The following is a 72,089-nucleotide window of genomic DNA, read 5'->3' as shown; positions in this document are numbered from 1 at the left end:
ACACTGACATAGGGGTGAGTACTAGGACATTAAGCTTAAAAATAAAAACTAGGAAAATAGAGCATGGGCTTCAGAAGCTGTTCATCATGGGAGACATGAATTTCACAGAATCAGAGTGGTAAATTCACTGAGCAAACATACAAATGAACAAAAAGCAATAACAACAGGCCTTGAGGGATGAGGAATAAGAATCCAGAGTTTTTACAATATATTATACAAACTATTCAGTTTTCAACAAAATATTATGGGACATGCAAAGGAACAAAGTTTAAGCCATATCCTGGGGAAGCAGGCAGTAGAAAATGCCTTTGAGGAGTTCAGATGTTCAACTTACAAGACAAAAATTTCAAAGCAGTTATTCTACATGATCATAGGAAACCATTTTTAAATAAATTCTCATCAAGTAGAAAATATCGATAAATATAGAAATTGGTAAAAACCAAATGAAATTCTGGATTTAAAAATTACAATATTTTTAATGAAAATTTCATCCCATGACTCAACAGGAGATGTAAGTTGACAGAGGGAATATTCAATGATCTTGAATATAATTCAATGAAGTTTATAAAATCTGAAAAAGAGAGACTGAAGAGAATTGAAAAGAGCCTAAGAGATACATGGGACACCATTAATGCATTAATGTATACATAATGGTAATATCAGAAAGAGAGGAGAGAGAGAATGGGGAAGAAAACAATATTTAAAGGAATAATGGTTGAAAACCTTCCCAAACCTCCCACCCAAGATATGAATCATCTGAGAAGTTCCAAAAACTCCTAGCAGAGTAAAAAGTATCCATATACAGACACATCACAATTAAGTTATTGAAAGCCAAAGAAAAAGAGATTACCCTGGAAGAAGCAAGGAGAAAAAAAAAAAAAAAAAAAGAGGAGCTACGATAAGATTAAAAGTTATTTCTCATCAGATAAAATGGAGCCCAGAAGGGGCTGGGTGACTTATTCAAAGTGCTCAAAGGGGAAGAAAGTGTTATCCAAGTAGCCTCTATGCAGCAAAATTATCCTTCAAAAAGAAGAGTAAATAAAGACATTGCTGAAGAAACAAAGCCAAAGAATTTTTTGTGAGCAGACTTACAAGAAATACTAAAGGAAGTTTTTCAGGCTGAAAGGAAGTGACCCCAAACAGTAACTCTAATCTACATGAATATGAAAGAACACAGGAAGAGATAATTATGTGCATAATTATAAAAGATGATAAGTATCATATTTCTTCTCCTTTCTCCTCTTTGGAAATGTAAAAATCATACAGTCAACTTGAAAATAGTTTGGCAGTTTCTCAAAATGTTAAAAAGAGAATTACCGTATGACCCAGAAATTCCAATCCTCCATATTTATTTAAGAGAAATTAAAACAAATGTATATATAAAAACCCATACATAAATGTTTAGAGTAGTATAATTTGTAATAGTCAAAGATTAGAAATAACGCAATGTTTATTGAATGATGAGTGGACAGTCAGTATATATTATTAAAATGGAGTATTCCAAAAATAAAAGTACTGATGAATACTACAACATGGATGAACCTCTAAAATAAGTAAAAAATGCCACATACACACAAAAACATAAGATTTTATTTATATAAAATATCTATAATAGGCAACTACATGGAAACAGAAAATAAATCAATGTATGCCTTTGGCTATTGGGAAAAGATAGGATGTGACTTCTAACGGATAGTATGTTCATTTTGGGGGTTCTAGAAATGTTTTAAAATTAGATAATGTTGATAGTTCCATAAATCACTCATTCAATTTATTTATTTTATTTTATTTTTGCTTTTAAGGTCCACACCTGTGAAGTTCCACACCATGGAAATTCCTGGGCTAGGGGTTGAATCAGAGCTGCAGCTACATGCCTATGCCACAGCCACAGCAATACCAGATCCAAGCCATGTCTGCGATGCATGCCGCTGCTCACTGCAACGCTGGATCCTAAATCCCTGAGCAAGGCCAAGGATGGTACCTACATCCTCATGGATACTACTCGGGTTCTTACACCCTTGAGCCACAATGGGAACTCCTCATTCATTGAATTTAAAAAGTGAATACTGAAAATGGGTGGTTTTATGATATAAATATTATACTTCAATGAAGCTGGTTGTTTTTTGGCCATGCTTACAGCATGCGGAAGATCCTGGGCCAGGAATTGTACCTGCACCACAGCAGTGACCCAAGCCGTGAAAGTGACAATATTGAATCCTTAACCCACTGAACCATAAGGGGATTCCCAATGAAGTTTTTCATAAAAAGTTAAATTTTAAAAATCCAGTTTAAAAAATAAAAAGAAATTATTCAAAGACTAAATGTTTTTGAAGGGTTAATTAAGATATGAATGGAGAACAGATCTTCAGATAGAGCAATCTAGTCTTCATTTTTATAGTAAAATTTCAGAATGGCATGTGACTATGCTATCTTTTTGTTTGTTTTGAGTTTTCATTTATCACACTTGTTTCCCGAAGGATACCTTTTGAATCTGGAGGCTTATAGTCTTAAACACTGGAAACATTTTCATTATTCATTTAATGATATCTTCCACTCCATTGTTTGTGATCTTTCTTACATAAAAGTTGAACACTGTGTTCTCGCTCCAAACCTCAAATGTTTGATCTTATTGACTCTTTATGTTTTTGTGTTATTGAGCTTTATTTGCATTTATGTATAGACTTCAAGATATTTATGTTGTCTTCTTTATTTTTCTTTTTTCCTTTTTGCTTTTGAGGGTTGCACCTACTGCACATGGAGGTTGGCAGGCCAGGGGTTCAATCTGAGCTATAGCTGCTGGCCTACACTACAGCCACAGCAACGTGGGATCCAAGCCATGTCTGCGACCTACACCGCAGTTCACCAGAACGATAGATCCTTAACCCACTGAGTAAGGCCCGAATCAAACCCGTGTCCTCATGGATACTGGTTGGGTTCGTTAAGAGCTGAGCCACAACACCGGAACTCTTTTTTATCTTTCTTAACTAAAGGGCCCTAATATTATTTATGAGTTTAATTTATAATAATAAAATAACTTCTTACATTTTTTCTAGGTGTGTCCATCAGGAATCTCTAAACACAATTCTCTTCCGAGCTTAATTTTTCTATTTTGTTTTTTCTGAGACCACTTTATTTTCATTTTGCTTTTTGGATTCTCTTTTTCCTTTTTAATATTTTCCACAAATGTCAAATGACTATACATTCATATTTAAGAGGAAGACTACAAAAATGCAACTGTGAATGCTGAATCCAAGGTTCCTCTCTCTAATGGTACACTTTAAACTGACTGCTTGGGTAAGTGACTCTTCTCCTGGAAACTTTAAATTGCCAAAATGAGATAGTCATTTTTCTGCAGCCATTTAATCTCCATGATGTAGGGCAGGGAGAACTATTTGGCTAGAATTTTTCTATTTTGAAGGTGATGAGGTTTTATCTTTTTTTTAATCCATATCCCCAGACATTTACTGATCTGCTTTCTATCACTAATTCTAGAAGTTTTTAAAAGATGGAAACAAACAGTATGTGTTTTTAATTATTTTTTGATCTTGTGTCTCTCATCATAATTTTTGAGGTCCATTCATTTTACAGCATATATGAACAGTTTAATACTTTTTATTGCTGCATCAATAGTTCATTCCATTTTATTTATCCATTATACAAACTGGCCACAATTTGTTTATCCCTTTACCTGTTTGTAGGCATTTGGGTTCTTTCAAGTCTGGTTATTACAAAGAAAGGTGCTATAAATATTACTTACAAGTCTTTGCATGAGCGTATGCTGTATTTTTTTCTTTGGTAAATACACAGGAGTGGAATATCTGGGTCATATGTATATGTTTTCCAAAGTATTTGCATAATTTTACATTTTCAATGGCAGGATATGGGACTTCCAGTTCCTCTACATCCCTACCAATGCTTTACATAGTCAGTCTTTCAAACTTTGTCACTTCAACAGGCATGTACTTCTATCTCAGAGTGGTATAATTTGCACTTTCCTAAAGGACAGTGATTTTTAGCATTTTTTTGTGTGACTAATTATCCTCCGTGTGTTTCCATTTGTGAAGTGTCTGGCCAAATAATTTGCCCCCCTTTTTTTTTCTGTGAAAGGAAATGATTTTTTTCATTAAATTTTATTTTTATTATTTTTAATAGTTATTTCCCCAATACAATTTCTTTTTTCTACTGTTCAGCATAGTGACCCTTTACACATACATGCACACATTCCATTTTCGCACATTATCATGCTCCATCATAACTGAGTAGTCATAGTTCCCAGTGCTCCATCATAACTGAGGAGACAGCAGGATCTCATTGCCAATCCATTCCAAAGACAATAGTTTGCATTCATTAACCCCAAGCTCTTCAACCACCCCACTCCCTCCCCCTCCCCCTTGGCAACCACAAGTTTATTCTCCAAGTCCATGATTTTCTTTTCTGTGAAAAGCTTCATTTGTGCCTTATATTAGATTCCAGATATAAGTGATATCATATGGTATTGGCCTTTCTCTTTCTGACTTACTTCACTCAGGATGAGAGTCTCTAGTTCCATCCATGTTGCTGCAAATGGCATTATTTTGTTCTTTTTTATGGCTGAGTAGTATTCCATTGTGTATATATACCACTTCTTCCTAATGTAATCATCTGTCAATGGACATTTGGGTTGTTTCCATGTCTTCGCTATTGTAAATAGTGATGCAACGAACATGAGGGTGCGTGTGTCTTTTTAAGGAAAGTTTTGTCTGGATATATGCCCAAGAGTGGGGTTGCTGGGTCACATGGTAGTTCTATGTATAGACTTCTAAGGTACCTCCATACTGTTCTCCATAGTGGGTGTACCAGCTTACATTCCCACCAACAGTGCAGGAGGGTTCCCTTTTCTCCATACCCCCTCGAGCACTTGCTATTTATGGGCTTATTAATGATGGCCATTCTGACTGGTGTGAGGTAGTATCTCGTGGTTGTTTTGATTTGCATTTCTCTAATAATCAGGGATGTTGAGCATTTTTTCATGTGCTCGTTGGCCACCTGCACATCTTCCTTGATAAAATGTCTATTCAGGCCTTTTGCACATTTTTCCATTGGGTTGTTGGCTGTTTTGTTATTGAGTTGTATATGTTGCCTTGTATATTTTAGAGATTAAGCCCTTGTCAGTTGCATCATTTGAAACTATTCTCTCCCATACTGTAAGTTGTCTTTTTGTTTCCTTTTTAGCTTTCTTTGCTGTGCAAAAGCCTTTCAGTTTGATTAGATCCCGTTGGTTTATTTTTGGTTTTATTTCTGTTGCTTTGGGAGACTGACCTGAGAAAATATTCATAAGGTTGATGTCAGAGATTGTTTTGCCTATGTTCTTTTCCTGGAGTTTGATAGCGTCTTGTCTTATACTTAGGTCTTTAAGCCATTTTGAGTTTATTTTTTTGCATGGTGTGAGGGTGTGTTCTAGTTTCATTGATTTGCATGCAGCTGTCTAGGTTTCCCAGAGATACTTGCTGAAAAGACTGTCTTTTTCCCATTTTATGTTCTTGCCTCCTTTGTCAAAGATTAATTGACCATAGGTGTCACAGTTTATTTCTGTGTTCTCTGTTCTGTTCCATTGGTCTGTCTGGTTTGGTACCAGTACCACACTGTCTTGATGACTGTGGCTTTGTAATATTGCCTGAAGTCTGGGAGAGTTATGCCTCCAGCTTGGTTTTTTTTTTTCCTCAGAATTGTTTTGGCAATTCTGTGTCTTTTGTGGTTCCATATAAACTTTTGGAGTGTTTGTTCCAGTTCTGTGGAAAATGTCATGGGTAATTTGATAGGAATTGCATTGAATCTGTAGATTGCTTTGGGTAGTATGGCCATTTTTACAATATTAATTTTTCCAACCAAGGAGCATGGAATGTCTTTCCATTTCTTTACATCTTTTTTTTAATTTCCTTGATTAATGTTTTATAGTTCTCGGCATATATGTCCTTTTCCTCCTTGGTCAGGTGAATGCCCACGTATTTTATTTTTGGGGTGCAATTTTAAAAAGGTATTGTATCTTTGTATTCCTTTTCTAATATTTCATTGTTAGTATACAGAAATGCAACTGATTTCTGAATGTTAATCTTATATACTGCTACTTTGCTGAATTTGTTGATCAGTTCAAGTAGTTTTTGGGTTGAGTCCTTAGGGTTTTCTATATATAGTATCATGTCATCTGCATACAGTGACAGTTTTATCTCTTCTCTTCCTTTTTGGATGCATTTTATTTCTTTTGTTTGTCTGATTGCTGTGGCTAGGACTTCCAGTACTATGTTGAATAAGAGTGGTGAGAGTGGGCATCCTGGTCTTGTTCCAGATTTTAGTGGGAAGGCTTTCAGCTTTTCTCCGTTGAGTAGCATATTTGCTGTGGATTTATCATAATGGCTTTATGATAAGGTATGTTCCCTCTATACCCACTTTGGTAAGAGTTTTGATCATGAATGGATGTTCATTTTGTCAATTGCTTTTTCTGCATCTATTGAGATGATCATGTGGTTTTAGAATTTTCTTTTATTAACGTGGTATATGATGTTGATTGATTTGCATATGTTGAACCATCCTTGTGCACCTGGGATGAATCCAACCTGGTTGTGTTGTATGATCATTTTGATATGTTGTTGGATTTGGTTGGCTAAATTTTTGTTGAGAATTTTTGTGTGTATATTCATCAAAGATATTGGCCTATAGATTTCTTTTTTGGTGGTATCTCTGTCTGGTTTTGGAATTAGGGTTTTGGTGGCATCATAGAATGTCTTTAGGGGTATTCCTTGTTCTTCAACCTTTTGAAAGAGTTTGAGGTGGCTGGGTATAATTTCCTCTTTGTATGTTTGGTAGAATTCACCTGTGAAAGCATCTAGTCCTGGACTTTTATTTGTAGGGAGTGTTTTTATGACATATTCAATTTCACTTCTAGTGATTAGTTTGTTAAGTTTATCTATTTCTTCTTGATTCAGTTTTGGCATGCTGTAAGTCTCTAGTCCATTTCTTCTAGGTTGTCAAATTTGTTGGCATACAATTGTTCATAATGCTCTCTCATGGTTTTTGTATTTCTGTAGTATCAGTTGTGACTTCTACTTTTTCATTTCTGATTTCGTTTATTTGGGTTTTTTCTCTCCTCTTCTTGGTGAGCCTAGCCAGAGGTTTGTTAATTTTATTTACCCTTTCAAAGAACCAGCTCTTGGTTTTATTGATTTCTTCTATTGTTTTTTTAATCTCCATTTTATTGATTTCCTCTTTGATCTTTATGATTTCCTTCCTTCTGCTGACTTTAGGTTTTGTTTATTCTACTTTTTCTAATTCATTTAGGTGTTTGGTTAAGTTGTTGATTTGAGATTTTTCTTCTTTTTTTGAGGAAGGCCTGTGTTACTATGAATTTCCCTCTGAGCACTGCTTTTGCAGCATTCCAGAGGTTTTGAGTATATGTGTCTTCATTATTATTTGTCTCGAGGTATTTTTTAATTTCCTTCTTGATTTTCTCATTGACCCATTGGTTTTTTAGTAGCATGTTGTGTAGTCTCCATGTAGTAAGTTTTTTCTCATTTCTTTTCCTGTGCTTGATTTCTAGTTTCATGACGCTGTCATCAGAGAAGATACTTGAAATAATTTCAACAACTCTTAAATTTGTTGAGGCTAGCTTTGTGCCCCAGTATGTAATCAATCCTTGAGAATATTCCATGTGCACTTGACAAGAATATATATTATGATTTTCTTGGATGTAATGTCCTCTAAATGTCAATTAAGTCTACCTTTTCTATTGTGTTCTTTAGGATTTCTGTTAGTATTTGTTGTAGCTATCTGAGTGCTCCTATGTTAGGGGCATATATATTGATGATTGTAATATCCTCTTCTTAAATGGATCCTTTAACCATTAAATAGTGTCGTCCTTTGTCTTTCTTTATGGCCTTCATTTTAAAGTCTATTTTGTCTGATATGAGAATTGCAACTACTGTTTCCTGTCTTGTCTATTGGCATGAAATACCTCTTCCCATTCCCTCACTTTCAATCTACATGTGTCCTTTGCTCTAAGGTGAGTTTTTTTGTAGGCAGCAGATTGAAGGTTTTTGCTTTTTTATCCAATCTGCCACTCTGTGTCTTTTGATTGGAGCATTCAGTCCATTGACATTTAAGGTGATTATGATAGATAGGTATTTATTGCCATTATAGATCTTGTTTTCCAGTTGATTCTATGTTTCTCTTCTTTTCTTTTTTGGGTTGGATGGTTTCAATTTATTTTATGCTTGAGTACTTTTCTTTTTAGTTTTGTGAATGTAATGTTTTGTTTTGATTTGTGGTTGTCCTGTTTTTTAAGCACTTTAAGCCCTTCCTATATCTGCTTGCTTTTGTCTGATAGTCATACAGGCTCAGACACATCATTAAAATAAAAAAAAAAAGAATCTATATTTTCTTACTTTCCTTCCCCACATTGTATGATTTTTACGTCTTTTTTTTTTTTTTTAACATCTTCATGTTTAGTTCTGTATGTTGGCTTATTTAAGTGATTGCTTTCCAACTGTGGTTTCCTCCATCCTAATTCTTTTTCTCTTTTCTCTCTCTCTCTCTCTCTTTTTTAATTTAGAGAAGCCCTTTCAGTATTTCTTTTAGAATGGGTTTAGTATTGCTGTCTCTTTTAGCTTTTGTTTGTTTGGGTAAATTCTTTATTTCCCTTCTAATTTATTTATTTATTTATTTATTTATTTATTTTATTTTATTTTCCCACTGTACAGCAAGGGGGTCAGGTTATCCTTACATGTATACATTACAATTACAGTTTCTCCCCCACCATTTCTTCTGTTGCAACATGAGTATCTAGACATAGTTCTCAATGCTATTCAGCAGGATCTCCTTGTAAATCTATTCTAGGTTGTGTCTGATAAGCCCAAGCTCCCGATCCCTCCCCCTCCCTCCCCCTCCCATCAGGCAACCACAAGTCTCTTCTCCAAGTCCATGATTTTCTCTTCTGAGGAGATGTTCATTTGTGCTGGATATTAGATTCCAGTTATAAGTGATATCATATGGTATTTGTCTTTGTCTTTCTGGCTCATTTCACTCAGGATGAGATTCTCTAATTCCATCCATGTTGCTGCAAATGGCATGATGTCATCCTTTTTTATGGCTGAGTAGTATTCCATTGTGTATATATACCACTTCTTCCGAATCCAATCATCTGTCGATGGACATTTGGATTGTTTCCATGTCCTGGCTATTGTGAATAGTGCTGCAATGAACATGCGGGTGCATGTGTCTCTTTTAAGTAGAGCTTTGTCCGGATAGATGCTCAAGAGTGGGATTGCGGGGTCATATGGAAGTTCTATGTATAGATTTCTAAGGTATCTCCAAACTGTTCTCCATAGTGGCTGTACCAGTTTACATTCCCACCAGCAGTGCAGGAGGGTTCCCTTTTCTCCACAGCCCCTCCAGCACTTGTTATTTGTGGATTTATTAATGATGGCCATTCTGACTGGTGTGAGGTGGTATCTCATGGTAGTTTTGATTTGCATTTCTCTTATAATCAGCGATGTTGAGCATTTTTTCATGTGTTTGTTGGCCATCTGTGTATCTTCTTTGGAGAAATGTCTATTCAGGTCTTTTGCCCATTCTTCCATTGATTGATTGTTTTTTTTTGCTGTTGAGTTGTATAAGTTGCTTATATATTCTAGAGATTAAGCCCTTGTCAGTTGCATCATTTGAAACTATTTTCTCCCAATCTGTAAGTTGTCGTCTTGTTTTCTTTTTGGTTTCCTTTGCTGTGCAAAAGCTTTTCAGTTTGATGAGGTCCCATGGGTTTATTTTTGCTCTAGTTTCGATTGCTTTGGGAGACTGACCTGAGAAAATATTCATGATGTTGATGTCAGAGAGTGTTTTGCCTATGTTTTCTTCTAGGAGTTTGATGGTGTCCTGTCGTATATTTAAGTCTTTCAGCCATTTGGAGTTTATTTTTGTGCATGGTGTGAGGGTGTGTTCTAGTTTCATTGCTTTGCATGCAGCTGTCCAGGATTCCCAGCAATGCTTGCTGAATAGACTTTCCTTTTCCCATTTATGTTCTTGCCTCCCTTGTCAAAGATTAATTGACCATAGGTGTCAGGGTTAATTTCCGGATTCTCTATTCTGTTCCATTGGTCTGTCTGTCTGTTTTGATACCAGTACCACACTGTTTTGATGACTGTGGCTTTGTAGTATTTCTTGAAGTCTGGGAGAGTTCTGCCTCCTGCTTGGTTTTTGTTTCTCAGGATTGCTTTGGCGATTCTGGGTCTTTTGTTGTTCCATATAAATGTTTGGATTGTTTGTTCTAGTTCTGTGAAAAATGTCATGGGTAATTTGATAGGGATTGCATTGAATCTGTAGATTGCTTTGGGTAGTATGGCCATTTTCACAATATTGATTTTTCCAATCCAGGAACATGGAATATCTTTCCATTTCTTTACATCTTCTTTGATTTCTTTGATTAAGGTTTTATAGTTCTCGGCATATAGGTCCTTTACCTCTTTGGTCAGGTGTATTCCGAGGTATTTGATTTTGTGTGGTACAATTTTAAAAGGTATCGTATTTTTGTATTCCTTTTCTAATGTTTCATTGCTGGTATACAGAAATGCAACTGACTTCTGAATGTTAATCTTATATCCTGCCACTTTGCTGAATTTATTAATCAGTTCAAGGAGTTTTGGGGTTGAGTCCTTAGGGTTTTCTAGGTATAGAATCATGTCATCTGCATACAGTGACAGTTTGATCTCTTCTCTTCCTATATGGATGCCTTTGATTTCTTTTGTTTGTCTAATTGCTGTGGCTAAGACTTCCAAAACGATGTTGAAGAGCAGTGGTGAGAGTGGGCATCCCTGTCTTGTTCCAGATTTGAGTGAGAAGGCTTTCAGTTTTTCCCCATTGAGGATTATATTTGCTGTGGGTTTCTCATAAATGGCTTTGATTATATTCAGGAATGTTCCCTCTATACCCACTTTGGCGAGGGTCTTGATCATGAATGGATGTTGAACTTTGTCAAATGCTTTTTCTGCATCTACTGAGATGATCATATGATTTTTGACTTTTTTTTTGTTAATGTGGTGTATGATGCTGATTGATTTGCGTATGTTGAACCATCCTTGTGAACCTGGGATGAACCCAACCTGGTCATGGTGTATAATTTTTTGGATATGTTGTTGGATTCGGTTCGCTAAGATTTTGTTGAGAATTTTTGCATCTATATTCATCAAAGATATTGGGCGATAGTTTTCTTTTTTGGTGGTATCTCTGCCTGGTTTTGGAATGAGGGTGATGGTGGCCTCATAGAATGTCTTTGGGAGTATTCCTTCTTCTTCAACCTTTTGAAAGAGTTTAAGGAGGACGGGCACCAATTCCTCTTTATATGTTTGATAGAATTCACCTGTGAAGCCATCTGGTCCTGGGCTTTTATTTGTAGGGAGTGATTTTATGACCTCTTCAATTTCATTTCTAGTGATCGGTCTGTTCAGTTGGTCTGTTTCTGCTTGATTCAGTTTTGGCAGGCTGTAAGATTCTAGAAAATTGTCCATTTCTTCCAGATTGTCAAACTTATTGCCATATAGTTGTTCATAGTATTCTCTTATGGTTTTTTGTATTTCTGCTGTATCCGTTGTGATTTCTCCTTTTTCATTTATAATTTTGGTGATTTGGGTTCTTTCTCTCCTCTTTTTAGTGAGTCTGGCCAGGGGTTTATCAATTTTGTTCACCTTTTCAAAGAACCAGCTCTTGGTTTTATTAATTTTCTCTATTGTTTTTTGAGTCTCTATTTTATTGATTTCTTCTTTGATCTTTATAATTTCCTTCCTTCTGCTGACTTTAGGACTTTTTTGTTCTTCTTTTTCTAATTCGTTTAGGTGGAGGGTTAAGTTGTCAATTTGGGATCTTTCTTCTTTTTTGAGAAAGGCCTGGATTGCTATAAATTTCCCTCTGAGCACTGCTTTCGCAGCATCCCATAGATTTTGAGAGGTTGTGTCTTCATTATCATTTGTTTCAAGATAGTTTTTAATTTCCTTCTTGATTTCCTCATTGACCCATTGGTTTTTTAGTAGCATGTTGTTTAGTCTCCATGGAGTAGGTTTTTTCTCTTCGCTTTTCCCGTGGTTGATTTCTAATTTCATGGCATTGTGGTCAGAGAAGATACTTGAGATAATTTCTATGTTCCTAAATTTATTGAGATTCGCTTTGTGTCCCAATATGTGGTCGATTCTTGAGAATGTTCCATGAGCATTTGAGAAGAATGTGTATTCTGCTTTTTTTGGATGTAGTGTCCTGAAGATATCAATTAAGTCTAACTTTTCTATTGTTTCCTTTAGGATCTCTGTTGCTTTATTGGTTTTCTGTCTAGAGGATCTGTCCATTGATGTGAGGGGGGTATTTAGGTCTCCTACTATGATTGTATTCTCATCAATATCTCCCTTTATGTCTGTTAATATTTGTTGTATGTATCTGGGTGCTCCTGTATTTGGGGCATATATGTTGATGATAGTAACATCCTCTCCTTGGATGGATCCCTTAATCATTAAATAGTGTCCTTCTTTGTCTTTCTTTATGTCTTTTGTTTTAAAGTCTATTTTGTCTGATATGAGCGTTGCGACTCCTGTTTTCTGTCATGTCTATTGGCGTGAAATACTTTTCCCCAGCCTTTCACTTTCAATCTATATGTATCTTTTGTCCTAAGGTGAGTTTCTTGTAGGCAGCATATTGAAGGTTTTTGCCTTTTTATCCACTCAGCCATTCTGTGTCTTTTGATTGGGGCATTCAGTCCATTGACATTTAAGGTGATAATTGATAGATGATTATTTATTGCCATTTGATCCTCGTGTTCCAGTTGATTCTATGGTTCTCCATTCTTCTTTTTTTTTTTTTTTTATTTTGGTTGGATGGTCTCCTGTTATTATCTGCTTGAGTGTATTTTTTTTTTTCATTTTTTGCAAATGCAATATTTGGTTTTGGCTTGTGGTTGCCCTGTTTTTTAAGTATGCTAACCCCTTCCCATAATTGTGTGTTTTAGCCTGATGGTCCTGTAAGTTCAAACACTTCATTATTATATTAAAATTAAGAAGAGTGACATACATACAATCAAAAAGGATTATTTACCTCGAACATCCCTTGCCCACATTTTATGGTTTTGATGACTCTTTTATTTCTTTCTTTTTAATTTTATTTTGTTTGAAGCATGTTCATGATTAAATCTGTATGCTGGCTTATTTGAGTGACTGCTCTCTGACTGCAGTTTCCTCAGTCCTAGTTCTTCCTCTTCTTCTTCTTCTTTTTTTTTTTTTTTTTCTTTTCTTTTTTCTTCCCTTTCCTTCCTTTCTTTTTGGTTTAGAGAAGCCCTTTCAATATTTCCTTTAACCTGGGTTTTGTGTTGCTGTATTCTTTAAGTTTTTGTTTGTTGGGAAAAATTTTTATTTCCCCTTCTATTTTAAATGATATTCTTGCTGGATAAAGTATTCTAGGTTGCATATTTTTTCCTTTTAGCACTTTAAATATCTCTTGCCATTCCCTCCTGGCCTGTAGTGTTTCTGTAGAGAAATCAGCTGATATTCTTATGGGGGTTCCCTTGTAGGTAACATTCTGTTTTTCTCTTGCTGCCTTTAGGATCCTCTCCTTATCACTAACTTTTGCCATTTTTATTATGATGTGTCTTGGTGTGGGTCTGTTTGGGTTCAGTTTGTTTGGGGCCCTCTGTGCTTCTTGTATCTTGAACCCAGTATCCTTTAGATTTGGGAAGTTTCCAGCAACTTCAAATTTCTTCAAATATATTTTCCATTCCCTTATCTTTTTCTACTCCTTTTGGAATTCCTATTATGTGTAGATTGGCCCGTTTTATATTATCCCATAGGTCTCTTATATTGCTTTCCAGTTTTTTGATTCGGTTTTCTGTCTGTTGACCAGATTGAGTGATTTCCATTATTCTATCTCCCATATCACTGATTCGTTCTTCTGCATTACTCATTCTGGTTTTTACTGCCCCTAGTTCAGTTTGCATCTCTGCAAATGAATGTTCTAGTTTTTCTTGGCTCCTCCTTATATTTTCTAGCTCCTTTCTGAGGGTATCTGCATTACTGTTCATATCTTCTCTTAATTCCTTCAGTATTTTCAGTATTTCTCTTTTGAATTCCAGGTCTGTCTGACTGCAGAGATCTGTTTCATTGTTGACTGTTTTAGGTGAGTTCTCCTGTTGGTTTGACTGGGGGTGGTTTCTCAGCTTCTTCATCTTGCTTGTTGTCTTCTTTCTCCTGAGGGAGTTATACTCTCCATTATCAGGTAGTGTTTGCCTTGTCACTGCCGTGGAATATTTCCTGAGGGCTGGCGTTGTTGGTCAATCTTTTTTGAGGCAGTGTGGCTTTTCTGGAGTGTTGATGGGACTAACAGTGTTTCTTTGAAGCAAAGGAGGACTTCCTGAGGGCAGACAGGACTGGGAGGTCCACCCCACGATGGTAGCAGATTTCACTTGGTTCTCAGCACCCCCTGGGGTCTTGGGCGGGTAGCAGGGCCCTTGGAGACTCGAGAGGCTCCTCCCCAGGGCAGCCCAATTCAGAAAGACCGTCTGAGATCTTTTCCCAATTCGGCCAGGCTTGTTGCAGCTTTTCTGGGCTGCAGGGGGTCCTGCCTGGAGTTGGCAGTCCTATGCAGCTGGTCCACTAGGTCTCAGCACCCCTTGGGGTCTTGGGCAGGTAGCAGGGCCCTTGGAGACTCAAGAGGCTTCTCCCCAGGGCAGCCCGATTCAGAAAGACCGTCTGAGATCTTTTCCCAACTCGGCCAGGCTTGTTGCAGCTTTTCTGGGCTGCAGGGGGTCCTGCCTGGAGCTGGCAGTCCTATGCAGCTGGTCCACTAGGTCTCAGTATTCCCTGAGGGCTTGGGTGGGTAGCAGGGCCCTTGGAGACTCAAGAGGCACCTCCCCAGGGCAGCCCGATTCAGAAAGACCGTCTGAGATCTTTTCCTGATTCGGCCAGGCTTGTTGCAGCTTTTCTGGGCTGCAGGGGGTCCTGCCTGGAGTTGGCAGTCCTATGCAGCTGGTCCACTAGGTCTCAGCACCCCTTGGGGTCTTGGGCGGGTAGCAGGGCCCTTGGAGACTCAAGAGGCTCCTCCCCAGGGCAGCCCGATTTGGAAAGACCATCTGAGATCTTTTCCCAACTCGGCCAGGCTTGTTGCAGCTTTTCTGGGCTGCAGGGGGTCCTGCCTGGAGCTGGCAGTCCTATGCAGCTGGTCCACTAGGTCTTAGCACCCCCTGGGGTCTTGGGCGGGTAGCAGGGCCCTTGGAGACCCAAGAGGCTCCTCCCCGGGGGAGCCTGTCTCAGAAAAACCGTCGGAGAATTAGGCCGATCTATTCACGGCCTGGCTAGGCTTGTTCTAGCTTTTCTGGGCTGCAGGCCTTTTCTCGGGGGCTGGTGGTGTTTGGTGCTGCTCTGTGGAAGTGTAGCCCCTCCAAAGGGCAAGCAGGCCTGTGCAGGGAGAGCCCCTGCGGTGGTAGGCTTCAGGCAATTGTTGAGGCCAGCCCTCCTGGATGGCAGGCAGCCCCAGGTTCCGCGAGAGCGTAGGGGGTGGCGGGGGTGGCGGGGGTGGGGGGAGGGAATGCACTGGGAAGCACAGCTTTCTGCTAGCTAGCGGGCCTGCAAGCTTGCTGTGGCGTGGGGGGTATTCTATGGGAACCCACCCCTTCTTCTCTCCCCTCCCCAGCACAGGCGCAGACCAGGCTCTTCTCCCAGGTTCCCTCTGAGGCGGCTTTCCACTTCCCCGCCCCTAGAGTATTGCTCCCTTCCTCTGCGACAGCTTTGTTTTCTAGTCTCCCAGGCAGTCTCTGCCCCTTCGAATGGTTTAGAGACCTCCCAAGCAGTTTCCGCTCTTTCCCGCCCCCCTAGCCAGGGGACTAATCTCTGGAGCCGAGGTCTCCGTGCCCAGCCCCCACCCAGGCCTCCCCCGGCCCTTTCTTGGGGACTAACCTTCGGAGGCGAGGTCTCGGTGCCCAGCCCCCACCCAGGCGTCCCCCGGCCCCCTCTAGGGGACCAACCTTCAGAAGCGAGGTCTCGGTGCCCAGCCCCCACCCAGGCGTCCCCCGGCCCTTTCCCGGGGACTAACCTCTGGAGCCGAGGATTCGGTGCCCAGCCCCCACCCAGGCGTCTCAATTTTTGGTGACTGTGCCCGTAGTTCAGATGGTCCGTTGGGTTCTTGATCCATTTTTCCATACTCCGACTTACTGCTACACTCTTCTCTGCATCTGGGGATTCCTCCGGTTCATTTGATCTTTCGCCCGGTAGGTGACTTTCCAGGGTGCGGGATCCCTTTCTCCTCCGCAGTTCCCTTTCGGGAGCGCCCGTCCCGCTGGGATTCACCTTCTCTCACTCTCCTCTTTTCTCCCGTTCTGCCCAATAATGTCACGAACTTCTTGCCGTTATTGGAGTTTAGGTTCCTCTGCCAGCGATTGGTTGCTGTTCTGTGCGAGTCATTTCTTCTGTAGATGTGCTTTTTTTTGTTGTGTTTGTGGGAGAGGGCGAGCGTGTCCCCCTACTCCTCCGCCATCTTGTCCTCTCCCTTCTAATTTAAATGACGTTCTTGCTGGATAGACTATTCTAGGTTGAAAATTTAATTTAAATGATATTCTTGCTGGCTAGAGTATTCTAGGTTACAAATTTTTTCTTTTCAGCACTTTAAATATATCTTGCCACTCCCTTCTGGCCTGTTGTTTTTCTGTAGAGAAATCAGCTGATAGCCTTATGGGGGTTCCCTTATAATTAATGCTTTGCTTTTCTCTTGCTGAATTTAGAATCCTCTCTTTAACTTTTGCCATTCTTACTATAATATGTCTTGGTGTGGGCCTATTTGGGTTCAGCTTGTTTGGGGCCCCCTGTGCTTCCAATATCTTGATGTCAGATTCCTTTAGATTTGGAAAGTTTTCAGACATAATGTCTTCAAATATATTTTCAATCCCCTTTTCTTCTTCCTTTCCTTCTGGAATTCCTATTATGAATAGATTGGCCCGCTTTAAACTATCCCATAGGTTTCTTATATTGCTTTCATGCTTTTTCATTTGGTTTTCTGTCTGCTGTCCTGATTGGGTGATTTCCATTATTTTATCTTCCATGTCACTAATTCATGCCTCTGCATTGTTCATTCTGCTCTTTATTGCCTTAAGCTCAGTTTGTATCTCTACAAATGAATTTTCTAGTTTTTCTTGCTTCCTCCTTATATTTTCTAATTCCTTTCCAAAGGAAACTGCATTACTGTTAATATCCTCTCTTTATTCCTTCAGTAGTTTCAATACCTCACTTTTGAATTCAATGTCTGTCAGACTGCTGAGGTCTATTTCATTGTTGTCTGCTTTAGTTGAATTCTCCTGTTGCTTTAACTGCGAATGGTTTCTGAGCTTCTTCATCTTTCTTGTGTTTTTCTTTTTCTGTGAGTTCAGGGAAGCCAAACTGTAGTCTTGTAAGGCTACTTCTATGTAGGAGTACCCCTTTGTATTTTTGGGGGGTTTTGTATTTATTTTTGGTGTGGGAGTTTGAATATTTGTTGCCTCTTTCTTTGGTGTGAGCAGGCTGTTGTAACCAGGATGCTCAGTGTGTTTTCAGGGAGAAGTAGGCAATGGGTAGGGCCAGCAGTCAGTGCCTGCTTGTTGGTCTCTCAATAGCAGCAAGGACCTGCAGGAAGGTGGCACAGGCTACTCCTATTGGCAGGGCCCTGAGAAATGGTAATAAACTCTAGGCAGATCTTCAAGGTGACCAGAGCATTTGGCAGTAGCAAAGAAAGGTGTGTGAGTTCCCAGGGGAGTGAGAGTAACAACAGCCTGTGTTTGATAGCAGTGCCCTCCTCTGAGGTGAATCAAACCACAGGTGGTACCTGTTCAGGGACCCCTGTTGGGAGCATACCATGACCATCTCTAGAGTCAGTGATAACTGCAGTGGTTTGCCCCCACCAGCTGTAAGCCATATATGAAGAAACCTGTCTCACTTAGCCCACATTTGAGGTGTTTTAAAAGGTCTTAGTTGCAGGATCCTGGGAAGTGACAGAGATCAGGCATGTGGGTACTGCCCGGAATGTTTGGCAGTGGCAACAGCAGGGCAGGTGTGTTCCTGGGGGTGGGAGAGCACCAACAGGTGGTGTTCAGTCACAATACCCTCCTCTATGGTGCCCTTTAGGTAAATGGGGCTGCAAGTAATTTTTCTTCACATATCTCCAATGGCAGTGGGCCATGCCCACCTCTGCAATCAGGGATTACTGCAGTGTTTTGCCTCTTTGCCTACAGACCATGCAAGAAGCACCCTGCGCCACTTAGCCCTCACAGGAGGTGCTGCACCAGTTGCTTCTGGTTGTAGGGTCTTGGGAAGGGACAGTGACCAGTTGTATGGGGGTCTCCCAGAGCATTTGGCTGTGGCAGATGCAGGATGAGTGTGTTCCCAGGGGAGTTAGAGCAACAGCATATGGTGCCTGGTTGCAATGCCCTCTTTTTATCTCTTTTGGCAACCCCTGAGGTGACTGCGGTCACTGGTGAAGCCCACTCACAGGCCCCTAGTGGTGACAAGCCATGCCTCCCTCTGGCCTCTAAGATGACCACAGCAGTCTGTCCCTGCCCCCTGTGGATCGTGCCAGGGGCACCATGTCACACTTAGCCCTCTTATGCCCTTGGCCCACACAATAGATGCCTGGCCACTGGTAGCCTGCACAAGTACATAATTTCCCTTAAAAGAGAAAGAGGCTTCTCTCCACAGAAGCCTCCACAGAGCTGCTCTGCCCTCTAAGCCTATGGACATGTGCACACTCCATCACAGGGAGTTCCTATGGCAGCCCGCCCTCCTCCTCTCTCCTCCCCAACAATGGCACCTTGCCTCTCCTACAGGTCTGGACCTTCTCCTGGGTTCCCTCTGCCATGGCGTTCCCCTCCTTAGCCTGTGGCGCACTGCTCCTTAGCTTCTCATGCCATCTCCTGTTCTCTTCCCAGGACTGACCTCTGGAGCCTGAGTCTCAGCACCCAGCCCCTGCCAAGCATCTTGGGCTGTGGTGTCCAGGGCCAGTGGTTCAGATGATCTGTGTGGCTCTCACTATGCTTTGCTGTTCTCAGTCCAGCTGCTACGATTTTCTTGGTGACTTTGAGGTCCTGCCGACTCAGCTGATCTTTCCCTCAGTTAGGTGGTTTCCCAGAAGGTGGGTTCCTTTTCTCCTTCACAGCTCCCTCTCAGAAATGCTAGTCCCGTCCTGATTCCTTTTCTCTCTCTCTTTTTTCTTTTGTTCTACACAGTTATGTCAGGAGTTTCTTGCGCTTTTTGGAGGTTTATGTTCTTCTGCCAGCATTCAGTAGATGTTCTGTGTGAGTAATTTTACATGTAGATGTGTTTTTTTAATGTGTTTGTGGGAGAAGATGTACACAACCTCTTATTCCTCAGCCATCTTGCTCCGCCTCCCCTAATTTGCATTTTTAAAAATTGAGTTGATTATTATTATTGTGTTTTTTCTTTAATATATTCTGAATTCAAGTCATTTATCAGATATATAATTTGCAAATATTTTTCTGCTGGTACATAGTTTGTCTTTGCATTCTCTCAAGAGTGCTTTTGGATGAGCAATAGTTTTTCATTTGATGAATCCTAATTTTGATCAATTTGTGCTTCTTTGAATTATGCTTTTAGTGTGTTATCTAAAAAGATAATCTGATGCTGTCCTTTTTTAAAATTTGATTTTCTGTCTGCATTTATGTCAAAAATGTGAAAGACCTAGGATTTTACCCTATTTGTGAACTAACAAGTTAGTCACAGTCTTATACATGCTGGCAGAGACAAAATACCTCTGGATCAGAGATGAAGAATATTATTACTCATGGCACAGCATGCAGGAAGTGCTTCAGTTCCTTTTGCCATTTAAATCCTGGATGTGCAATATGGAGGTGAACTCGGAAGGAATTTGTATAGCTGAGAAACCTCAACCTTGGAAATTCTAAATTTTTTTAAAGGAATCTCTGCTATGTTTCTCCTCCATTCTGTATAGCCTGGAAACTCCCTCAAGGTAATATACTTGAGTAACTTTTGGGTCCAACTTGTTTGTTTCCTGTGTTTCAAGGATCAATGTCCTTCATTGTCTCAAATTTGATGTCTTAGAAACTGTAATATATTTTGTTGATTTTTTATTGTTTTTTCATTTTCAGATTTTCTATCTTGGCCAAAAGTATAGGGGGCTCTTTTAAAGACTGTGGTTGTATATTCAAAGTGAGATAAGACAACATGTGTGTATGTGTGTTGGTGTGTGTGTGTGTGTGTGTGTGTGTTATGGTAACTAGCCCTCCCAATTTGCCTAGGAATAAGGGATTTCCTGAAATGTAGAATTTTTAGTGGTAAATGAAGATGGTCACAGACAAAGAAGAAGAGTTAGTCATTTCAGATTGTGTGTGTGTGTGTGTGTGTGTGTATGTAAGCAAGAGTCAGCTACTTTTAGTGAGTCCCATTAAGATGAACATTGCACATACGCTACTGTATATAAACATGATTGTGTACTGGTATTTCAAAGAAATTGTTTATATGATTTGCTGTACCTTTATTTAATTCAGTCAGATTTAACAACTATATAATAAGTGAAAATGATAAGATTGGTACTTTCATGTCTTCTCCTTACAGCCTTGACATTTAAATAAGCTGTGGTAAATTGCAATAAAAGCTTCTTTGGCCTGACTGATTCATAAAGATTCTTTCTAAATGATGATGAAACAAGCTTTGGTGTGTCATAAATTTAGTCAGATCAGTTATCTCTAAGCATGCTGATCAAAAGTCCTAAGTCCCTGGTCTACATTGAATCATTTACTTGAGAATTGTATTTTATATTGAGTTAGAAAGTACATTATATGATGCAAAAATATAAAATGCCTCCTTTTATTTTTTAAATTTTGTTTGAGAGAAGTAAAATCTTTTATGACTTAGAGATGTGTTAGATCAAATTTAAAATGATCACTGCAGAATATCATTGCAGAATTCAAAATTTATAGAGAATTATAAAACACTATTCCCTATTTTTAAGGTAGATTTCATGGTCATAATTAATCAGAACACTGTTTGTTCACATCAGATCCCATTGCACTTTACATTTCTAGCATATTTTGACCTTATAGAGGGAGAAAAAAGAACCTCAGCTAATAAATTGGATGCATAAGGTCCATTAATGCTAACCAATGCCATAGTATGTGATTAAGTGAAACAAGTATCAAGTAGCAGACTCAAAGCTGGCAGATCATATCACATCGCCAGGTAATTCACTGTCAGCCTTACCTCCTTTTAATCCCTGTCTAGCTCAGTTTTAAACTATTGATCCATTGCAGTGATGAGATTTCATACTTTATTAAAAATTCCACTAACGCACCTAGATATTTAGTCTCCCTTGTTTTGGTAGAAATCTATTTCTTAAACATTAATAATTACTGCATACACTGAAATTATTCCCCAAACTCCCCCAAAAACTGTTTGTCACTATGTATTTCTTCACATAGGATGGAATATGACACACTCAGCACCCTCTTCAATGTAGCAAAGAGCAGTCAAGTTTAACAACACCGATATTATTTTTCTACATTATAGCTAGTGACCTGCTTAGAGAAGAAGGCAATGAGAATTAGAGTGATGTGCTCATATCTACTCAGCAAAGTTTATTTTGTTTGTCTAGGGAATCAGCTATTGCACCTGTATCCACTTGTTTGATACACAGGTGTTACAGTCTGTATTTATAAAGACTGTCTGCCAGCCTGAAGATCCTTTTGTTTTGAATGGTGTAAGCCATTGTGATTATAGGCACATAAAATCAAAAGAAAACCGTTTCTTAATCCTCCTCACTTCCATCTGTTTGGTTGCTACTTCTCAGGTGTAATTTAGACAGGCAGATGTGCAATCTGGGAATCTATCCAAATTCACTTTATTTACTTCCTTTTTAAGGAAAGAGGAACATTCAATATGGTCTTCAGGAAACAATTCTGCTTCTACTAGTGTTCTCTCCAATCTATGGTTATATTTTATTCTTTGATCATAATGTGGAAGAAGTGTGTGTCCTGAGGTTTTGACATTGGTCCTCTGTTTCTTCTGTCTCTTTTGTCGCATCAGGCAGTGCTGTTGCTGGCAGCAGTCTCCAGCACTTTCTCCAGAGAAACTTCTTCAGTTATGATTGTAAGTCTCTGGCTGATGGCAAAGGGCTAGAAGAAACCTACAAAAAATTCTCTATAATATGTCCCTTCTCCTAATCCAACTGTGAAGGCAGCCAAATCCACTGCATACTTGACATAGTGGTATGGCTTAGGGCTTTTTTAGTAACAAGACACAACCAGATATCCAGAATACTTAAAAAGCAATAGTCAGTCATTAAAGGTCTCATTATGGGTGGGAGGTCGGGGGAGAGAAGGGAGCCAAAGTAACTCTTTAGTTACTTGCGACCTTTAGTATTAGTCAAAATAGGCCAGGTTATTTTATGGTAACTAAATTAATCCTGAGATCCTGGCTACTCAAAAAGACAAATGCTTCAGACTAGACTAATACCTGTGTTCTTACAATGAATTGGTCATAGTGGTCATAGGACATCATCTAATAGCATGTCCTATTATAGAAGGACAGATGTTCACACACTTCACCACACTGAGTACATTTTTGACTATTAATTGATAAGCTGACTGATTCTTTTAAGTTCTCCAACAAAAAGGTCCATATTACCTTTATTCCTTTCTATGTACCTCACTCAAAATTAGATATTTTTTTCCTAGTTGCTAGAAGATTCATTTAACTCCATAACTATTGTACGTCCAGCAAAATAAATTATTTAGGTGTATAGAATAAGCAGATAAATATTGTTACCTCAGTTATGAAATGTTTAATTTTATTTTCAAAGGACATTTCCAAGACTGACTTAGTGATGCCTGACTTACTTAAAATGATGGCAGGACCATGTTTGGAGAGGTCAGTTGGATGCAGGAAAATATGGTGGCAGATGGTGACATAGTGTGTGGGAGATAGGGTGGTGTGAGGGGGAATACACAAATAGAAATAAAAAGATTAACTATAGGTGACAGCTGCTGGTGAGGGAGTTGACAGATTTTTTTTTTCCTGGTGTCCAAGACTTTCACCACATTTGTTTTTGAATTAGGAAGTATGAAACTGGCATTGGCATTTTGTTCTATTTTGGCATCACCCAGAGGTCTTGCGTTACTCTTATCAATATAATCAAGAATCGACCCTTTGAAATAACTGACAATACCTAAGTAAAACTGACAACCAAGTGCTCCCATCCCTTTTGCTCTCTGCCTACTAAATAACTATTAAAGAACAATCACATTGTCTACAGGAAGAAAGATGAAGTCAAAAGTTTTAAGTTGCATTTAATTGTATTAAATCTATTGTTATAAAAATCTATTATTATAGGTAACATGAAGGAGGTGGCAATAACTCAGAATTGACATCGGTTAATTGCAACAATATGGTTCACTGATGTACTATTCATAAATTGCCCTAAAATAGTGCCTGGAACATAGTAGTCCTAAGTATTTGTTAAATATACAAATTTAAAAAAAAAATCTTTAGTCAAGTCAGTATTATTTTTTCTTCAATCATAAGCAACTGTGAGTTTTTTGAAGGTCAAATTCAAAGGAATTTTCCATAAGTATTTACTGTTTTATGGTAAGCGTCTAAAAATTCGGGGGAAAAAAAACTTGGGTACAGAAGATTATGTAAGTTTTAAAAGGCTTTAATACATATATGCAATGTAAAGGAAGGCAAGTAACACCTCCTCCTGAGAAGAAAAGCAGGAACAGGATAAAAGCAGAATTAGATGTCAATGACAGTTGCAAAGATTTAAGGTTTTCTGTTGCCACCTCTCTTTTGATGTGATGTGGGGAGCTCTAGTAGAAAATAGTTTGGGCAGAAGGCTTTTATTTTTGGATTTTTTGGAAGAAGGAAAATAAAAAAGATGTAGCTTAAATAACTGACGACAGAATATTTTTTGACAGAGAACAGAAATGTTCATTTGCTGGAAGACAGAAATTCCTGGTCACTTCCACACTTAGTAAAAACCTTGGCAAATTGGGAAATGTAGCAAATGAAAATAGCAAAAATGTATAAAATGAGGTGTGTGTGAGGTGATTGTGTTTTGTGGATTGAGATCCTCTAAAAATTTTCAGTGTTGCTTCATATTCGTATAAGGGTTGTTTCAAATGACAGTGGCATCTTTATTTGAGTCTCATTGTAACTTTATGGAAAAATTCTCACACCCTAGGACATTGAAAAAAGAATAAACATCCAACTATATTCTCCTGTTAATTACAATAAATTAGGGTGATTAATAAAAAGTTGTTTGGATAGAAGTGCTCCAGATCAATGGATTCAATTATTTTCAGTGACCATATCACATCTAGGAGTCAATCTCAATGTTACAGAGTGTGGTTGGATTAGAGAGGTGTAAAGCCATATGTAATCCTTCAGTATAATCTTCATGTTTATTGTTTTTAGCAAATAATTCACTAGTCTATAACTGCTTTGTACAGTGAGGAATATACTGGAGAGGAGATAGGCCATCAGTACAGTAGATAACTGTACTTCAGCAATATTTTACTGATAATTTTTTTTTTTTTTTTTTGGTTTTTAGGGTTGCATCAGCAGCATATGGAGATTCCCAGGCTAAGGGTCCAATCGGAGCCAAAGCTGCCAGCCACAGCCACAGCAACTCGAGATCCGAGCCACATCTACAAACTACACCACAGCTCATAGCAACGCCAGATCCTTAACCCACAGAGTGAGGCCAGGGATCAAACCTGCAACCTCATGGTTCCTACTCAGATTCGTTTCCACTGTGTCATGGTGGGAACTCCCAAACTATTACATTTTTAATTATAAGACTTTGGGGTCATCACAATCTTATGGTTTTCCGTTTTCTACACATAGCTTTTTTTAGATTATTGTGTTTTACATGCAGTTAATCTGTCAGGGTACTACTGAATACATTATAGCAACAAGAGAACAATATTTTCCTTAAATACTAAGAAATTAAATATCCACTCAGCAGACAGGACAAACTTACATCTGAATTTTTAAAGATTAATCATATTTTAGGGACATAGTTTTTAACTAAATATAGAGAAGTGTCTTTTATACAGTTTATCTGTCCTCTCAAATTTAGGTGACCCTGTTTTATAATTATATTTCCTATGATATACATTATAATTGCCTTTATTACTACTGTAATGAAATGATCATGGAAGTATCTATACAGCATCTATTTCACTGGCTGGAGTGTAAGCTCCATTGAGCATTTCTATCTTATTTATTACTCGTCTTTATCATCTAGTACATTGTTTCATTTATCAAGGCTCAGTTTCCATATGTGAATAAGAGGGTGTAATTGCATATACTTTATTTGGAAATAGCATGAAGTTGTAGTTAAGAGTTTTGATTCTGGAATCAGACAAACTTAGTTTGTATATTAGCTATGGACATTAATAATTATGTGAACATGAAAAATTCCCTAGAACATCCAGTAAAAAAGTTAATTTCTTATAATTTATTTCCATTCCAAAATTTTGATTGGTGCTTTCCTATGAAAAAGAGAGGGGGCTTTTTTTCATAGATTATATTTCTTCAGAGATATTAATTTGTCTATTCCAATATCAGGGTTATTTTAGACTTGTTCATTAATTTCCTTTTATGTTGAGTATGGATTATGTTGTGTTGTTATTTCTTTTTTTCTTTTCTTTTTTTTTTTGGTCACACCCATGGCATGTGGAAGTTCCAGGGCCAGAGATCAAACCCCCACCTCAGCTGCAACCTGTGCTGTGCCACAGTTGTGACCTGTGCCACATCCACAGCAATGTGGTGTGCTTAACCCACTGCACCACATGGGAACTTCAATGTTTTTCTCTTTTTAATACATATGTCTACTAAAGACTTTATAATATACCCTGGAAACTAAATGTACCTTGTGCAGATTCTAGGTCCTGTTATATTTCTCTGAAGAGTATTAAGATTATCCTTGTTTGTTTTAGCAGACCACTTTGTCAGCTGAACTCAAATTTCAAATGCTATCTTGCATGTAGTCTGCAACCCTGATCTCAGTATTCGATTCTTTAGCTGGCCTGCTTGAAGTCTGTTCCATGCCCTTGTAGAACAGAGATCAGCTAGAGAGTTGGGAAAAGGTAACATGCAGAATTTGGGGTCACCTCTCTGTGGCTTTTCTCCTTTGTACAATTTTACTCCTCACATTCTAGCTGCTATGGTGCCCCAGATATCCTCCCCGTAATTCCTAAAGCCATCAAGATTGCCAGTTTTGCCCAAGTTGTAGCTGTCTGTCACGAGTGCTGGATAGAGACTTTTGTTAGGCAAAAACTGATTAAAATGGGAAATTCAGAGCCATTCCCTTCTCTCCTTTGTTGATACTTCTCCAGGTTCTGTTGGTTTTAGGTTATACTTTCATGCCTTCAGATAATTTTCTACATATATTTATTAGAGTTTATAATTATTTGTAATTTTTTAGAGTTTATAATTGGCAGAAGTTTACTCCTCTGTTACCGTAAGTCAAAATCTTCTCCCAAACTGCTAAAAATAATTACAATCTGCATCTGTTAAAAAAAAAGAATGATAATTATATCACTTCAACAGATTGTAGCAATTATTGATTGAGGTGATATATTTCAATAATTCAGGAAGGTTGGCAAGTGGAGTGTTCATTATGGCAATAGTGATTATATTAATTATATGACTAAGGATTAAATGAGGAAATACATAGCATTTTCAAATAGTGACATTATATTCTCAGGATGAATTAATTTAATGATTATTTGGACAATAAAGAAAATACTACATTGTAGTTCCTGTCATGGCTCAGCAGAAATGAACCTGACTAGCATCCATGAGGTTGTGCATTCAATCCCTGGTCTGGCTCAGTGGGTTAAGGATCTGGCATTGCCATGAGCTGTGGTGTAGGTCACAGATGACTCAGATCTGGCGTTGCTGTGGCTGTGGCATAGGCTAGCAGCTACAGCTCCAGTTCGACCCCTAGCCTAGGAAATTCCATACGCCTTGGGTATGTCCCTAAAAAGCAAAAAAAAAAAAAAAAAAAAAAAAAAAAAAAAAAAAAAAAAGAAAGAAAAGAAAGAAAACACTACATTGAAGATCATACTAGATGGTGAAGGTAATTTCTTCTGAGAATCAAACCCATTTAGATTTAAGTTTCAGTTGCTGAGCTGTATTACATCTTTAAAGCATTTTCATTATTCAAAGATTCTATGTACATCAGTCATTGTGGACTATTAAGTTAAATTCTTTGAAGTAGTTGGGTAACAGCTATCATGTTTATTTCTTTATGGTAACAAAAATTGAAGGCTGAATTTTAAGCAAAAGTTTTCCAAAACATATAGAAAATATTTAGGTCAGTCAGTTGGAGATTTTGAATAAGCATTATAAGCTTCCCATTCTCTATGTCACTTTCTCTCTGTTTATTCTCTTTATAGCAATTTCAGATTCTAGGAAGCAATATTCCTTTATTTTTCTGCACTCAAGAGATGATGTTGATGGTTTTGTATGTTACATTTGCAAAAAAATTTCTATTTACAATGTAAGTTAGTTCTCATAATGCCTTTGCGAAGAAGACTTTCCACCTGTGTGTTTCTTCATTGTACTAATGGGGATTATCATCCTCATCCCTCTGCATTTTCTTCTGTCAGTGGGAATAATAAATACACATAACAACACTAGAAATTATATTCAATGGCATGCTTAAATATGAAATAATTACTACCGTTAGAGTCATCCTGGCTCCAGTTATTGAATTTACCTTGAGAAAAATTTACCTTGAGAAGTTTGGACAGAAATCATTTAACAAGAAATTAGTAATGCTTATTTTTACACACCTGTCTTAAAATTAAAAAGAAAAGTTGAAAAAAAGGTAGGAAATTGCATCTCTTCGATATAAATTTTCTCTTATTTTGAATTCATTCAGGGTATTATATTCTTTGACTACTTTGAAAACATTCCATTTCTTTCCCTACATAAAATATAGCCTTGTTAAATAACACTCAGAAATGCCTTAATAATATCAAGAGGGCAAAGATTATGAATGCAAGTATATATTTATTAATTTATGTGATATATAATTTTACATACACACGTATGAAAACATGCACATATATAGACACATTGCACTCATATTTTTCTTAGTTGAGGCCCTTTTAACCATATGTCTCTATAATTACAATAGACATAAAATCTGTCTATTGATTCTAGGTTGGCTAACTCTAAGAATATGACAGTGGGATATTATCATGGTACAAAGAAGAGAGTATTAGGATTTAAGAGTGTTTGGGTACAGAGTCTCATATGCACGTGTGTACATGTTTGGGTATATGTGAATGTTACAGGTAGATCTGTGAGAAAGCTAAACTCCATCACATAGTAGCTATGTGAACACAAATTAATTATGTATAAAGTGAGGATATAAATAACTACCACACAGGATTAGGTGACTAAAAAAAGTAATATGGAGTTCCCGTCGTGGTGCAACGGAAATGAATCCGACTAGAAACCATGAGTTTACAGGTTCAATCCCTAGCTTTGCTCAGTGGGTTAAGGATCTGGCATTGCCGTGAGATATGGTATAGGCCAGCAGTTGTAGCTCTGATTGGATCCCTAGCCTGGGAACCTCCATATGCCACAGGTGTGACCCTAAAAAGCAAAAAAAAAAAAAAAAAAAGTTCTAAAGAAGATAATATATCTAAGTGCCTATTTAAATGTAGATAGCCAATATAGCCATTTTCTTTCTATGTCAACTCAGTTCAGAATCCACATTTGCTTAATAGCTTTCCCCTACAGCCTCTCAGTGATTACTTCAATGAGGAATTTCCTTAATGCCCATGCCTTTGCAATACATTCTTAGCAGATGCTATTTAACATTCCCAGTTGCATATTGATATGCATCTTGATTTCATCAAGTGAGATTGTAAGACATTTAAGATTTTGTTGAGAATGGGAGTGGTTCATTTTATCTTTTGAAACACCAACTAATAATCCATGAGTATAATGTGTAGTAAGTAATTTTTTGCAATACCGATCAAACAAAAAGGACAATAGAATTGTACAAACTTAAAATTAGAGCAATAATAAAAATCATATAGACTAGAGGTTTGCAAACGGTTTTTATAAAGGGTCAGATAATATCTATTTCAAGCTTGTTAGGCCAGGTGGTCCTACAATAACTGTTTAAGTCTGAAATATAGCATGAAAGCAGCCATAGACAATATGTAAGTACATGGATGCAGCTGTGTTCTAATAAAACTTCATATACAAAAATAGGCAATGAGCCATAGCTTGTCAATCCCTAAATTAAGAGAGTCATTTACTCCCCAGGGACACAGATTCAAAAAGGTATTTTTCCCAAGGTTGAAAGCCATTAAAAATGGCAGAATGAGAGGTAGAGTATCTTTAGCAGCATCGAGCTCTTTCTAGAAACACAAAAGCCAAAGAAGCTAGTAGATTAAATGTGTAATAACATTTCATTATGTAAATAACATAAAATTCAACTTAATATGATGAGTTTTTAAAATATATTTGGAAATGCGTTGTTATAACTGTGTAGGACTAGAAATGCCCATTTCGCCTTTCATTTGTATCAGCTGCATTAGAAATAAAGTTTACCCAATCATTCCTATTTTCCCCTCTTTTTACTGTAATCATTTGAAAATTAACTGATCCATCATGTAGTTTATTTAATGTCACAAACTTAAGAGTAAAACATAAATTTGATATTTAAAGGTTAAAAAGTAGCTCAGAACAGAAGGTAACACAGGGTGGCTTTCTATGTCCTTGTGGAATGGGAAAAGACGCAGGTGCCTTATTTCTTTGAGCTTCTGAATAAGTAGAAAATAAGATTGTTTGCATTTACAGGAAATAACTTTGAAAATAGTCTATTCATATTGAAATAGGCTCCTGATTAAGATGTCTGTGCCGGCTTTAAAACTTTTATTCTGTAATAATTTAAGTAGCTCATGCTGCAAAAGGATTGGCTTTACCATCTTTGCAAAGTTGTTGTATTAACTCTATGGTTAAATGAAAGATTTGAAAATTATTATTTAGAATATACTTTAAAAATCAACATTTTGAAATAGAATATTTACTTTGTATCTTATATGAAGAGATTTTAATTGTTTCTTATGAAAACTATGACTATATTTGGGCATATATAGATTTCATAGAAATTTTAAAGTTTTTGGATTGTGATGATCATTGTACAACTATAAATGTAATAAATTCATTGAGTAATAAAAAAAATAAAAAGGATCTGGCATTGCAATGAGCTGTGGTGTAGGTCACAGACGTGGCTTGGATCTAGCATAGCTGTGGCTGTGGCATAGGCCGACAGCTGCAGCTCCGATTTACCCCTAGCTTGGGAAGTTCCATATGCTGCAAGTGCGGTGCCAAAAAGCAGGAAAAAAAAAAAAAAGTTACTTTGCCTTTGCCTTCATTACTATTACCTTTCCAAAAAAAAAAAAAAAGACAAGAAATTTTAGTCTCGTCATATTTCAAGGTAAGTCTATGATTATTTGTTCAACATTTTTACTCAATATCTCCTAATAAACAAACTGAAAAATAAGTACAAAAATATCTGAGAGAAAATGTACATAATAATAACTCCCCCACTTCTTTTTTTGGCCACATCCAGAGCATGTGGAAGTTAATGAGCCAGGGATTTAACCTGTGTCACAGTTGCACAATTGATCTTTAACCCACTGTGCCACAAGGGCATTTCTATTCCCACTTTTTATGAATCAATGTATATATTTCTTTAAAAGCTTGTATCCATGCACATCCATTGTTTTGGTCACACAGAAGCCTACATTCAGAGCAGTATATTAGGAGGGAGGATAATGTTCTTTAAAAGCAAATAACTCTTTCCCTTGCTGGGTGTGATCTTGTGCGTATTTATCTTTTTATTACTTTCTCTAACTGCAAGCTGGAACTATTACAACCAGTTGTTTCGAAAGAGGAAGTTTTTATGTGATGCTAATATATCATGCAAATAAATGACTTAGTATGGGACTTGGCACATTATATGTACATAATAAATATTAAATATCAGAGGTATGACTTCTGGGAATCACCCTGTAAGAACATAGACAAACTAGAGCCCATAGCATATGATAGAAAGAGGAATTGTATTCCATTTCCCCATTGAAACTAGTTTATTTATTTATCCAGTAAATGTGTATCAGTCACTTGTTCAGGTATTTGTGATGCATTAGTGAATAATACAAACAAAATTTCTGCACACAGATGACAAACATAATAAGGAAGTAAATATGTCGTATTTCCAAAGGTGATAAATATAGACATGACTATGTATATATATATGTATTTATGTGTGTGCCATAAATAAGAAAAAGTAAAATGGAGGAGTCAATTGAGTATTGAAATGATACAATGCATGTGGTAGGATGAGCAATAGGAAAATTAGTTTAGAACTGATTCATTGAGAAAGTAGCATTTGTGCAAAGATTTGAAGAATGTGAGTGTTGCCAATTCAGATATTTTGGGGAAAAGAAGACTGGACAGAACACAGAGACTCTACAATGGGAGCATGCTTGACATCATTGAGAATCAGCAGGAGATCCAACACAGTTGTTTGTGGCTGAGTGAGTGTGAGGAAGGGGGATCAGGAAATGAGATCAGATAGAAAATGAGAATCAGGATCTCACAGGCCTTGAGGGCATTACATGACTTTGGTGTTTAGTTAGTAGATATGGAATCTTGGTAGGTTTTGGAATAGTATGATATAATCTGATTGTGGTTTAAAGGATCAGTCCCACTACTGTGTCAATAAGTGATAAGTTGAACAAGGGAAGAATCAGGTGGACCAGCTAAGGGGCAACAGGAGTGATACAGGCAGAAGATGCCAGTGGCTCAGACTGGTGAAAAGTGGTCAGATTCCATACTAATTCTGATTTTCTGATGGAATGAATGTAGGAAAATAGAGAAAGAAAGACATCTTATTTAACTTTAAGTCTGTGGCAAGAACAACCGATGGGATGGATATGCTCTAAAATGAAATGCAGAAGGCTGCCAGTAGAGAAGGTTTTTAAGAAGGTCAGCAGGAATTCTCTTTAAGTCATGCTAATTTGATTTATGCAATAGACTTGTAAGTACAGATGTCAAGCAGGCAATGGATAATAGGAGCCTGTAGGTCATAAAAAAGATCTTGATTGAAAATAAATATGTAGGAATCACTGACCCATAGATAGTATTTAAAACCATGAGACTGAAAGAAATTGCCAGGGAAGAAGACCAAAGGCTAAGCATCAGAACTCACTACCAACTGGCTGAGAGACCAAATAAGAAAAGAAACAAAGGAAATTGGGAAGAAGCATCTGTGTGATTAGAGGAAAAGATAGTGTCCTGGAAACAAAGTAAAGAAAGTGTACCAAGATCCACCAAAGGCCTAATACCACCAAAGGCCATGTAAATAAAGACAGAATACTGACCTTTGAAACTGGGACCATGCTGGTCATTGAAGGAGCAGTTGGAGTGGGTATAATTAAGAGTGAATGTAAAAGGTAAATATAACAGACAATAGGGAGAGACCAATTGAGACTGCAAAAATAGAGAATGCATCTAAAGAGGTTTTTTTGAAAACAAAAGATAAATGAGTAGTGGCTGGGGGAGGAAATGGTGTCAAGAGTACAGTTTTTAACATGAAAGAGCATCATAGTTTCATGGTAATATAATTGAGATATTGTACTGTGTTGAAGGGCATTCCCCCAAATACTCATGTCCACCGGAAGTTGAGAATGTGACATTATTTGGAAATATGATTTTTCAAAAGTAATCAAGTTAAGATAAAATGGGCCCTAATCCAACACCTGCTGTTCTTTAAGAGGAAAATTTCTACAGACAATAGATGGAGAAGGCCATGTGAAGATGGAGACAAAAATTGGAATGATTCATTTACAAGCCAAGAATGCCCATGATTGCTTGAAACCTCGAGAAGCTAGAAACGGTAAGAGCCTTCAAAAAGAGCATGGTTCTGCTTTTACCATGATTTCATACTTCTGGCCTCCTGAACTGTGGGGGAGTGAATTTCTGTTGTTGTGTTAAGATAATCAGTTTGTGATACTTTGCTACAACAGTTAGAGGAAACTAATAACACAAATAGTAAAGATTGCTGATAAATGGAAAAATGGCCTATGGAAAGAAAACAGAATAGTTTATCTCTAGTATAAGGCAGGAAAGCAGTGGATTCTAGTTAAGTGAGTAAATGTGGTGATAAAGAAACTCACATTTTTAAATCATCATGAGGCTTACAAGCCTACATTGTAGACCATGAAATATATTTTAAAATCAAGCCTCCAGATTTTAAGATGAAAAATCAGATAGTGGAATCTGACTGCTATTTATCACTTAAGTATATGCCATGCCCTTTCATAAATGCCTGTCTTTGCTCATTTTTTTTCTGAAGCCCTTAATATCAACTATAAAAATCATATTTATACTTGATAAAATACAAATTTTAATCAAGATTTTCCAGGTGTAAATATGGATAAATATGACTTTCTTTTTGTTTATGCTTTTTGATTAGAGATCATTTTTCACCATTTTCCTCAAAAATACATGTATTTCAACTTATTTTCTACTTTCCTGAGATTAGGAACCATATATTAAATATCCTAAATTTCCCAGAAAGTCCAACAAAGTACTTTGCAAGTAAGTTAAAACAGCTTTTGGGTTAGGGCAAAATCAGTAATCACTTAGACAAAATCCCTTTCGTCAACTCATCAGGAAATTTATCACTATGCTTTTAAATGAAATGACTAAAGTATTTTGATTTGGTATAAGGTGCAATCATGTTTTCACTATCTAGTGTTGCCTTCAGCAATTTATAAATTATTCTTTGGTACGGCTAGGATATATATAGTGTTTACTAAATATGTTTTTGAAATCATATTTGAATAAAATAAAATAGTCCACAACTGATGTGAAAATGAAATGTTCATTGATGTGAAATGAAGCACTCTCTACACAATTGAGTTGACTGTCTTTCTTGGTCTTCTCTTCCTTTTGGCTTCCTAAATTTTTATCATTTATCTCTGCTCACTACCACCTGCATCTCAAGGCTAGTAGGAAAGAAAACAAGTGTGGGGTGAATTTAAAATCTGCCATTTGCTTATCTCCTGGAACCTTTGGCCAGAAATTAGTCAAGGATGTGAACATTAATGACTGCAGTAAGATCAGGGGTTATTTGAGAATTTCATGCAGACGCTGCCATTTCCCATTTCCAAGGGTAAGTGAGAGTTGAATGAATCATGAAATGATGCTGTCCCATTGGTATATCTAAAATGGTTCCAGTAGATGAGAGAGTTAATATTCCAAGTCCATATCAATGTGAAACTCCAGAATCAACTACTTTACAGTTAAAGTGTACTTTCTGGATCTTGTGAGGACTGAGTTAGACATAATTGACAGGATATATCATGAATTCAACTCAAATTGGTTATTAGGTGACTAAAAATAATATACATTGAAAAATTTCAACTGAGAAATTTTGACAATTCAAATAGTTACAACCAGAAAGTTATGTTTTTTATATTTTTAGAAAGTAAATAAAACATTTTAAAATTCCTGCATTTTAATCTAATACAAATATTTTATAGTTTTATGTCTTCAAACTGCAAAGAACTTGTATAAATATTCAGTTAATCCAGTTACAAATGAGTCTCAAAAACAAATGAAACACTTAAAACACCTAAATTTAAAACAAATTTGACTAAATCTCAATTAATTTTGGTACTTTCTATTGCATTTGGAAGAGGAAATGTGAGTTTAAGGCAATGGGCAATGCTGGATACTTAACCCACAGAGTGAGGCCAGGGATCAAACCCATGTCTTCAAGGGTACTAGTCAGGTTCATTATTACTGAGCCATGACAGAAACTCCTGGCTGAGGAAATTTTAATAAAATGCTGTAAGGATGGACATAGTTCTTTTAGGTGTAGAACAGACCAACATCTTTTACCATGTTTAGGTTGAATGTTCTACACATCTTCACATTTAAAGTTGTGTGAGTGTGTGTGTGTGCTTATATCAAATTCTCAGAGGTATTATTGCAATTCAAGTTTAAATAAAAATAAACTTAGTTCTTTATGAATGCTCATCTTTTAGTACGTTGATAGATATTCTGAAGTATAAGCACCAGTTAAATTTTGCAATATGTATAATTGTACATAAATCTAGATCCTTTTTGTTAAATTTTGTTGGTATTTAGTGGAAGAAGTGATTTCCTGAAGATACTTCAGGAAAAAGAAAACAGAATATATTTTTATTTTTGAATATCTAATAATGGATTTATAAATCTGCTTTTGGAGTTGGCTTTACTTTGTGTGCTTGTGGTGGGAGGGGGGAAGATATCAAAGTACTAGAGATTATTGCTAATTTTTACTCAATATATATTTTTATATATGTATATATACAATATATACATACATACACACTTAATTTGTACTGTCTCTCTCTCTCTCTATATATATATATATATATATATTTAGTCAAAAAGTTAAATAGCCTGAAAAATTTCTACGATGCTAATTAAATAAGGAGTCATTTTGGTTGTCTCTTCTGTCTCTGGATAGCAAATGTCTTTATGAAAAGAATATGGCTTATAGAAAATATTGTTCATTAAATGGCTTTATTCATTTGATTGCTGTAAATAACATGCAATGACCTATAATTATTTTATAATGTTCCACCTACTTCTCGTCTGATCTTAGAATGGTTGTTTAACCTCTTGGAGTTTATATAAACCTCAGTAAAATGAGAATTTTCTAGTTATATTTCAGGGTATTTAGAAATATTAAACATAATTTCTATAAATTGAACTAAATTAGAAATTATTTGATTGCCTGAACCATCACTGTATAGCTTGTTTCTGCACTTTTTCTTCTCACAGTGGAAGTAAAACTGACATGCATAGGGTGATCTCTATGTTTTATGTTGGGGGTCATGATAACCATGATATTATTTATAATAATGGGAAAAGTAGGTGACAATGACAGTGCAACTGGTTTCTCAAGCGTTAGAAAAACTGAAAAGTAAGAAGGGGACAGTGTGGCAATATAGAATTTAGTAATAACAAGAAGCCTTGACTGCCCCTGTGGATGGAAGTACAGGGAAAACAGGGAGTTATCAGAGCCAAGAGCAGGGATCACTGATTGCATTTTTACCCATGAAAGATAGGCCCACCTGGAGATTGATGCAGTTAGGGGCGAAAAAGGTTAACCCTGAAGCAAGAGGGGGAGGTGCTAGAGCATCTATTTCCCAATTTTCTAATCTCCTGCCAAAATCTCTTATTGGTCAAAACTATCTCAAATTCAAATTGCAAGGAAATATAATTTGCATAGAAATCATGACAAATAGATTGTGAGCCACTAGCCCAGTGGAACACACTAAGGAGACTATCTGGTATTTATATGGATATTCCAGTTAGGAGAAAGAGTGGCTGATCAAGACTACTGATTTAGATTGACAAGCATCAGGTAGAAGTTGAAGGTTTAAAAAACAAGTAGAGAAAAAGATCCTATATAGAAATCTTGTTTGTTTTGTTTTTATTTTTTTTAAGTTTTACTGAAGTATAGTTGATTTACAAAGTTGCGATAATTTCTGCTATATAGCAAAGAGATTCAGTTATACATATACATGCATCCATTATCTTTCAGATTCTTTTCCCACGTAGATTATCACAGAATAGAGTTCTCTGTGATCTACACAGGTCCCTGTTAGCCAGTCATTCCTTATATCACAGTGTGCACATGCCAATCCTAAACCCCAGTCTATCCTCCTCCACCTGTCCCCTTTGGTAACCATAAGTGTGTTTTAAAAGTCTGTGAGTCTGTTTCTGTTCTGCAAATAAGCTCATTTGTGTCCTTTTTTTAGATTCCACATATAAGTGTTGTTACATGATGTTTGTCTTTCACTGTCTATATATAGACATCTTTAAAAAACAGCAATCCAATAGAAAATAAGCATGGAAAATATGATTCCTCTGATTGCAAAGTAAGAAGATTAAAAAGGGAGAACATTAAACAAATATCATTTTCCAAATCTTTAATTACATATATAATTGAATGTGATATATAAATATACAATACATTCATGTTATTCATGTAAAAGTTATTTACCTCTCTTTATATATTTAATCTATGTATTGAGATATATATCTATTAAATATAATACATAAACATTTCTGTTAAAAATTTTGGGAAGGGTAGAGTAGGGAAGCAGGTGAGTTGGGACAGGCCATCAATCATCACCAAAAATAGGATTCCTGCAATGAAACAATAAACACACACAGAGGCAGAATACCAAGGGCCTTTCTGGGAGACCTCCCCATGACCTGTTACCTGTTCCCCATGCAGATAAAGTATCCTTCCTGGGAACAACCAGAAGATTGAATATGCCCCATGTAGATGAAACATACACTAGAGACCAATTAAGACTCAGCAGTCACAGAAGCACAATGGGTCTAGCTGCAGAAAAAAAATCATGTCTTTACTCTGGTCAGTCGGCTGCATGGAGATATAAAGGGAAACCCAGTTGTAAAGTAAGGCCAGCCCCTACTCACAGGGTGGACCTCTCCCTCTGAGAGTGTACTTTCACTTGAGTAAATTCAATTATGCTTTCTGACCTTTCTGATAAATCCGCCGCTTCAGTTCTTTGCTGTGCCCTGACAAGAACTTATATAGCTTTATTTCTCTATTTTTTTTTTTTTTTGTCTTTTTGCTATTTCTTGGGCCGCTCCCGCGGCATATGGAGGTTCCCAGGCTAGGGGTCTAATCGGAGCTGCAGCCACTGGCCCATGCCAAAGCCACAGCAACGCGGGATCTGAGCCCCGTCTGCAACCTACACCACAGCTCAGGGCAATGCCAGATCCTTAACCCACTGAGCAAGGGCAGGGACCGAACCCGCAATGTCATGGTTCCTAGTCGGATTCGTTAACCACTGCGCCACGACGGGAACTCCCCTATTTCTCTATTTGAAAATTCATAGATACTTCCCCATTCTGCTATTGAGCTCATTTAAATTTTTATTTTATTTTGCAGTTACAGTATTTTTATTTTGTCTTTTTATGATCTTTCTACTTGCTGAGAGTTTTTTTCTATTTATTTCAAATAAAAGTTTTTATTTTTGCATTTATTATTACTTATTGAAGCATATTTATAATAGCTGCTTCAATGTCTTTGATAATTCCAATACTATTATCATTTCAGGGTTGGTATATGTTTTTATATTTTCCTTGGAGATTTTAGATTTTTCAGGTTCTTCTTATGCCAAATAATTTTGAATTGTTTCTAGACATTTTAATATTTTGAATATATATAACAAGATTGTGATATTTAAATCTTAAGGAAAATGTTTTTTGTTTTATTGGAACAGACAATTCATCTGGTTAGGTTCATTGAAATAAATTTTTCTATTTTCACAGATTTCAATCTATTTTCACATATTAATCCACCTTTTCTCTGCTGTGGTTCCAATGTCAGTTCAATTCTGAAAGACCTGGCAGTGTTATTCACAACTGTTCTATATGTGTGTGTGTGTGTTTTATGTTTATGCATGCCCACATGTGTATGTATACACACAATTACAGACATACCATCTTAGTGACCAGTCTGGGACTTGGACAGTTGTTACAAGCTTCAAGTTCCCTTCAAGGAGATTAATCCCAAATGCCTCTAGCCATGTCTCATTGTAATGCCCCTTCCTGAACCTTGAACAGCCTGGTAGGGAAAGAATGTTGCCAATTCCTCACTCTGCCTCTATATAACCTGTTGCCCATGCAAATAAGGTATCCTGCCAGAAACCAATCAGAAGATCAGATAGTCCCCATACACAGATCAAACAACACTAGGCCCTTATGCACGCATGGCATAGGGGGCTGGAACAGGAAAAATTGAGTCTCTACTCAGGTCCACATCGTGGGGATGTAAAAACAACTGAGAATGGAGTTGGGCCTCTTTTTAATCTGTGCATGCATGAGCTCTCTCTGTGAAAATGTACTTTTGCTTTAATAAATTTGTAAAATGTCCACCATTCCAATGCTTTGTGATGGCAAGATGAGGACCAAGGAAACTGTTATTTTGTCATAATGATCTACTCTGTGGTGGTTCTCAAAGTCCGTGGTATGCTATTCAGGGTCAGATTCATAGATGGGTACCCTGGAGGTGACCTAGGCATTCACATACAACTCTATGGGCCCAAACTCTTCTCAGTGAAATTGACCTAACATTTACTTTCTGCCTATTTACCTTCATTTCCTGACTTCTAGCCAGACTTCTGAGGTACTGATGGAGAATAATCATCCTCAGATTTTAGATGTCAGCCCCTATTTATGTTAGCTACCACCATTGTGGTAGGATTGCCTGGGAGTTTGTTTGGAAGTGAAAGGAAATCAATAAAAAATAATAATAATTACAGTATTTCTAGCAATTTATCTGACCCATAGCATTTCTCTTTCATACTTTTTAGTCCAGAAGGAGAGGGCTTCTTTAAGATCTCTTTCAGTCCATACCTGGTATACATAACATGTTTTAATCTGCCTCTGAGTTCAGGCAGGCAATTGTGAGGGAAAGTGGTAAAATTTACACCAGTTTGGTGGAACTTTGAATTCTGATATTTTCTTCGATCCACTTACTATCTACGTTCTTAGAAAGTTGCTCTAAGAATTGCTCAGGATTTATAGTTGCATTCAGTGCAACAGACAGGGGATAGGCTGCCTACACTAACTTCCTGAAATTAGAAATATTAATCTCCCATTATTATTTACTTGGTGACAAGAAAGTTTTCTTCTCTGTGATTTTGTTTAGAAAATTATGTTGAACTTGTAATTCCTAAAAGTACATTTTTTAAATAATCAGCTAAAGACTCCATACAATTAACAAATCAATATGTTATCAGTGACTAATCTACAAATTGGTGGTAAATTTAGCTTTGGGACACAACTAATAACAACTTAACCTTTTGACTTCTCAGTCAGTGAAGACAAGACTGGTGGCTCCTTTGCAAAAACAACACTGAATTTCTTAATACTTAGAAGAAATACTCTATTATGTACACACAATGCCAAGCATCTAAAAAAAAAAGAAAAAATGTATTAAATGGGGATTTAAACAAGATTAATCAGACCTTCAAGTAACCTAACTGTTTTTTCCTTCTTTCTTGGGATATGCAGTAAATAATAAATTAATAATTAAGCATTAGAGATTTATTTGAAAATCAATACTTTTTAGGCCCTATCTTTGGGTAAGTAGGGACCAAGGCCAATATCCTGTACTCCCTCTATAATTTCATGTCTATTCCTATGCAATGAGAATTTATGCTTAAAATGATGAGCCTGAGGCATTGCAGATCCTGAATTATTACAGATTCAATTATCCTCAGACTCATGAACTTGCCAAGGTGGCCAAAAACATACAGTTTAGAAAGATTATAAAATAATAAGGATTGACCTGAAATGATTGGGGAGTTAATTTTTCATTTTCATGGGCTTTTATTGGTCATTATTAGCCAAAAATTTTAAGGTGTTACTGATAATCAAGATCTAATAGATTGTCTTCTGGTTTGGAATATGTTTTGAATATTAAGGAATACATTCAAATTGAAAGGGTTAAAATTTGTTCTTTTGTGATAGTAAGAAATTCCTCTGTGGAAGCTTTCTGTATCAATGGAGAAGTTCAATACCTATTTCCTTTGTTTTTAATTTAATTAGAATAGTGTAGCAACTACAAATTTATCAAATAATGTCTGGAAAATAAATATTATTACTTGTTATTATTTACTAAATACTATAATTATGGTCTTTGTTTTTCATATCTCAACAGTTTTTCACAAGATAGAGATAGTTTTAAATTAGAGATTGATCATTTATTAGAACTAATATTTTATCAGATTTTTCTAATACATGTTTAGCTAAGCAATCATTTTCCTTTTCTATCTTTGTGTATATATACAAGGAAGATCTCTGAAAATTGTCTATTTACAGGACGATACATTTTATTCCAGAAAGAGAGAAAACATATATTATGCAATATGTAAATTGAGCATAGCTTTTAAATATCAAATTCATAATTAGATATCCTGCTCAGTCAGACTTCATTAATTGTTAATCTTTTAACATACGTGTGTTTTTTGGGGGTTTTTTTGGTTTTTTTTTTAGGCTTTTTAGGGAAGCACCCATGGCACATGGAGGTTTTCAGGCTAGGGGTCCAATTTGAGCTACAGCTGCCAGCCTACACCACAGCCACAAAAAGGCCAGACCCGAGCCGCAGCTGCAACCTACACCACAGCTCATGGCTACACGGGATCCTTAATCCACTGAGTGAGTCCAGGGATCAAACCCACAATCTCATGTTTCCTAGTCGGATTCGTTTACGCTGCTTCACAATGGGAACTCCACTGTGTGCTTCTTGAACATAAACTATTTCTGGCACAAACTATTTCTCAGGGTAAGTCATACAGACATTTGTTGAAATAAAAACAAAACGATAAATGAGTTACCTGAGAACATTTAAAAACAGAACAAAGCACATTGTTTTAACCTCTCATTCTCCTCTTTATTTTGTCAAACATTTGTTTATTTTTCAGAGTGCACAAGAGGCAAAATGTCATAAAAATGCTCAACTTCATCTTTAAGTTGAGAATGATTGAGCCACTTGGGGTGTTTCCATTAAATTGAGAATCAAAACATGCCATGTTTGAAAGAGAAAAATTGATAGATTTTGCTTAAGGAAGTGATTGATTTGGCTAATAGAAAATGCCTGTATCTGAAGCATTTTAAACCTGATCTAATTCTTCATTATATAGCAAGAATTCAAATTATTTCTCCCTTACTGATCTTTCTCTCCATAATAGTAGAGTTGGAAAGATCTTTTAAAGATATGCAGAAAAGAGTAGAATTGTGCTGGAAAAACACAGTCTCTCTATTTGAAATACTGTTCCCTCAGGTACATTTTCTAGGGAAAAAAATCTCATGTAGAACCAATATGATATAAAGAAAAACTACCAATAAGATGCAATTCCCTAGGACAGGGCTAAACAGTAGCCCTAAAAACAGAAGGAACTTAGAGGTGATTAATGACATGATATTATGTGAGATTCTGGGTACCTATAGGGACTTATAAAGGTCACAAGAGAAGGTAGTTAAGTATAAAACCGGATCTAAATCCTCGGCATCTGATTCAGAGTATTGTTTCTTTGCATTATATCTGCTTTTTTGGAATGAGTGGTTTTATTTTTCTTAGTTTATTTAAAATTTCTTAGTATTCTACTTACTTAATTCCCCTGCTTATATTCTGGGTTTGGTTCTTATTTATATTTATATATTTGTTTAGTTTTAGTTTTTATGCCGCTTATCTTTCTGTATAATAATTTTATTGAAGTATAGTTAATTTACAATATTGTGTTAGTTTCAAGTGTATAGCAAACTGGCTCAGTTATATATAAAACTCTCTCTCTCTCTTTATATATATATATATATGTATATATTCCATTCACATTCTTTTCCATTATAGGTTATTATAAGATATTGAATATTGAATATAATCCCCTGTGCTATACAGTAGGTCTTTGTTGTTACCTATTTTATATATGATAGTGTGTATTTGTTAATCCCAAACTCCTAATTTCTCCTCCCCTTCCCACAATCCCCTCTGGTAACCATAAATTTGTTTTCTATGTTTGTGAGTCTATTTATGTTTTATAAATAGGTTCATATGTATCTTTTTTTAGACTATACATATAAGTGTTATCATATGATATTTGTCTTTGTCTGACTTACTTCACTTAATATGATAGTCTCTAGGTCCATCCATGTTGCTGAAATGGCATTATTTCATTATTTTCTATGGCTGAGTAATATTCTATTGTATATATACACCATGTCTTCTTTATCCATTCATCTGCTGATGGACATTTAGGATGCTTCAATGTCTTGGCTATAATAAATAGTTCTGTTATGAACACTGGGGTGCATATATCTTTTTGAATTAGCATTTTCTCTGGATATGTGCTAGGATTGTGATCGCACGATCATATAATAACTCTGATTTTTGTTTTTTTAAGGGATCTCCATACTGTTATTCTTAGTGGATGCATGAATGTATGTTCCCACGAATAGTGTAGCAGGGTTCCATTTTATCCTCACCTTCTCCATTATTATTATTATATATCATTTATCTTTTTATTATTAATGCAATCGTTCATTTAGTACCTATGTAGAGAGTCCATAATTTGTATCAGATACTATGACAGGTGTTTGAGGAATGTAAGTGAGCAAACTTGTAAAGGATTCTTGCCCATGTGTTATAAGAAATAAACACTATGGAAAATGGAAATAAGGTAAAGTAAGGAATGGGAAATTGTTAAGTCAGATAAAGGGGAGAGATTTCAATGCTAACTGAAGTAAGAATAGGCCTTATTGGAAAGGGGATATTTGAGCCCAAATTCAAAGGATTTGAAGAGTTAAGCATAAAGATATCTTAAGGAAGATCATTCCATGCAAAGGACACAGCCAGTAAAAAGCTTCTGGCAGAATGTGCCTAACAGATTCTAGGAACAGTAAGGTGATCAGTGAGTCAAGGGAGAACATAATATAAGAAGCAGTCAGAGACTTAATGCGATATCAGAATATAAAGCTCTTTGTAGCCTACTAAAAACTTTCAGCTTTACTTTAAGCATGATGGGGAATCCCTGGCATATTTTGAACAGAGGAATAAAATGACTTAACATGAGTTAAGTTAAGAAAGCAAGACGTATGGAGTTCCTGCTGTGGCACAGTGGGTTAAGGATCCAAATGCAGTGGCTTGGGTCTCTGTGGAGCCTGGGTTCAATCCTCGGCCCAGTGCAGTGGGTTAGGGATCTGGTGTTGCCACAGCTCTGACATAGGTCATAGCTGAGGCTTGGATTAGATCTCTGGCCTGGGAGCTTCCATATACCCTGGATGAGGCCAAAAAAAAAAAAAAAAAAAAAAGAAAAAGAAAAAGAAAAAAAAAATGAAAGCAAGCAAGATGTATATACAAAGGTTAAGAAATACACTAAAACATAAATTTAGAGAAATAATGAAAAACTGAGGTAGGCAGTTGCTCTAATTCTATGTGTCTATCTCTGCTAACATCCATCATGGGTCAGGCACACAAGGCTATTCAAAATTAAGGTTTAACTAAGAAAACACAGCAACACCTTTCTCCCCACTGAGGCTAACAAAAACTAAGTAATGAGCAACAGCAGTTTAATGCTGGAGAAGGGGCAAACATTTTGAAAGGGATACCAAACAGGGGACAGATTTGGAAGACTACAGAAATTTGACAGCAGAACTCTAACACTGAGTAAAACCTCTGGCAATCCAGCCTCCACCTGTACTCAACTTAGAAAACAGTGAAGCCTATGGCATATCATGTAATTAATAGTAATGACAAAAATCCAAACTCAGATCAAATATTGGCTTAATTTAGACCCTCCACACACAGACCAATTTCCTGAAATAGTTGGATGCATTACCAAATTTATATACTATCTCTTCAGACAATTCTGTTCTATAGATTTCTGGCATTCATTTAAAAACTATGGAACACATAAAAATCAAGAGAAAAGCATACCATTAAAAAAAAGACAGGAGTTCCCATCATGGCGCAGGGGAAACAAATCCGACTAGGAACCTTGAGGTTGAGGGTTCAATTCCTGGCCTCATTCAGTGGGTTAGGGATCCATTGTTGCCATGAGCTGTGGTATAGGTCTCAGATGCAGCTCAGATGTGGCATTGCTGTGGCTGTGGCTGTGGCTGTGGCTGGCATGCATAGCTCTGATTAGACCCCTAGCTTGGGAACCTCCATATGCCATGGGTACAGCCCTAAAAAGCAAAAATAAAAGACAAAATAGTAATTAGAAAATTAGATACAGACTTAGAGATAATACAGATGCTATAAATCATAAAGCATTTAAAATAACTATTGCAAATAAGTATGGAAAAAAAAGATCCAGGAGAAATGTACAACATGGATGCAAGATGGGAATTTTAATAAAGAGAGAGAACATGAGTCAAATGAAAGTGTTAGTAAAAATTGATAAATAGAAGGAAGGAATGGATAAGTTTATGATTATATTTGAAGGCTTAAATATTTCTTTCTTAGTAATCCTTAGAAAAGTATATGGGAAATTAGATCTAAATCAGACTGTCACGCAATGATCTAATTGACAATTACTGGACACACTACCTTAGAATAATAAAATACCTATTTTTTTTCAAGGGCATATGGAGTATTCACAAAGATAGAATCATTGGAGGCCACAAATCAGACCTAAAAACATTTTTAAAAAGAAAAAAACATACAAAGTAATATCCTTAATAACAATGTAAACAAACAATGGAGAAATAATAAAAATATGTCACAAATTGCACTAATATTTAAAAATTACATAACATACTTTCAAATAATTGATGGAGAAAATGTAAGGATTAGAGTGAATTAGAAATATTTTGAACTGAATGAAAATCAAAATATATAAAAAATCTGAGAAAGCTAAAGCAGTTAACAGAGAAATCTATAGCATTAATTGCTTATATTAGAAAAGGCGGTCTCAAATCAATGAACTAAGTATTCATTTTAAGAAATTACAAAAGAAGAGGACGTTGAACTCAAATCAAAGAGAAAGATGGAAGTAACTCAGATAAAATCAGAAATCAATGAAAATGTAAAACTAAATACTAAGAACACTAAAACATGTTTAATTACAAAGATAAAAAACAAAAAGACAAAATTTTGACCAGATTAATTAGCAAAAAATAGAGAATATCAAATTACAAATACCAGAAAGAGCTATCCCTAAAGATCCTGGTGATAAGAAAAACTTATTAAGAGAATACTATGGACATTTTAATAATTAATTCTACAACTTAGAAAATTCCTTGAAAAACTAAACTACCAAAATTTAATCATGAAATTGATAACCCAAGTTGCACTATCCATTGAATAAATTGAATTCATAGTTAAACCTTACTAATACATAAAACACTAGGCACAGGTGCTTTTAAGAAGATTCTATACTTCTCACCTAATTTTACTAGGTCATTGTTAGAGTGAAGCAGAAAGAATGAATGAGAGAGGGTGAGAAATGAAATAAAATAAAATAAATAAAATAAAATAGTGTCTCAATATTCATCACAAACATAGATATAAAAATTCTCAAAAACATATGAGATAATGACATTCACCAATATACATAAAAATAATAAATTAGTCATACCCTGGTAATGTAAGTTTAGTTTCTTGAAAAGCAAAATGATCTAATTCACCACATTAATAAAATATTTATATATATATTCTTACTTATTCATTTGAAATAGGAGAATCTTTCTTTTGAAAAGAGATGGTATCCAAAAAAACCCTCCAAACTCCAAAATGCTACAGATAACATCATAATTAATGGTGAAACTCTATAACGGGGAGCTATATTTACATCTTACACTGTTATATAAAATATTACTGAAAGTTCTAGTCAGTCCAACAGGGAAGAAAAAGGGCATACCATTTGGAAAAGAAGAATTAAAACTGCCTCTATTTCTAGGTATTGGATTCCAGTGTAGTAAATTCCAAACTTCCTTAAGGAACTATTAAAACTAATGAATGAGTTAAGCAAGATAACATAATAATATTGAGAATTAAATTGAATTCTCATATAAGAAAATATACAAATAAAATTTTATAAAAATTATTATTTACAGGGGAGTTCCCATAGTGGCACAGCGGAAAGGAATCCAACTAGGAACCATGAGGTTGTGGGTTCAATCCCTGGCTTGGCTCAGTGGATTAGGATCCGGCATTGCTGTGAGCTGTTGTCTAGGTCACAAATGTGGCTTAGATCCTATGTTGCTGTGGCTGTGGCGTAGGCCAGCAGCTATAGTTCCGATTAGACCTCTAGCCTGGGAATCTCCACATGCCTTGGTGTGGCCCTAAAAAGACAAAAAGACAAGAAATAAAACAAAATAAAACAAAACGTTATTTACAATTGGAGTTCCCTTTATGGCTCAATGGTTAAGGAATGAAACTAGGATCCCTGAGGATCCTGGTTTGATCCCTGTCCTTGCTCAGTGGGTTAAGGATCTGGTATTGCAGTGAGCTGTGGTGTGGGTCACAGACACAGCTAGGATGTAGTGTTGTGGCTGTGGCATAGGCCAGCTGATGTAGCTCCCATCTGACCCCTAGCAGGGGAACTTCCATATGCTGCAGGTGAGGCCCTAAAAAAAAGTATTATTTACAATAGCACCAAAATATGATTGTTAGTATACACCTAAGAGGACATATACAAGGGTTGTGTCCTAAAAACTACAAAACATAAATGAGAAAAATCAGAGATCTGATTAAATGGAGATATATACAATTTTCATAGATTAGAAGACATGAATTTATTAATATGTCATTTTTTCCCAAATCATTCTATAGATTCAAAATGTTGCCACTACAAGTTCTAGCAGGTATTTTATGGATGTCATCAAGTTGATTCTAAAATATATGTGTAAGCCAAATTTACCAGAATAATTGAAATAATTTTTAAAAGAAAAACTGAGTCTATGGCCACACCCTATCTGATTTAAAGGTTTAATATAAAGCTACATTAATTAAGGGATTGTGGAATTTTTAAAGAGTAAACACCAATCCGTAGAACAGGATAAAGTATACAGAAATACACATACACCGATTTTAGTTGATTTCAACACAGATATCAAGTCATTTTAATGGAGAGCTGATAAAATATCCAACAAATGGTGCTAAACAATTGGACATCTATCCACATCTAAGACAAAAGAAAAGAGGTCAATTCATAACTTAAAACTTTAAACCACATTAAAAAATCATTAAAAGATAGAAATAGACTTAACATGTAACCTAAAGCAATAAAATTTATGGAAAAAAAGGTGCAAACATATTGTGATAGATAAAAATTTTATAGATAAGATATATAAAGCATAGTCATAGAAGAAAATTTGAAAAAAATCAACTATCAAAATTAAAATCTTTACATAAGGTGCTAAAAATGAAATGAAGGGATAAGGCACAGAATGGGAGAAAATATGTAAAACGCATACCTGATAAAGAATTGGAGTCCAAAATACAGAACTATCAAAACTCAGTAATGAGGAAGAAAACAATCCAAATTTAAAAATAGACCAAATATTTAAATCTACAGTTTTTACCAAAGATTTCAAATGGCACCTAAACACATGAAATAATGCTCAACATTACTATCAATTTCTGGATACTGTGATAAAATCCCATGCCTATTAGAATGGGTAAATTAAAATAATAACAAGAAGGGAAAAAACACAACAATATTAAATGCTTGAAAGAATGTGGAAAAATCAGAATTCTTATATATTACTGGGGGGGGGATATGTGAAATGTTACAATTAATTTGCAAAACTATTTGACAGTGTTTCTAAAAAGAAATATATGGTCCAACAATACTTTTCCTGGGTATTGAATTGAAAGAAGACATATGTCTACCAAAAAACTTGTATGTGAATAATCATAGTTAACTTAGTCATGATCATCTATATCCCTAAATAACTGGAATGACCATTACTTGAGAAAAGACTACAAATGTTAGAGACATTCAAACACTGGAATACTACTCTGATAAAATGAAATGTGAGTGGACCCCCCAATGCATGTTATAACATGAACACATGGCTAATGCATTATGCTAATCAAATGAAGCCAAACTCAAAAAGCTACATATTATTTGATTCCATTTATATGGCATTCTTAAAAAAAATCAAAACTATAGAAAGCAAGAATATCAACAAAGGCCACTACCTTGAGTTTGGTGTAAGAGACTAATCACCCAGGAAACATTTCAGGTCAAAGAAACAGTTATATATCTTGATTGTGGTGCTGAGTATATGACTACATGCATTTGACAAAATTCATAGTACTGGATACATAAACAGGTTAAATTATCCTGCAGACTTAAATTTTTCTACAGATCAATTATACTTCACTAAATTCATCTTAGAAAACTATTGTGATGAAAACTATCACAGATACTGTATAACAGACTCATTGGTGACTTTCTACCGTGACTAGTAACAATGCTGATTATTTTTACTATATTTATAATGATTGATTTGGGTGCCAGGAATTATGTTGTTGTATAGATATTATCTTCAGTCTTTTTGACAAAATTGGGAATTACATGTCATATAATCCTTTTTCTGCACTAGGAAAATGAGTTTCATATTAGTTATATAATTAGCCAAAATAATGCTGTTTACTTTATATCTGAGCCCTACATGACAGGTTCATTTGATTCTAACACATCCCTATATCTTTGGAAGTGAGAAAATTGGGAGGAAATGAACTAATAGATAACTTGGTGAGAAATAAAAATGTATTCCATTGTTATAAGTGCATGAGAAATATTCTAGAAAGGAGATTAGATTTAAAGAAGGAGGTATTGGAATGGCTGATGACTATGGTGAAGGTTGAGTTGGGACAATAATCAAAGCATTAGAGATCAAATAAATGGGACATTATGTTCTCGAGAGGGTTCTTAATATGTATATTGAAATTTTCGAGTTTGGTGGCAAATGGAGGAATTGTTTCATATTCAAATAATTTTATTATAGTTAATTCAGAATTTTGTGTGTGTATGAATTTATTTCTGCATGATTCTCTGTGTATGTGTATAGCATATGGGTGTTTAAATATACAATCAGACAGAGCTATTTCTAGAGGAAGGGAAAACACATTGGAACTAAAACACCAACTCCTATTTCCTAACTACAGGAAAGGAAGCAAGGAGTGAGGGAGAGAGGGAAAGAAGGAGAGAGCAAGTGAGGAAGGGAGGGAGAAAAGAAAGAAGGAAGGAAGGAACGGAGGAAGAGAGGGAGAGAGGAAGGGAGGGAGGGGGGGAAAGAAAGAAAAAGTAAGCCACTACGTTAGCCTGAAAGTTGCAGGAAATATCAGCTGTACAGAAGTTTAATAAATAAAAAGTAAGAATGAAAGTGGGTATTTTCATCTTGATCCACAGGGAATTAAGTGCATAAATCTCTACATTTACCTCTCTACATTGCCTGACCCTAGGAAGTAGGAATAATTGAGAAAGTACCCACAGAATCCCATTATTAGAGAGTGAAATTACATAGAAAAACCTAATCCTGAAATCCTCATGCAGGTGAAGTCTCCTTGAAGACAAGCTCGTAGACTACAGGGAGCTGACAAATGAAATTGTTTGTGAGATCATCAGTCTCCCAGAGACTCTCATGTATGCTCACTTTATTGAAACAGCAACAAGAGCGTCCATTTCCTGGCAATGAGAAGTGCCTGAAGAATTTATCTCTCGTCTAGGAGGAGTGTGAAAAATACCCTGTAATATCCTTTAAAAATATGTTCATTTGCTAGGAATGAAAATTGAGGACAGCTGCTTATAATTGGTTTGAAATTCATTCTCTAACACCAGCAAGGGAAGCTTCAGACATTTCACTAGGTTATAGAAAAAATAAAAATTCAAGCACCCTTGATCATGCTGCAGAAAATAAAACACTGCTAAAATTTTTTTTTCAGGGCATTGGCTTTTTGGAATATGATTAATTCATAAAAGTAATAGTACTTTTTAAAAATGTAAAATGGAGAAGGTGCCAGGACAATTTGCTGCAATACTAATGTATCCTTACATTTTAAAAAAAGTTAATATTATTGTAAAGATCTAAATATTTTACCTAGGCCATATCAATGAATTATCTATAATGATGCAGCTTCTATTATTATTCCTATTTTTCAGAAGAGGAAGTGGAGGCAGAGGAGAGTGAATCCATAAAGAATATTCTTACCATTTCCCCTGCAGAGCCTTCTTAAACTCTGGGGGAAAAAATGTCTTTGGCATGACCTCATTTTTATCTCTCTGTTTCCTCAAAAGTGCCTTTCTTCTAGTTTTGGGGGTGACCTACTTGGATCTATTTGGTTGGGCAAAGATCCATGTTCGGATTTTCTCTGACATTCATTTTTCTCCTTTATCAAAATTTATTTATTAGTATTCATTCCCTGAGGATTTTGCTAAGTAATTCCTTCTCACAGGCTAATGGAACAATGTACTACCTTCCCAGATAATAGAGTTGCATTTCAAAAGAGCCATTTTAGAGACATTAACTTATGATATTAACTTATGGAAAAAAATTGATATTGATGAAGCTACTTTCAGGCATAAGCCCAGGCCTCTTTTCTAATATCTGAAGTCACTTAGAAAGTCACTCTGTACTCTAATGTACTTAGTTAGCCAAAGCATCCAAGTCATCCTGGTAAAAGCTGGGCTTTTAAAGCTCTGGGACCCCTAGAGTTGTTCTAAATTGGCTTGTTAAATTATAAACTGTCCATGGCGATCAGGGCTTTCAATTTCAGACGAATTGTCCTTTTTCAGAGATGTATCAAGATATTTGTTTGTATTTAGCAGTTGGGAGACTGAAAAATCTGAAACTGACATGGATCATTCTTCTCTGAGCAAATGCTAAAATGATACCACAAAGAGATATATATGATGCACTCAACTATGTGCAATCTTATGTAGCATAGCCATGAGAAAATGTACAAAAGCATAGGCTATTTTTTGGCTACAAAATATTCATACATCTTAGAAATTTTTTTCAGGAGCCCAGGTTCAGAGCTGTGATGTACACCCATAACCAAAAAAACACTCATATTCTAATGTGATAGTTTATAATATATACAATCAATTGTAGAATTTTAAAAATCCATTGTTATAGACTATAAGTATATGATATACTATTCAGTCAAGAAATTGGTAGTCAAAAAATACAGTTACCAAAATCATAGAAGCTTGTTATTCATGCTTTCAATGAGTTTATAAAATTTTGCATAAACTCTTCAAATATCACAAATTGCCTTATTATATCACTGAATATTTATTAGGCATCCTCCAAGCAGAATTCACATATCACATTTCAAAAATTTAAATTTTTATTAAAAGAACTCTCAGAGTTTCCTCAACACTATGTTAGAAAGTAGAAAATTCCCCAGTACAGTTAGTCCTTCATATATGTGGCATCAGCATCTGTGGATATAGAGGGCCAACTGTACTATGCTATTTTATATGAGAGACTTGAGCACTCTTGGATATGGTATTGGCAGGGGGTCCTAGAACCAATCCTCCTGTGGATACTTAGGGAAGACCATATGTTGACCTTAACAAATTTGAGTATACATAATATGTCTGAATTCACATTATATCCAGTCATAAAAAACTGAATTCTAATATAGTGGGTTTTTTTTTTTTCTGTATTGAAAGTAGCATTTTCATGTTGGTGGGAATGTAAATTAGTACAATCACTATGGAAAACAGTATGGAGTTTCCTCAGAAAACTATATGATCCAGTAAACCTACTCCTGAGCGTATATCTGGAGGAAACTTTCATTGAAAAAGATCCATGCACTCCTGTGCTCACCACAGCACTATTCACAATACCCAAAACATGGAGACAACCTAATTGTCTACTGACAGATGGATTAAGAAGTGGTACATATACGTAATAGAATACTACATAGCCATAAAAGGAACAAAACAATGCCATTTGCAGCAACATGGATGCAACTAGGGATTTTCATACTAAGTGAAGTAAATCAAAAAGAGAAAGACAAATACTATATGCTATCCCTTACATGTGGTATCTAAAATATGGCAAGTGAACCTATCTACAAAACAGACAAATTAAGAAACATAGACAACAGACTTGTGGTTGCCAAGGGGGGAGATGGGAAGAGGTGGGATGGATGGGGGGTTTGGGGTTGGTAGATGCAAACTATTACATTTAGAATGGATAAGAAATGATGTCCTACTGTGCAGCATAGGGAACTATATCCAGTCTCTTGGGATAGACCATAACAAGATAATATGAGAAAAAGAATGTATACATATATACGTACATATGCATGACTGGGTCACTATGCTGTACAGCAAAAAATTGACTCACCACTGTAAATAAACTATACCCTAATAAAAATAAATTTAATAAACAGGGAAAATAAATCTGAGCTGTAAAAAAAAAGAAAGAAGCATATTCATATATAAAATATTCTTACAAAATAGGATTGTATCTCAGGGAAATTGCAAAGTTGGTAAAGCTTGCTTTTTGATCTTTACGTCCTAATAATATCCACTTTCTTTTCTGTTAATTTCTGAACATAAACCTAAACTTATTTTGAAGATATGCCAAATACATTAGGCCTTTCCTATTGCTTTCCTTTTTAATCTCAAGTTTATGTTTTATTACATGCCTATGTCTCTATATAAACACACATGCACAACTAAACTAAAATTCAAAGTGCTGTTTTACAACACTCCCACATCTTCTACATTTATACCATCTATTAGCTTTTCCTGACAGCACATTGGAAATATTGTATTCCTCCTTCTCTGGGTACTGTAATAATCCAAGATGGCAAAGAGCTGCTCTGATGAACCATTATGTACAAAGAGAGGAAGCTAGAGGAGGTAACAAAGAGCAAGTCTTTAATGAGTGCTGAAATAACTAAATGGGATTTAGCAAGTTGCTTTGACAAATTTCTTTACTTTCCTAAATTTGTTTTGTCATCTGAAATGATGAACCAGTTGGTGATAAGACTGATTTGAGATTGAAATGACCAAACTATGTATGCTATCACACATGCAAAGTGGGCAGACAGGGCCTGAAATATACTGCACACTCAATGAATATCTGTTGATTTGAGTCTCAGCGGAGAAAGCAGGATGTAACCAGTTAATGACTGGTATTGGGCCTGGGGGAGGAGAAGGAAACCAGTAGGAAAGGAAGTGGGAGAACTGAGTCTTCATGGAAAAGGTCCTGATGTCTGGACATCAATGCTTAATATGAGAAAGCAGAGGGCACCTGTGAGTGCAAGAGGTTGTGAAAATTTGATCAAGGTATAGCTGGAGAGTGTGGTGTTCTGCAAATTGAACTATCAAGTGTTTTGTGAGGAAGATGGATAAGGGAGGGAGAAGAGACACTAGATTATCTGCTGTGGGTAAATAAGATGAGGAGGCAGTGACCTGGCAGTTGGTGAGGTGGCATATATTAGTAGTAGATGAAACAAAGATGTAAAGAAGAAAGCATTTCATAATTTAGGGACATTACAGGAAAAGAGGTAAGCATTGGTCATAAAACAATCTCAGTGTCCAACTGCGGCTTCATACCTCCCCTCTGATACTTTATGAGATCCCTTTCAAGAACAAGTTCCTTAACAAAAGATTAATATCATGGTACTTAAAATCCCTGAGGTTGATCCTCTGCTCAGTGCTTTGTCTATTTAAAAAGGAGCCATTTGACTGTAGTGGTTAAAATTGACTATTTATATGGCTGAGAAATTAATCATCTAGATTGTAAATTTGGGGCTCATATGAAGCTGAAGAATAGGCCATACAAATTTTAAGTTACAATAATCTTTATCTGAAGATTCATGAATATAATCATTTTAAGAATCTTTAGGGTGAAAACTACAGTGGGATTTTTTTTGGGGGGGTACACAGAATATTTGATGATTTGAGAGATGGAGATGTATTAAAATTTAAGCTGAAACAAAATACCCTCTTGTATCTATCATAGATGGCTCATTTTTGTCCATTAGCATTTCAGGGTTACCATGTGTTGTTTAATGGCTTGAGAACCTTCTAAGAGGTTTACAGGAATCCATGACTGATAATTGCTGGCTTTTAAAAGTTCAGAAAAAGTTGTTATGGTTTATTTGGAGACATCATATAGTTTACTAAAGGCTCCTGAGCTTGTTGACATCCCTGACACTTTGTGAATGAGGCCTTTTTTATTCTCCCTTCATTTGTTTAACTCTTTACCTAATTGATTTTCCGTGCTAATACACTAAAGGGCTGAAGAAGACAGTGCCTCAGGTGTGACAGATGAAATAAGGTGCTTTTAGTCATTGCTTTTATCTTCCATGTCTAATGTGTTGGTTACAGCTGTGCAGTTTAACAGCAAAATCAATACATCATTTGCTGCAGGTACCTGAAAGAATTTGGAATCCCTTCAGTATTTTAACTATTAGATTTCTTCTTCAATTTTATTTATTTATTTATTTATTTATTATTGACTCATGTATGTGTTTCTTGATACTGAATGCTGCAAGATGAGGAATTTTTTTTTTTTTTTCTTTCTCTTGCCTTCTCCTCAAACTTGTCTTTTCCACTAGTGACTTTTCTTTGGGCTTTTGGAACATCTGCCAATCTAAATGAATCCTGTAAAGTGTAAAATAAATGTTTAAAAAATCTTTTCCATTTTGTTTAAATCATCGTTGAGCTTAAACATTTAGCATATGTTCTACTGAAAATGGAAGCACTTTGTATTGTGCACGGAAGGCAGTATGTGTGGGGGCACTTGGGTAATTTCTTATGTAAATGGTTGTTTTTATTGCCAGTTTCCTATTTTACATTGGCAAGGACATAGTTTCAGCCTGAAATAGAAATAAGAAAAATCCGCTTGATTAGAACATTTTTGCTTTTCAATATTCTTATATATGAGATTATAAATAATATATAATATCATTTATTATTCTCCAACTTTTTGGTACATGTTAGATTTGCCTTGACTGTAAGCTTCCAAAGGGTGGGACATGTGACCTATAATTCTTGCTCACCCTATTCAGACATCACAAGCCCAGGGTACGGGGTGAGGACAGTTTATGCAGTTTTGAATGCTGCACAGAATTTATCAAATTGCTTTTCCCATAGTGGGTTCTTAGAAAAATTTGTTGAATTTGTTTTGTTTTGTTTTTATTTATTTTTTCAAATAGTTGAGTTTTTCTACATTTGTCCATGTCTATACATAATTTATGAAAGTAGCTGTCCTATTCAATTTTATTCTCAGAATGGATTTATTACTTTTAAAAATGAGTTTAAAAGATAACTTTAATAAACCCACTTATTTCAAAGAAGGTACATCTTTAGGTGAAATAGATACAATGCAGCAAAGCTTAAGAGAACACATAATAATTCATCAACAATTATTCCATATTTTAACATGTTATTTGTAATAAACCTAAGATTAAATCCACCATTTTAAATGTTAAAATTTACAAAGATAGGGACTTAGAAACCCGTCACTTTTTTTAATAAGCAAGACAGATAGCAAAAGAAAGCCCATATATTTATGAATTTATTTAAAATGTAATTTTTAGATTACATCATAAAATAGGATGTATGCTAATCTTTCCCTTGGTCTGCATTCAGCCAGCACACAAAGGCCATTTTTGTTCATAATGATGACCTTGAAATGGAATGAGTCCTTGATTAATATTAATTCAGTTTATATTACTATTGTAAAAATGATTTTTAATTTATTCATAAGTATAATTTCAAAAGTGTAATAATTTATCAATATGTAAATTCAACTTTATAAGATATCCTAATTTTCAACCATTCTTAGACTATAATTGAAAAATACCTTTTACAGTTTTCATAGTAGTATACATAATTATTAAAATGATTAAACTATTGATTTACTCTTAGATATAATTGTTATTCATCTTGGATCTCTATAGGATATGATGAGATTTGGATAGATGGGACATAAGAATTCATATAGTCACATATAAATATGTTTGTACCTCAGCACATTTATGTTATCAATTACTTCTGGGGGTTTTTAATTCATGTGAAATATCTGTATAAGTTAGTCATCAAAGGATTTTTCTAAGGTGGAACACATTTATTTTCATGAACATTCTAAGCTAGCCATTTAGACAGGTTATTTTATTTGTCATTGTACAAAACTATGTTTTAATAAAAATTCATACTGAAGCAAAGTAATGAAATGAAGCTGAATCATGCAAAGACTTTGTATACACAATAAAACAGATTCCTCACTAAAGTTGTGGAATTGTTTTTCTAAATTTTATTTTTATTGACTTGTTAGTGAACAGTTGATTTGGATCAGTTAATTAAATAACTTAAAGAAGTGATTCTTCATGGCTGTTATCTTCATGACTACATGTGTGTGATAATGTCGGTATTTGACCAGAGAATAAAATTAGATTGTACAAGAATCTGGTTGAAGGTGATTGTTGAACTGAAACAACAGTACATCAGAATTTTTAGTATGACCTAATCTTAAAATAGAAAACAGACTCAAAGCCCTATATGTTTTAGCCAAATAAATCCAGTAAGAGGCAGTACAAGCTTGTTAGATGCCATTGTAGCATGCTAAAGCATACTCATCATCTAAAGAGAGGACAAAGGAGTTCCCATCATGGCTCAGTGGAAACAAATCTGACTAGTATCCATGAGGATGCAGGTTTGATCCCTGGCCTTGCTCATTGGGTTAAGGATCTGGCATTGCTGTGGCTGTGGTGTAGGCCAGCAGCTACAGCGCTGATTCATCCCTTAGCTTGGGAACTGCCATATGCCACAGGTGCAGCCCTAAAAAACAAAACAAAAACAAAAACAAAAACAAAACAGAAAAAAGAGGACACAGCCTCTTTCTGTGAAGGAATATAGCTTCCTTTAAGGGGAAAGATTTCTTTACATTGCTTAAGTGTAATTAAGTTGGTGTGAATCAAACAGCCTCAGGCTGTGTCTGCATTTGCATTCCAATGACATGATATTTTTTGCTGTGCTCAAGCTGCTTTAATCTGCTTCATTGTTTAAATTGGGGAAGTAGCCAATTTTACAGTAAATTGATGCTTTGGCAATCTTGCCCAAGATTGACTCATCAATCTTCTGGAAAATATGGCCAGGAAAAGTATGGACTTGATGTGGTTGTTAAGTCAAGAAACTGGCAATAATCTCATGAGAAGTAGAAATAAAAATATAAAAAACCCTAATTCTTTAGGGATAAAAAGTCTTAACAGGACACCTATTATTTTGTGTCCTCTTCTGGGAAGGAGTTACCTAAATTTATGTGTCATGTTTTAGAATTATATGACTAGCATTTATCCAGCAACTATTATGTAATTTGTAGTCTTCAAGCACATTACAAGATACAAAGATAAGTAAACTTTGGTCATTGTACACTAGGAATTTATAATCTATTAGTAGATACAGCCTGTGCACAGATATTGAGAATATAAGCAATGAAAAGAGAAGATAAGGGACTGAATGGAATGCTAGATTGAAAAATAGGCTTCTCAGCACAGGGATTCCCAAGGAGCAACTACTCCACTTTTTAGAGCAACGCATTTCATTTAGTGTGTTTTTCCATATTGGTCCAAGATAGTCACTCCATTTTTTTTTTTTTTTCCTGGATGTACCCATGTTTATAATAAATTCTATTTGTCAGCTTCATCCTGGTCAAATTATATTAACCACCTACTAATATCTTCATAGCATTCCATAATATTTAAATATGAAATCATTAATAATTTAGAAATAAAGTTCTCCTATTATTTATGATTTCCAATAATCAGCTGCAGAAGAACAAATGTAGGAGCAGTGCATTTCTAATCATATTAATGTGACATCTCTGTTTCTGAAATCTATCTTTATTAACTTTTGGCAAAGTATAGTGCTACGGAGACAGTTTTGTTTCTTTTCGCTTAGCTATATAACATCGGATGGTACAGTGCAGAGAATACACTAAGATAGTGTATGATGACATGTTCTTAAAACCTGGATGGCGTGGGTTGGACACAAGACCTAGATTTTAGCTTCAAATCAAATTGATATTTTTCCAAGTATTCTTTTTTAGACTCAGGCATAATTGACATAAAACAGTATGTTAGTTTCAGATGTACGACATAATGATTTAATGTTTGTATATGTTGTGAAATAATCACCACAATAAGTGTAGTTAACATCCATCACCACCAAGTGATTTATTATGTAGCAGATATAGCAGGAATATCAGGTGTTTTTTTTTTTGTTTTTGTTTTGTCTTTTTGTCTTTTTAGGGCCACACCCGTGACATATTGAGGTTCCAAGGCTAGGGGTCGAATTGGAACTATAGCTACCAGCCTGCACCAAAACCACAGCAATGCTAGATCTGAGCCACATCTGTGACCTACACCACAGCTCACAGCAATGTTGGATCCTTAACCCACTGATCAAGGCCAGGGATCAAACCTGCAACCTCATGGTTTCCAGTCAGATTCGTTTCCACTGTGCTGCATTGGGAATTCCTATCAGGTGCTATTAATAGGACATTTTAAATGTACATATATGAATTCCAGATCCCCTGTATATTTTCCTAGGTAAGAGCAGCTCTGGCTTGACGTATAACAAGAACATAGATTCTTCTTCCCCTAAACCTATAACTATAATATAAAGGACAGAACTCACTGATCCCAGAATGGCATAAAATATACCTAAAACCTTTGAAGGCAGGGGCAGGCAATAGCTTTGTTAATTTGTTCATTTATTAATTAAAAATATCTATTGATTGCCTACTGAGTTCCCAGGTAATAAATAAGAAAATTGGGAGGATAAAAATGTGCCTTGGTCTCCATAAACTTGCTTTGAAAAAAAGTCAAGTTGGATTCAGAGAAGCCAGTCAGACCAGTGTTTTGCTTTGTGGGGGTCCTTTGCTATCTCAGTCCACATCCAAGCACAGAACAGTAGAGGGGACTGTGCTTCAAGACTCTCCTAGGCCTGGCTTCACTCCCTGAAATATGCACAGGGATCCTATTTGTTTGAAACTACTATGGGTTACTTCAGCAAGTTTACCAAAGAAGAGTGGAAAAGACAAGTTGTAGTAAAACTTCTGTAATTCTATGGTAATAAATTAGACTTAAAAACATATATACAGATTTGATATTACCACCTATCCCTCACGCTCTACTTCCTGCAACCAAATACAAACACGAAAAAAAAACTGGGTTGTTTTTTTTTTTTTTTTGGCACTCTTTTAAAATATAGCCCTTGAAGATATGTGAATTAAGGATATATTGACCCAACAAATAATACTTAAAAAGGCAGTTGATAGAATCACTATAATCTTTAGTTATGAATTAAAAAAGGAAATGAGTTCATTGCTCTAGAGTTTTTAAGCTTTCTAAATACTCATACATTGCATGGTTTTTAGACTGTCAAATGGTTAGCTCTGTCATTCAAATATGACTCTACTTCACCGAAGTGCAGAAGGGAGAAATGGCTGTTATTTCTCATTTTAACTTTTCCCTGGTTATAGCTAATTGGATGGGCTTTGTTATTCCCCAAAGTGTCCTGTTGAGATACTGTATTATGTAATATTATATCAATAGAGAAGAAAAAATAAGGTTTTATTTTGATTTTTTTAAAAAAACTATAAGCAAAGCAAAAGTCTTTTAATACAGGAGCTTAGGGAAAGTAAGTAATTTGTCCCAGAAAAAAACTATAATTTAATTGTGCCTATATCCATGATAGTTTCAATTGCCTATTTCAGGTACTGTTCAGCATATGCTACCTGAGAATAGGGAGTAAAAGAAAAGTAAGAGAGTGAATGTGTGGGAGGGAGGAGGGTAAAATTTGGGGCTTGTCTTTCCAATCATTTCCTTGTTACTCCTTTCCTCTATCGGAATAATAGTTTCTGTGAGGATTGCCCTGTTTGCAGGAATTGTGTTGTACCATTAATTGTAAGCTCTATGAAATGGAAAGAATCATAATAGTAGGGCCACTTGCTTCAGAAGAATATTTTGCAGCAGATGTTTATTGGTGAACTAAAATTTACACTGCTGCAGACCACTCAAGTTAGGGGGCCCAGCATTAGAACTACAAATGGATGCAGCCATCGGAATGTTATCAAGGCACATAGTCATGCTATAAATGGATTTTTTTGTCTAGTTTTTCTATATATTTCTGCTTACCTAGGATGTAACTCTAATTTGCCTTTTCCATAATGTTAAAATCAGTTGATCTACAAAACTCATGCAATACTATTTTAGCAACATCAATTGTGGAAGCAATGGGTCTACTTTAATTTACAAAAGGTAGCATTAATGCAGTCCTTTGTAATGTGAAAAGTTAAAGAAAATGAAAACCAACACTATTTGGTTCCTTTTTATATGCAAGCTGTCAAATCAGATAAAACATGTGAATACCTGTTATTATAAAAGGAGAAGACTGACTAGGGAGTGAGTCTGAAGGAATGAAGGAAAAAACTGAATAGAGTTCATGTGGAAATCATTTTCAACATGGGTTGTGGTCCTTTTCCTTATACTTTCTGTGTTCCATAATATTTTGTTGCTTTATCCATTTCAAGCCCCTCCCCCACTGTTAGAATTGATGAACATCTATAGTAGGTCAAATCCTAGGCACACATCAAGTGGCAAGTTTTAAAGAATGATGAATGGTGAATTTTGCAGTTAGGTATTTGCCAGGTGAGGGAAACATTTTATATTCTAGCAGCGCTCCTAGTGACTTTTCTCCTGATTTTAATCTGAATGTTTTTGACCTCTGCAATTTCAATGCAAACAAGATATGGTTATTCCATAATATTTGTCAGTCACTGATGCCAAAAAAGCTGTGTAAGCTAATGTTAAAACAAATAAAGTGTAGGATTTCTAAGATAGGGTGTGTCAAGTATTATTTAAGTTAACAGCTTGAGAATGATTAATGGTAGAAATGACATGGACATATTTAACTTGAGAAGTTCCAAGTTGCCCTGCGGCTGCTTTGGGATCAGGGTTTTTTTCTCCATCTTTCCTTGAAGTGGATGGAGGTTCTGTTTTACTAATTCAAAGCATGCTCAGGAGAAAACTTGCACCATAAGTTGATACTACCTATTCAAGGGTCATGGTTAGGCTCTTTGGGCACTGTACACATATATAGCTTAAAACTAAAAATTCCAGGGTACTAAAATTGTCTGGAGTCTTTAAGATTAATATCACTTTTCTACAAACCTCTGCAGAAAGCAGGGTATAGTTTATATATCAGGGATATGTGGCTTATTATGTTGATATCAACATTTTTTTCAGTTAAATTGTGGTTTGGTGAATTTCATCATGATATGGGGCTATATTTGCTTTTCAAAACAGCTTTTTAGGCATTATGTCACATAACAACTGGAAATAGTTGTGATACTTGAGTTCAAAGGAAGTATCATTTTAGCAATGAATGAAGAGTGTCCTATGTGTACAGCTCCTAAAGCATGGTCTTATTCTTTATGATGTAGTGCTATAGAAGTATAATTCAGGTCATTACCTCTAGGGATTTCCAGGATAGAGAAGTGCATTATATTAAATTAGTAGTGGACAGATGAAAACTCTTTCTACTCAGTATAGAAAAGCTGTGAATTTGCACTCTCACTGATAAGTTCCAAATCACTTGCGGGTTATTTCAGATTGTTTGCACATGGCCATGTTCTGACTCCCAGGGGAACATCTGAAACATTGTCATCCTCTTGATGAGAATATTGAGGCTATGTGTTAAGAAAATTATCTTTGTAGATAACAAAATTGTGTGTGCGTGTGTGTGGCCCAATCATTCATCTACTATCAATGGAATAACCTATTTTATTTTAAACTAATTACTATGACCTATGATCTTTGTTCATTCCAGGATATTCATGATCTATCTTTTCACCTTACAAAAGGAAAACTTATAGCTATGAAGTAGAGTGATTCTTCATCATATTGGCACCACCAAAGTGAAGGAGGGAGGAATTTTCAATTCTAGCCATGAAGCAGTAACAGTTTTAAGACTTAATCTTCCTACCATAAATTTTTAGAAAAGTAGGCAAAAAATATGAAATGAATATTTGCAAACAATAAGAGGAATTAGAGAACTGTGATTCTTGGAAAAAGAGAAACAAATAAGGTATGCCGTACATTTGCTCCAGATTTTCTCCTGGGAAGATTTTCAGATCATGGCACAGGAAGAGGGACATTCCAGTGCAATAACAGAGCCCCATAACTCTGTGTAGATTTACCATTAATCTTTGCTAATAACAATGAGCACACGAATATGGTAAAAATTGACAATATTAGTCACAGATAAATTTTTGGAGAAATAAAAATCACCTGAATTCACAGATCTGGAAATCATTTCAATTTTCAAGAGCCAGTGTGAAAAAAATATCTTTGCACATTTGGAGCTTTCAGTAGAGACCTTAGAAAGTTTGTACCTAAGCAATGGGGCTAAACTTTCACAAAGGTATAAGTATTATATGTTAGTCTTATATGTAAACTAAAACAAAAACAAACAAAATATCCCCTGAAATTATCAAAACAAATTGTAACATTTTAACTATGAGCAGACCAACGTTCAACATTCTTTAATATGAAAATTCAACACTCAACATTATAAAATTATGTTCAGCATCCAAAGAAACATTGCTAAACATGCAAAAAAGTGAAACAGAAGGAAATTCAGTCAGTTTAGATATGGGAATAACAAAGATGGGAAATGAAGTTAAAGAAGTTCTTGTGAATAAGCTTAATACACTTAATAATTTACTAGAAAAAATAAGGATGATGAGAAATGAAAGATATGAAAACAAGAAATAGGAAAAGATAAAAAATAAAATATCTGAAATGAAAAATTAGTAGATAATATTGCTTTAGATATTACAGAAGAAGATATCAGTCAACTGGAAGTCCCAGTAATGTAAACTATTTAAAAGTATAGAAAAGAAAAAAATAACAGAATAAATTCTCATTGGTTTATGGTAACATACTAAACAATTCAGCATATAGGAATAGAGATGTTAGTAATAAAGGGATGTCAGAAAAAATATTTGGAGAAATAAACATAAAACTTACAAAATTTGAAGTAAACTATAAGTGCATATCTATAAGGAACACAACATAACGCAATAATTACTAACATAAAGTAAAAAATTTTAATAAACAACATAATCAAATTATTGAAACACAGTGGTAACAAGAAAAAGAAAGGTAGGTAGCTCAAAAAATAAGTTATGTTGGAGTTCCTATCATGGCGCAGTGGTTAACAAATCCAACTAGGAACCATGAGGTTGCGGGTTCGTTCCCTGGCCTTGCTCAGTGGGTTAAGGATCTGGCGTTGCTGTGAGCTGTAGTGTGGGTCGCAGACGCGGCTCAGATCCCGTGTTGCTGTGACTCTGGCATAGGCCAGTGGCTACAGCTCCGATTAGACCCCTAGCCTGGGAACCTCCATATGCTGTGGGAGTAGCTCCAGAAAAGGGAAAAAAAAAAAAAAGTTATCTTACTTACAGAAATATGATGAAATCACATGAGGAAATCACAGACATCATGTGAATACTATGTTAGCCAAGAAACAAAGAAATGGTATCCTTAGAGTGCTAATTTAAAAAAAAAAGTATTCTAAAAATTGGATTTCTATATACAGAGGAAATATCTTTCAGATTAAAGTAAAATAAAGACTTTTGTAGGGAAAGAACAAAGTTTATATACCACTCATAGTCAAGTACTAAATTAAATGCTAAAGGAAATCATTAAGACAAAATAAAATAATGTAACTTTAATGTATTAATACAAAGGAAGACAGGGAGTTCCCATTGTGGCTTAGCAGTAACAAACCTGACTAGTATCCATGAGGATATGGGTTGATCCCTCCCTAACTCAGTGGGTTAAGGGACCAGCATCGCTATGAGCTGTGGTATAAGTTGCAGATACATCTCAGATCTGGTATTGCTGTGGCTATGGTATAGGCTAGCAGCTACATTTCTGATTCAAACCCTAACCTGGGAACTTCCATATGCTGCAGGTGTTCCCCCAAAAGACAGAAAAAAGAAATGCAAAGGAAGACAAATCACCAAAAATTATAAATACACAGGTAACATTAAAATATGTATTATTATTATTATTATTTGCTTTTTAGTGCCATACCCACAGTATGTGGAGGTTCCCAGGCTAGGGGTTAAATCAGAATTGCACCTGTGGGCCTACACCACAGCCACAGCAACACAGGATCCACTTACATCTGAAACCCACCTCACAACTCATGGCAACACCAGATTCTTAACCCACTGAGTGAGGCCCGGGATGGAACCTGCATCCTCATGGATCCTAGTCGGGTTCGTTAACTGCTGAGCCACAAAGGGAACTCCTGGTTTTTAATTTATTAAAAAACTATTTGACTATTGCGGATTTTACAACATATGTGGAGAAAACTGTATATAGTAATAGAAAGGAGGAAAGAAATGAAGTGTACTTTACCAAAAAAGTCCATGAAAAAACTGACAGAGGTGAAAAGTGGAAGAGATAACTTCATAATTATAGTTGGAGATTTCAGTATTACATTATCATTAATTAATTAATAAGTAATTAGAGATATAGAAGATTTAACATTGTCAATTAAATTGACTTAGTTAAAATTTTAGAGCATGCCAACAAATAACTGCAATAATATATATTATTTTTGTGTGCATAGTCATTGAAATTGACTGCTGCTGGTTCACAGTACAAGTCTTTACAAATGTAAAAGGAGTCATATCAAACATGTAACATCACTACAATGACATAAAATTAAAAATCAATTATAAAATACTCAATTTACCACATAAGCTTGAACAATAAAATCATAGAATGCATTGGAAAATGTTCAAAATGATAAAAATGGAAGAAAAAGATCACTTCTTTCGCTGCAACAAAAGCATTCTGCAGAGTAAAATTAGCACATTTAAATGCTTATATTATAAAATAAAAAAGTTCTCAAATCAATGATCTAACTTCCAACTTTGGAAGGTAGAAATAGGAGAACAAGTCAAAGGAGAAATAAGCAAATAACACAAGAGTAAAAATCAAATAATGGAGTTCCCATCGTGGCGCAGTGGTTAACGAATCCAACTAAGAACCATGAGGTTGCAGGTTCGATCCCTGGCCTTGCTCAGTGGGTTAAGGATCCGGCGTTGCCGTGAGCTGTGGTGTATGTTGCAGACCCAAGTTGCTGTGGCTGTGGCATAGGCCGGCGGCTGCAGCTCCGATTGGACCCATAGCCTGGGAACCTCCATATGCCGTGGGAAGCAGCCCTAGAAAAGGCAAAAAGACAAAAAAAAAAAAATCAATTAAAAAAACTTACAAATATTATATATATATATATAATTGGAACAAAAGCAGGTTCTTAGAAAATGTAAATAAAATCTCTTACTAAATTGACAAAAATATGAATAAAATAAATTTTAAAAACTAAATATAAAATAATATTAAAAATTTAAAAATGGATTGATTGAAGGAGAAAATACTATTTACCAATATCATGAATGAAAGAGAAATCATACACTACATATCACTCAGACATAAGTGAATAATAAGTGAATATTGTAGACAATTCTATGCCTATTGATCTGAGCTATCTGAAGTGTTAGTGAAGTAGACAAATTCTTTGTAATGCATACATTTTAAAAATTGACCTAGAAACCTAAAAACCAGAAAGGCCCTGTATCAACTAAAATATATTAAACGATTAGTTCAAAACCTTCCTGCCCTGGTAAAAATTGACAAGCTGACTCTAGAATTTACATGACAATGCCAAGAAAGATACATAAAGCTGGTGAACTTATACTTCTTATTTGCAATGCCTTTTAGAGTTTCAGTGATCAGGATCAGGATAGTGTAATACCAGCATAAGAAAGACCATGTAGATCAATGGAGCAAAGAAAGATTCCTTCCTCATACCAACACATATAGAGTCAATTTTTTTTTTCCTTTCTAGGGCTGAACCCATGGCATATAGAAGTTCCCAGGCTAGGCGTAGAATTGGAGCTTACACCACAGCCATAGCAACACAGGATATGAGCCATATCTGCAAGCTACACCATAAGTCAGGGCAATGCTAGATCCCTGACCCACTGAGTGAGGCCAGGGATCAAACCACATCCTCAAGGATACTAGTCAGATTTATTTTGTTGCACCACAATGGGAACTCCGTGCATATAGTCAATTTTTGACAAGGTTCTGAGGAAATTAAACAAATGGTACAGAAGCAATTAAATTACATCCAAATGTTGGGAAAAAATGACCTTACAACTACCTCTCATAGCAATAATTTGGAATAGAGCCAGAATTTATTTAAAAACTAACATTATTATAACTGCCTCAAAAACACAAGAGAATATATATTGCAAACTTTGATCAGGCAAGGATTTGTTACACAGAACACAAAATACACAAACCATTTTTTTCAAAAATAAACAACTTCATCAAAAGTAATATTTTCTGCACATAGTTATACAGCAGAAATTATCATAGGCTTGTAAATTAACTATATTTCAATAAAACCTAAAATTAGGGCATTAAAAATGAAAAGACAAGATACAGCCTGGGAGAATCCATTTACAATGCATATATCTGACAAACAACTTATATTTAGAATGTGTATATATATTCAACAAGTCAAGAAAGCCAATAAGAAGTGGACATAAGGTTTGAAAATAAATGTCATGAAAGAAGATTTGTGTGTTCAATAAACACAAGATGAGTTAAATAATATCTGAAGTTATCAAGGAAATGAAAATTAAAATCACAGAGTGATGAAGCTAGAATGATTAAAATTAATAAAAATTGGCATTATCAATCAATCTTCTGAATATGGAGCAAAGTGGAATTCTAAAACACTTCTTTGGGGAATGTAAAATGTACAAGTACTTTGGAAAATAATTCAGCAGTTTCATAAATATTTACACATACAATGATTAAGTACTGCCTAGTAGTTCTAAGATGTTTACCAAGAGAAACTGGAGTTCCCATCATGGCTCAGTGGTTAATGAACCCGACTAGTATCTGTGAGGACATGGGTTTGATCCCTGGCCTTGCTCAGTGGGTTAAGGATCTGGCATTGCCATGAGCTGTGGTGTGTGTCACAAATGTGGCTCAGATCCCACATTGCTGTGGTTGTGGTGCAGGTTGGTGGCTGCAGCTCTGATTCAAACCCTAGCCTGGGAACCTCCACGTGACCCTAGTGCAGCCCTAAAAAGACAAAAGACAAAAAAAAAAAAAAAAAAAAAAAAAAAAAAAAGGAGAGAGAGAGAGAGAAATTATATCCAAAAAGCAACTTGAATAGGAATGACACGGCAGCTTTATTTTGATAACCCCCAAATAGAACCAATCCAAATGCTCATAAACAGGTGATATGATAAACATGGTGAAATGTACCTATAGAATGCAATACTATTCAGTGACACAAAGGAACATACTACTAATAGATATAATAGGAATGAATCTCAAAAACATGCAGAGTGAAAGAAATCAGTCATACTAGAGTACATATCAGACAATCCTATTTTTATAAAACTCTAGAAAACATAAATTAAATATGTAATGGACAAAAAAATCAGTGACTGCCTAAGTCAAAATCATACAAGATTGTCTTGTAAGTGATATAAGAAAACCATTTGAGGGGAAGTGTTGTTTTAGATCTCATTTGTGGTGAGGGTTACATAGATATGCATCTTCATAAAAATTTATTTAGCTGGACACTAAAAATAATGTTTATTATTATATAAATTATACATGTAATTTATTGATTTAACATATGTAGGTAAAAAGGGCAATAGAATGCAAATGTAAGAAAATTGATCTGTTTTTTTCTAAAATGTCACTAACTCAGGAAAGACAAGGCTTAGCCCTCAGAGTTAAATTAGATAAGAGAGTAACAATAAGACCACTGCAGAAGATTATACTCTATTCAGTAGTTTTTCATTACATTGCCCTCATCATTGAAATGAACTGTACAGCACATGATAGATACCACTCCTCTAGATTAAGCCAATATTGCAGTGGAGGTATCTCCAGTATAGCAAGGTTGAAATGAATATATGGTACTAGGAATATGGGTCATTAACATAACAGACTAGAGGTTCTCTCAGATAAATAAGCTTCAAGACAAGGAAAGAAAGCAGAGGGTAACGAGGTTTGTATAGATGGGAGAAGTCATATATAGAGTTGAATGTAGGAAGCAAACTGGTAAACTTGCTTAGTGGTTTAGAAGCCTCTGGTGTGAGTAAAGGAGGCCAAAGGAGTCTTCATGGAAGTGAATATGAGGGATCTTTTTTTTGGTTTTGTTATATGATGTGAAATCTAGATTAGTATGTTGCATGTAAGGGCACATATGAAGTGCTCAGTAATGTTTTTTGAATGAATTAATTGATAAAAGTGAGGGGTTATTAACAGTATACAATGTAATGAAAATAAAATTCATTTAATAGCCAAACTCCCTGTGTAGTGTGGGGCATGTATTATACTCCATATTTTAAAACCATTACTTCATAATTTTGGCTAAAGTTATCCCTGTAACACCTGAATTCTAGAATCATCAGTGAATACTACGGAGTATTTTTCAAAGACAAAAATATACAAGGTTAACTAAAGGAGGAAAGTTATCAGCAAGTATTTTAACTATGGTTAAAACTGCCGATCTATTGACATTATATTTAAATGTTTTGGGGGAAAAACCACTTTGACCTGCATTCAGAGGTAAAATTTAAAATAAAAACTCTTCAGTATTAACTGCAATGATGAGAAAGGAGAAAAATTAGAAAACTATGTACTTGTGATAGCCACTCAACTATATTATAAATAAAAAGAACTTTTTAAAGCATCTTGATAAAAAAAGAGAGAGAAGGCCTTTCATAGAAGTATCACTCCTCAACATAGTAAGCCAGGCCCCTGGCTTCACTGGGCTCCTGTGTTCAAATATGCCTTTCTCACAACTTTTCTGTTTCCATTGGATGTCCTGGATCTTCCAGGGGAGACAACATTGTATGAGCAGGCCATCCTGTGTTCAAGCTGGGACCCTTCAGGATGCTCTGTGAGCTTCTACCACACTTTACTCACTCTGCCCATACAGTCAATCAGATGCCCCCAGAAGCCTTTGGACTCACAGATGGGACTCTGTGGTTGTGATGGTTCTAGGAGCACGAATTAGAGAGAAGACTGCTCTTGTTCAATGTGGTATTTCTTTCCAAGGATTGCACAAAACTAGACCTCAGGAATGGTCTGACATTCCGATTGGGTAATTTACATTATTTATATAGACAGGGCTTTGTTTGAGAGTATCTTCCTTTCTCTTTTCTTCTAGCGTGAAAAAGGTAAAATGACAATATCTGAAAGATCACCAATAGTGATCCAATAGTCCTATTATAAACGTACCATGCTATAAATGTAGTTCCACTAAGGTATAGTCATTTGATGCGGCAATAGGCCATGCTTAAGTTATTCCAGTGCTTTTAAATATTGTCTCTCATTTATTGGATATATAATATATATTTGTAACCTAAATGGAGCTTATAATTTGTTGAAATCTTACATTAACAATGCATTAAATTTCCATAAGAATAAATTCAAAGGTATGGTGAGACATTTTTGAAACACAGGCATGCAAGAAGGAAGGCTATTGGAGTACCCAAGGCACTATTTAGTGTCATGTCACCATATTGAGAGTTGATAATGTACTCTTTTAAAATAAGCCAATTAGGACTTTTCAATTTTGAATGTTTTAATATACAAATAGCATTTGTAAAATAGTATACAGAACACAGGGTCAAAAAGAATATCTTCTTTGAAAAAGAGGATCCAATCATTTAAAGATTTTCTTCTTAAAATCTTCTATAGAGAAGGTCCTGAATAATATTTAGAAATACAATTATGCATTAGGCATTATTTACATATAAAATATGTATATTTTATACCTATGTATATATCCATTATTTTAGGGTTGCTTTTATATTTGGAAGTACTTAATCCCTGGGAATCCTAAGTAAATACACTTTTAGATAAAATGTTGCCTTGGCTATCATCCAGGCCTAGGATCAGATCAAGTTCTAGTTCATGTTTTCATATTTATATGTTATCGGTGGCTGAGTGAAGTAAACATTTTGTCTATGTTTAGAGAGCTTTTATGTATTTCTGAATTGAATATAATTGCTATAGCTCAAAATTCAAAATATTGAGAAAATAATAAGTTTGGGGATATTGGCTTTAGGATTATTTTCCAGCTGATAAAATATGTCATTTATATAGAAAATGTGAATATCTACCTAGTTCTGTTTGGCTATAAGAACAGTTAGGATGGGGATGTTATTTAATTGTCTAGGGTAGATTCTGGATTCTTTTAGGACAGTAGCTCTACTATTCATCATAATACATAGTGAATTTAAAACATCTTTAAATTCTTTGTCTTAGTATGTCTCTCTTTTCTAAGAGATAACTTCTGAAAACTTCTAGACAAAACACAATCTAATGTTAAGCCTTGTGGGCTTAGGTATATGTGAAAATGGGTCGGGCAGATTTAAATTCCATGTTCATTAAAAAAATACTAGAAAAATGCACAAATTATATAGGATGTCTTCTCTGTGGAATAACCCTTATTTTTAGAAAATGTAAAATAATTATAAACAAAGCAAGCTATATTAAAGTGATTTTTCTAGGGATAGAGAAATATGACATGCTCTGAAGCTTTAAAGAGTCCATTTTAAATGTTTTTAATATATCAAGAGTTAAAGTAGTTGGAATTGAATAGTCTCCCTTCTGCTTATTAGCAACTTTAGTGTAAATTGTTTCCAGAATGAAGGATATTCAGACTGAGGTTGATGATTTAAATTGGCAATTCCATGTTGACATTTGCCTACTAGCTAAATTCTACCACCAAAATGATTTCCCTGTCATGTCTGCAATAAATAATAGAATTCTTAGGGAAAAGATTGATTAAATTAGGTCCCTTTTCCTCTAACCACAAACATTGCTTCTATGCACTTTGTGCATTTTTAATTTTTATTACAATTTTATGCTTTTTAAATGGAGCTTCTGCCTAGGAAAAGTTAGCTCCTGGGATCTCTCCTGGTTATCTCATTTGCCTCTCTCTCTGAAATTGTGCATGAAACATGCTCAAAAATACCCCCACTGAGACATACGAATTACCTGTCTACTTGTGGCTGGGAAAACTTGGAAGGAAATGTGCAATGAAGCTAAAACTCAGGTTTTTGCCAAAAGCAAAAATTGTAAAAATAAGAGAAATCTCATAGTTTGCTCTATAAAAATTCCTATTCAAGTATGAATTTCATTAAACTAAATGAAACAATCCTTTCTGTTTCGATAATGCTTATGTGTTTAATGTAGATAAATATTTAATTAGTAGTTTTTCTTTTCTGAGTTTCTACATCTGATAGTAAAAGCATTTTATTTCTTCAGAAGGTGAGGATACTTGT

Source organism: Sus scrofa, chromosome 1 (genome assembly GCF_000003025.6).
Source record: "Sus scrofa isolate TJ Tabasco breed Duroc chromosome 1, Sscrofa11.1, whole genome shotgun sequence".
NCBI classification, from domain to species: Eukaryota; Metazoa; Chordata; class Mammalia; order Artiodactyla; family Suidae; genus Sus; species Sus scrofa.
This window is presented reverse-complemented; position numbering follows the sequence as displayed.